This window comes from Mytilus trossulus, chromosome 3 (genome assembly GCF_036588685.1).
Source record: "Mytilus trossulus isolate FHL-02 chromosome 3, PNRI_Mtr1.1.1.hap1, whole genome shotgun sequence".
Lineage (NCBI taxonomy): Eukaryota > Metazoa > Mollusca > Bivalvia > Mytilida > Mytilidae > Mytilus > Mytilus trossulus.
Window position 1 is genome coordinate 5,018,027 of NC_086375.1, and position 63,160 is coordinate 5,081,186.

The 63,160-nt window shown below is 34.5% G+C and overlaps 3 protein-coding genes across 7 annotated transcripts; 2 read left to right on the forward strand and 1 right to left on the reverse strand.

Moving 5' to 3' along the window:
• The first annotated feature begins 7,772 nt into the window (after positions 1-7,772).
• On the forward strand, positions 7,773-19,670 carry LOC134710031 (thyrotroph embryonic factor-like). Of its 2 annotated transcripts, none has more exons than XM_063570183.1 (2): positions 7,773-7,871; positions 16,100-19,670. In XM_063570183.1, exon 2 carries the CDS (start codon positions 16,148-16,150, stop codon positions 17,246-17,248), a length of 1,101 nt encoding a protein of 366 aa, XP_063426253.1. In that variant the 5' UTR covers positions 7,773-7,871; positions 16,100-16,147; the 3' UTR covers positions 17,249-19,670. The 2 variants fall into 2 exon arrangements, with proteins under 2 accessions (XP_063426253.1, XP_063426252.1); XM_063570182.1 differs by lacking the exon at positions 7,773-7,871 and adding an exon at positions 15,577-15,948.
• A 17,410-nt stretch (positions 19,671-37,080) lies between these two features.
• LOC134709899 (serine/arginine repetitive matrix protein 1-like) lies at positions 37,081-38,322 on the reverse strand. Its single transcript, XM_063570026.1, has one exon. It carries the CDS (start codon positions 38,320-38,322, stop codon positions 37,081-37,083), a length of 1,242 nt encoding a protein of 413 aa, XP_063426096.1.
• Positions 38,323-49,427: 11,105 nt separating this feature from the next.
• On the forward strand, positions 49,428-58,139 carry LOC134710036 (GTPase IMAP family member 4-like). Of its 4 annotated transcripts, XM_063570187.1 has the most exons (3): positions 49,449-49,495; positions 51,229-51,288; positions 52,375-53,444. In XM_063570187.1, the coding sequence occupies exon 3, from the start codon at positions 52,388-52,390 to the stop codon at positions 53,180-53,182; it is 795 nt and encodes a 264-aa protein (XP_063426257.1). In that variant the 5' UTR covers positions 49,449-49,495; positions 51,229-51,288; positions 52,375-52,387; the 3' UTR covers positions 53,183-53,444. The 4 variants fall into 4 exon arrangements, with proteins under 4 accessions (XP_063426260.1, XP_063426259.1, XP_063426257.1 ...); XM_063570190.1 differs by lacking the exons at positions 51,229-51,288; positions 52,375-53,444 and adding an exon at positions 57,373-58,139 and having other exon boundaries at positions 49,428-49,495; XM_063570189.1 differs by lacking the exons at positions 51,229-51,288; positions 52,375-53,444 and adding an exon at positions 54,462-55,354 and having other exon boundaries at positions 49,446-49,495.
• The last annotated feature ends 5,021 nt before the right edge of the window (positions 58,140-63,160 follow it).

A 63,160-nucleotide genomic window follows, 5' to 3' on the forward strand; every position in this document is an offset into this window, starting at 1 on the left:
TGTGTTTCTGATCACAAGAAAATGAAAATGCAACTTAGGCCTTTGTAAAGAGACTTTTACTTTAATATATTGTTCTATCTAAACTTAACATTTTATATTATTATTACAAATGGACCACTTAACATCATTTAAAAGAAAAAAATATAATTCTGTGAATTTAAAATACGATTGATTCCCATGGGTATTATTTATGCAGCATGTTCTCTCCACAGATGCATATGAACTAACGACGCTTAGTTAATAACAAGATCAATACAATTAAACCAAATCCGCACTAGACAATAACACAATGCTAGGTCGTCGAGGACACGACACCGGTCATCAGAAGTGCAACGCGAAATTTGAGGCATGTTTTAATAGTTTAGAATTTTTAAAAGTAATTTTGAATGACGGCCACAAAAGATAAAACTGGGTAATTCAAATATCATTTTATTTCATCTACGAATGATGATTTAAATGTGGTCAGTAACGGGTCAGACCGCGGTCAGTGCCGGCTGACCGTAAATAAACCCTTCAACTTTATTTTTTATCGGGTCAATGCTGAATAACTTTGCAGGGAATTTATTTGCAGTTTCTAAATCCAGTCTCGCGCTGACTGACTATAACAAGTGTGAGGACACGTGACCTTTGAATGCCCCCGTGTCTGTGCCATATCGATGTGCACTTTGATTGGCAAATGCAACTTTTCTCGTCTGCTATTAAAACAATTTTCTTTGTTTCAGTTGACATGCATCGTCCTAAACTCCTTTTAACAGATGCTTCATTATTTTTTCACTGATTTCATTAACTATCCCCCATGTATGTTGGAATTATGTCGGAGAGAACAGTTAGTGTGATTGATGTATAATATGTAAGTAGGTATTTTAAACATTTAACCTCCGTATGACCTTGAAAGCTTAAAATAATATACAGTATGCCACAAAGCAGATAATGTAATTATTTATTTGATCATTGATCATAAGATTCGATAAAAAAAAAAAAAAATCGTTGGTATAGTTAATGGATACTTTTGATATTTAAAAAAAAAAATCCCGATAAATTTTCCTTCCGTATCTTTGTCAAACTTAAGTGCAAATAGTTTTTCCTGTTTCCATTTATCTATTTGGAATTTACGTTTAAAGGAAAAATTATATATAACAATTTAACAGATTGTTATCCGAATAATTTAGGTTTTTATTAGGCTTTTGAAAATGTCCGAGGAAATTTTTATGACAATAGATTTCGTCTCATCTCTTTAGAATTATATTATGAAAAAAGATTTGTAACTTTTCAGCTATTATATTGGAATTAAAAGAAATCGTGATTTTGTTTCATCTTTATTATATGTAGGTGCGTAAAGTAATTAACCCACAGGGAACACATCTGACAAAAAAGTTCTTCCGTATCAAATTAATATGATTAAAAACAGTGTAAAATACACTACACGTTTTATATATTTATAGTAAAGATATATAAACAAAACGAAAAAATATATATATTGCTTGCTATACCCAAATGAGTTTTAATATACTGGATTTTAAAATGAAAACAATTGTAGGCTCAAAATGTCCGAAACCGCTTACGTGAGAGTACCCAGGTTACACATACATGTATTTTGACAGTTATTTATTTCCCGTATATTTATTTAAGATGTAGACAAAAGTTTCCATAGTGTGCTTATTTTGTAGAGCTAACTCAAAACGACCCAAGCTTCTGTAATGAGGAGTCCCCGCCACATTATTTATGTATGTGCCTGTCCCAAGTCAGGAGCCTGTAATTCAGTGGTTGTTGTTTGTTTATGTGTTACATATTTGTTTTTACTTCATTTTTTAAAAGAAATAAGGCCGTTAGTTTTCTCGTTTGAATTGTTTTACATTGTCTTATCGAGGCCTTTTATAGCTGACTATGCGGTATGGGCTTTTCTCATTGTTGAAGGCCGTACGGTTACATATATAGTTGTTAATGTTTGTGTCATTTTGTGGATAGTTGTCTCATTGGCAAAAATACCACATCTTCTTTTTATAGTGTATATATCTTTACTCCACGTTTTCGACAATTTCATATTAATTTTGTAAGAAAAAGATGCCTCTGAGTGAGTGACATTTGTAAATTGCTCTTTATTAAAGTGAATTTGAATTTTTGTGCGTACTTTTTCTCGAGAGACAATTATCTTTAATTATATGACTGTTTTGTGCTTATTTATATATATACTAAGCTCTGTAAGTTAACTGACGTGCATAATTGCAGATTTAAAGAAAACAAATTGTGTAGTTTCTAAGAGAACTTTCCGCTGCTCTCCCTGTTTATTTCTTGGTTTTCTTTCACCAATTCAAAGCGCAGTTAGCCCAGAGTTTCAAGATCGAAAGACACCGTGGTATAAAAATGCAGCCAATTCAATATGCAATATGCAAAATATAATAGATATGAAATTGAGAGTTACGTATGTAGAACAATGCATGATTAATAATTACAACTAAAAAAACACTGCAAATCAATAATGCTATGCATACAATTTTTGAATACAAGTAATGAATAGTTGTTTTACTGAAAAAAAATATTGGTGTGCATCAAAGTTGAAATGGTCTGTACTTTTGGATTTTTCAGTAATAAACATGATTTATAACTTAATAAAAGGTACAATATGAAAATTTGATAACTTTTCAGTTTGTGTATAATAAATAGCTTTACTAAGAAGATGCGCCTACATCTCTACAAGAAAGTTACTCCCATCCCATACAATTTACACGTGACTGTAAAATCGAATGTTATGGTCTAAATAAACATGGGTTTCTAAATAGAAATATTATTTTAGATAAACATGCATCAACAATTTTGGGACCCTTTATAGATTGTTGTTCGGTGTGAGCCAAGGCTCCGTGTTGAAGGCCGTACATTGATCTATAATGGTTTACTTTTTTTAAAATTTTTATTTGGATGGAGAGTTGTCTCATTGGCACACACACCACATCTTCCTATATCTATAATCCAAAAGAGCACATTTGAGCATATTGAAGTGAATGTACAGCATTCTGTATATGCCTTTCCTAAGTCAGATCCCAGTGGTTGACGTTTGTTTCTGTATATATCATATTGTTTTTCGTTTATTGTTTTGTACATTAATAAGTGTTCCTGTTTTTCTTGTTTTAGTTGTTTCACATTTGTCAATTCTGGTTATTTTGTAACTAAATATGCGGTATCGACGTTGCTCATTGTTGAAGACCGTATGCTTACCTATAGTTGTTAACTCTACGCATGTTTTCTAATGGAGCGTTGTTTCGTTGCAAATTATACAATATCTTCCTTTAATATGGCCTTGGAATAAGATTATTTGTAGTTCATTTTGTCGATACAATTTTAAAACGTTTGTCCATACCCCTTGAGGAACCCCAGAAAAGCCAATGCGTCACTCTGGTCAGCAGTTGCCCCGGTAATGCTTCCGCACAAAGATCAAATAATTACAATTCCTTCTCATGAACACAAACTGTTATTGATTTTTTATAGAATGCGTTACATAAACAACATTCTTTTGGCTTTCTTCATTAAGTTTCTAAGAAACCAGACTCTTAAGCCTAGGGATTAACGAAGTGAAAGAAAATAAGCTCGATACAATATGTATAGAAATATATGTAAATCAGAGTGGAAATGTAAACAAGTATACATGCACTCGATCTTGAAACATCTACTTGAAATCACTTGTTTTTAATAGCCATTTTAAACAAGTATCCAGTTGTATTAAAACAAAGATTGCTACGCGCGTTGGTAAATTCGGCATTAACAGTTTTAATAGGCTTTCTGCTTAATGTTGCTCTTTAACATTTTTTTTTATTTTGGGCTTCTAAATTTTGGTCTCTGGTCTCTACTTGAGCAAGTGTATATATAGTCACAATACAGCATTGAATAAAAGTGGTCAGTGACTATGCTGCCACAAAATTACATAATAGCTGAACATACGTAGCCACAGTAAAGCCATGAGCAATAAATTGAACTCTGACTATGTACAATAATTGGGCACTGACAATATACATGTAGTCAACTGAAGGCCAGCTGAAGGACGCCTCCGGGTCCGGGAATTTCTCGCTACATTGAAGACCTGTTAGTGACCTTCTTCTGTTGTCTGCTTTATGGTCGGGTTGTTGTCTCTTTGACACATCTCCCATTTCCATTCTCAATTTTATAGTCAAAGTAAAACATGAAATAACAAGTGACACTGACAATATATTGTCACAGTAAAAGACTAAGTAATAAGTGAGACACGAACATTATAGTTGCAAATTAACACCTGACAATAATTATATATAGGGCACTGATTATATAGTTGTAGTAAAACGACGAACTTTAATGTCTATACAGACTATTTAGTCGCAAAAACATTGCATAGTTATTATAGTAGTCACAATTTGGGACACACGCTGACTTAAATGACCTAGGCTGAGGATCACTATAAAGCATACAACAGTACGGGATTCCATTGCATTGAAGACCTGTTGGTGACCTCCTGCTGTTGTCTGCTCTATGGTCGGGTTGTTGTCTCTTTGGCACATTCCCCATTTTCATTCTCAAAATAGAACAACACGGACCAAGCAAAATAAGAAATCGATCTCATTTTCGATAATTTCCCAATTTTGGAAAAGAGAACATGATTTTGGTTACTATAAATAAACAATTTCCATGCTCTATACGACACGGAAATTCCATATCAGTTTAATTGAATGTTAAATGGAAACATTGTTTTGTAATTGAAATCAGTTTCTGCATGGCACAGCCTTGCAACTGAAATTCTTACTTAAAACAATTGAAAAACTCTCCAATAAAAATAATGTTATAAAAAACAAACACTATAACAAATTAGCTAGTACTTAAAATGAACTGTATAATTCAAGTTACTTCCAGGTGAAATACTATTAAATGAAACTATTCTGTCACTTCAAATTGTTTTATGTAAAAAAAAAATATAATAACACAAAAAGGTCACTTCAAATTGTTCCCGGTTAAGTACATTTTATAGACACAAAATTGTAATCTCAATGGTTTCTACTCAAGTTCAATAGTTTATACAAAACAACGTAACACGGGAAACGACGAATACGCAAACGTGATTTAATCGGGTCCTTGAGAAAAGGATAATAACCGAAATATCATTTCCGTACATATCGAAAAACGGCAACTTCCCACTTCCGGTTTTTACATTTTTACAACATTTAAAATTAGAAAATTTTTATTACATGGAAATGGAACATATGGGATACTTGACCTGTATATAAATATATTTTTTTTATTTATTGTAAGTTTGATAAATGTAAACACTTCATAGTAAGTATAGATAATTCAGTTTTATTATGAAAGTATGTTCTATATGTTTGTGTTGGTTTTTATCCAGTCAGATTTGTTTACTTTCTATCCTGATCCTGCATATGTTTGAAAGATTTTTGATGGTCAAATTGAGAATGATTAAAATTGATCGTCAAACGTTCTTGCATATATCTGTTTTATTCATAAATAAAAAATAAATAAAAAAAATAATGAAATGGTAGAAAAACTCGTTCAGAATAATAAAAAATGCATTTTTGTTTTTTTCTATTTCATTTAAAGTTCCAATAAGCCGTGTTTAAATCCATTCATAAAATTCTAGAATACTTGTAATTTAATATAACCATCAAACAAAAAAACCTTTCTAAAACTATAGTTTTATTGACAATTTTTACGACTAACTTGAATCTAATGTGATTTATGAAAACAATATTTGTAGTTTAAATTCCCGGGGAAATGTCATATAGCACTTTATTTTCCATCAACTATACTCCTATCTCTATAGTCCATTTACAATCCTTATATGGACATTTAAAGTGCATTTAAAACTAATGGCTTTGGAAACATGTCTTTTAACGTTTTATATTTCTGACTGTTAATAAAACAAACAATGTACTGATGGGAATAAAATTGAGACAGTTATTTATTCAGAGCGAAAATAATAACTTCTATTTTTCTCTTTTTTTTCATCCTATATTTACATTTTTGCTTTTTCATTTGTTATCTGTTCAAATATCTGATTCAAAATTATTTGTAAAATCTCGACGATGAAAATGAATAAAAAAATGTATCATAACCGTGTTTTTTTTTTGTTACTCTTTTTCTAAGGACAGTTTTAACTTAAATCGGGGAATACTACGGAAGCGTATTAGCGCCACACATTTTTTTCCCCCTATGTTTGTGTATAAGGCAAACCTTTGCGTTGTAACGCAAACCTTTGCGTTTAACGCAAACATTTGCGTTCTAACGCAAACATTTTGCGTTATAAAAGGTTTGCGTTATAACGCGAAGGTTTGCGTTATAACGCAAAATGTTTGCGTTATAACGCAAAGGTTTGCGTTAAACGCAAAGGTTTGCGTTGTTTGCGTTATAACGCAAACATAGGAAAAAAAAAAAAAAAAATGTGTGGCGCTAATACGCTTCCGTAGAATACACCATGTATCTGCCTAAATAAGTTACATGAAGAATGTTGTGTTCCAACCAAGTCAGGAATAAGTATTGTCAATTTCCTGTTTAAACCAAGTCAGGAATATTATTTTGTCAATTTACCTGTTTTAACTCATTATGGTCTTAGTATTTATCAATTTACCCGTTTTATCTGAGTCAGGAATAAGTATTGCCAATTTACCGGTTTTAACAAAGTCAGGAATAAGTATTGGAAATCTACCTGTTTTAACCAAGTCAGGAATAAGTGTTGTCAATCTACTTGTTTTCACCAAGTCGGACATAAGTGTTGTCAATTTACTTGTTTGACCAAGTCAGGAATAAGTATTGACAATTTACTTGTTTTAACCAAGTCGGGAATAAGAATTGTCAATTGACCTGTGTTAACAAAATCATTTTTTTCTAACCAAGTCAGACATGGTCGATATGTTTTCTTCACTAAGTCAAAATTTGTCAATATGATTGTTGCTACCAAGTCAAAAATGATGAAGTTGCTTGCTATAACCAAGTCAAAAATTGACAAGCAATTCAAGAATTGTCAATATGTTTGTATTATACAAAGTCAGGTATTGGTCAATTTGTTTGTCTTTACTAAGCCAGGAGTTTTCAAGGTCAAGTAAATTAGTTTTTAACAATAAATCAGAATATGTCTGATAATATTTTCCTAATTGTATAACTTGAATATCCATTTCGTTTGGACATGTGCACGCCGTAGAAACTTAACCGGAACACGTGGACGTACCATGTCTGTATTAAAATATTAATGAATAAGAGTTTCTGTAACAAGTCGTAATATCATGTTTGTTATCCAACACATGGGATCATGTTTACTTTGTCGCAAAGTGATCGATGCTTTGATGTTACAGGTGTTGACTGCCAGGTAGCAGCTTGTAACACAGAAAAAAACGTAATCCAATAATATATTGACCCAATAGTTACATTGTAATAGCACAGTTTTCTCAATGGTCGCTTTACGCAATTCTTTTTTTTTTCAGCGTTAATTTGAATACATATTTTTGGGACTGTTTTGACATTTTCAATTCTATGGTCTGCAAGATTTTACCTGATAAGCAGCAGAAAATCAACTTTTAAGTTTTTGTAAGTAACAGTTAACTTTTATTTAACTTAGTATAAAGGTAAACGTATATTTGGCCATGCTTGTTTTGATTTACGTATTGAATAAATTCGTTCATGCTTGTTTTATTTTATGTATTGGATACATTCGTCCATGCTTGTTTTGTTTTACGTATTTGATACTTTCGTTCATGCTTGTTTGTTTTACGTATTGGCTACATTCGTTATGGTATAACTTATTGAATATGAATTTGAATACATATTTTTGGGACTGTTTTGACATTTTCAATTCTATGGTCTGCAAGATTTTACCTGATAAGCAGCAGAAAATCAACTTTTAAGTTTTTGTAAGTAACAGTTAACTTTTATTTAACTTAGTATAAAGGTAAACGTATATTTGGCCATGCTTGTTTTGATTTACGTATTGAATAAATTCGTTCATGCTTGTTTTATTTTATGTATTGGATACATTCGTCCATGCTTGTTTTGTTTTACGTATTTGATACTTTCGTTCATGCTTGTTTGTTTTACGTATTGGCTACATTCGTTATGGTATTATGTAATAAAGTTGGAAGATATTGTCAAAATTAATTAGAAATTGCCTCAATTTAACGATTTCTTTAAAATTACGGCCATTTAAGATCATTTAAATGGACTGAACCTAGAACACACGCAGAAAGAATTTTTGAAAAGAAAAGACACGTGCTGTCATTTTGATATAAATCTTGCCTCGTTCTGAATATCCATAGAGCCTCTTCTGGAGGTGAACTCGTTTATGTCTACTATCTTTGCCCAATATTAAAAATGGAATGAATAGGGTCTTAAAGTAGACGCCCAAGTTTTAAGTCTTGGATTTGCCACTCCGCGTCAAGCATACAATAATCATCTTTTTTTTTAAATTTGGTGTTGTTATGACATTTTATTTCAAAACAAAGAAGAAGTTCAGTAGTAAATAACAACTGAATTGTTAAGTCGTTAAAAACACGTTTTTTCGCACCAAATTGATAAAGTGTGATTTTCGTAATTTTCTCTTTTTCACACATTTTTGTACCTGTTATATATATACACCGAAGTGTTATCCTATATTTACATGTCATATTGATATACAAAATAAAGCTCTAATAATGATAGCTGCTTAAAAGTATCACAAAACGTGAGATAGAAAAATTATCGCGAAAAAATATTAATAAAAAATAGGTTAAGCTCGCCATAACAGATAATTAAGCGTTGCTTCAAGGACAATAGCGGTATAGTTGTTATATAATTGGCAACTGTTGCCAAAAAGATATCTTTAATAGCTATTGTAAATGATGTTTCTATTTTCGTATCTGTAATTATATAATATGGTAGCGTGATACAGTAGTTTTTTGCCTTAAATCTCCTGTAATATGGTACAATTTATCAGTTTTGTGTCCTATCTTGGACAGAAGTTTTTTTTATATAATCAGACCAGATATGTTTTTCAAAATCCTCATCCCCTCTCAGGTAATCAAATGGCAAGATCTGCTCTACAAAAGAAACAATGTTTGCACCAAAATCAGATTAACAACTTTTCCAAGTACTAACGTTTCCACAGACTAACAAACACAAAAGTAATTGGAGAACATAAAGATACCATCTTACACGTAAGAATGATTAGAAAATACAACAGTGGCATGAGCGGTTCTCGATTACTTTGAGTGTCGTGTATAACTTTGGACAATCAAAAATACTGTTGTACCCAACCATAGATGAATGAAGTAAATGTATGCTTTAAAAATGGGTGATTTTTCGAAATTATAAAGTTACGGCTCTTGAAATAACCTTTAAGTTCAGTTCATAATTCCTAATATTTACCGTTGAAAACATTGTGAAGATGAGAAGAGAGACACAAACAGTCTTTTATCCTTACTGTTTCGTTAAACTTGATTTAAATAGGATTATAACAATGATTTCAGGGCCATTTGCCTATTCATATTGTATTCATAAAACCATATTTTGACAACGTGTGCGAGAACACCAGTTAATTCAATCTTTTATAAAGCGATCTTCAGAATTTTAAGTATCTGTTAAACGATTTTTCCGTCTTAAGTGTTCTCTAAGAAAGTGTGTCTATCCTATAATATATTTTCAATCTGTCTTATTACAAAACCTACGATAATGTATTGATGTCATTATAATTCTTCCTTTCTAGTTTCCGCTGACGTAATTACACAATTTATTTTGTTGTTTGTCAAGACGAAAATAATATACTAATTTCATTGGTAGGTCTTGTGCATACAAACATTCTCTCTTTCATGTTGAGAAGTATTTTCTATTTGTAATGACTAATATTTATTTCATTGCTGTATAAACTATTTCACAAGTTGTTTTTCATTATCTAATCAGAAACATAACGATAAAAAAGCCTGCTTTTTACATTTTCTTCTCGTGTGTTGTAAAAATATCAGTAACAAGCCAAAGAAGATGAATTCTCCCACGCAAGGTTCAGATGAAGTTCAAGAAAATCGGTCAACCAATCAAACCTACATAATATGTATGTATACATATATTTTTTAAAACGAAATCTACCTGTAAATTATACGTTTAACACTGAAATTTATTAGACCTTTTTCAAGGTTGTGTCACTAGCGTTTCGTCCCAATGGTTTTGTAATTAAGCGATGTATATTTCTGTGTAGAACCCGTCAATCAATAAAACCTAATCAGATCATCCCATAGATGCGTCTGTACTTGCTGATGTAGCCTTGACTTCTTACACAATACCAAGCACAATACAGTACTCATCAATGGAGGACATAGACAAACAAGTTCATTCCCGAAGGTTACAACACGCGGAAATAGTACTGCTCATTTGCATTTTTGAAACGGAAAAGGGTTTCGAAAGAATTGCGTATGAAATGTCAAAGTACAGTGAAATATTTTGAGATGGTTTTTTACTCCCCCCCTCCCTCTCCCAATAAAATAAAATATATGATAGTTTATGAAACTGAAAAATATACCTGAATCTCTGATTGTGATTTTGACCTGTGCTAGAAATAAATCTGGATAATAAAAACCTCAGCTTTTTCTGGGAGTCTTTTTTCAAACTAAAACTGGATTTTGTATTACATGTATAGTTCACCAATCCACATTGATATACTTCTAAGGAACATATGAAATGCACCTTTTTCACAATGTTTAGCTGACATGGCTCCAACGGTCATATGAACTTTATATGTCCATCTTTAGCCGTAACAATTTTCAAACGGCTTCTGCTCTAAATAAACTTGGCAATGCTAATGTATTAACCTTCTGCACATGATCTTCATTTTGTAAAAATCGGACGAATAGAAAAAAACATGACCGCCAAGAGTACATAAAGGAAACAAGTTTGAAATAAACAATAGAATAAATTTCACAATTCTTAATTCATTTTAACGATATGGATCATATCCTTTCTCTCTATGACCCCTTTTTCATCATTCAGAACTTGTATCTCGTATATCCCCATAAACTTGAATTAACAAAGACTATTCAGACAGTCTGTGCAAAAAAATATCTTCCAAAACTTAACGCGGAGGAACACCACATTATTCATTGAAGTACATGTTGTTGGTTTGGGGATGCTATCTGCATTTTGTTGTTGTATTTTGGTGCACAGTGATATATTTATTTCCCGTAATTTTTCTACAGTGATATACTAATTTCCCATGGCTGTTATACGGTGTTATATTTATTTACCGTGGTTGTTATACGGTGATATATTTATCTCCCGTGGTTGTTAAACGATGATATATTTATTTACCGTGGTTGTTTTTACGGTGTTATATTTATATCCTATGGTTATAATACGGTGATATATTCATTTCCCGTGGTTGTTATACGTTGTTATTTCCCGTGGCTTTTATACAGTGTTATATTTATTTTCCGTGTTTGTTATACGGTGATATATTTATTTCCCGTGGTTGTTATACGGTGGTATAGTTATTTCCCGTGGTTGTAATACGGTGATATATTTATTTCCCGTGATTGTTATACGGTGATATATTTATTTCCCGTGGTTGTTATACGGTGTTATATTTATTTCCCGTGGTTGTTATGCGGTGATATATGTATTTCCCGTGGTTGTTTACACGGTGCTATATTTATTTCCCGTGGTTGTTATACGGTGTTATATTTATTTTCCGTGGTTGTTATACGGTGATATATTTATTTCCCGTGGTTGTTATACAGTGCTATATTTATTTCCCGTGGTGATTATACGGTGCTATATTTATTTCCCGTGGTTGTTATACGGTGATATATTTATTTCCCGTGGTTGTTATACAGTGCTATATTTATTTCCCGTGGTGATTATACGGTGTTATATTTATTTTCCGTGGTTGTTATACGGTGATATATTTATTTCCCGTGGTTGTTATACAGTGCTATATTTATTTCCCGTGGTGATTATACGGTGCTATATTTATTTCCCGTGGTTGTTATATGGTGATATAATTATTTCCCGTGGTTTTTATACAGTGATATACTTATTTCTCTTGGTTGTTATATGGTAATATATAATTTCCCGTGCTTGTTATACGATTTTTTTATATCCCGAGGTTGTTATATGATGGTAACTATTCTTATATTCAATGGTTGTTTTAGGGCGTATATGTGTTAATTATAATAACCACGGTTGCTCCGCGTTATGAAACGTATCTTTTTAATATTTATTTTTTTCTAAGGGTTACATCACAGCTTATGTGGCAGGTCATATGTGGTGTTAATTTTATTGACCGTTGTTGACATGTGATGTTTTATAAATCCCCAAGGTGTTACTTCCCAATTCCGTGTTATTTGACGTTTATTTCATATCATGTGCATCTTGATATTTAACTTCATATCCTGCTTTTATTATATCATCCATTTGCGGATCCAGGGGGGGGGGGGGGGTCGGGTTGGATTTTAGTGTTTCTGTATATTCAGATGCATATAAATATATGTAGCCTAGGTATTCTTGGTTGTATACATTTTTTGACGCTGATTTCAAAACTGAATTATAAAATTACCTCCATTCTAAAGTTTATTCTTCTCATTTTTTTCTCTCTTAACTATTGTAGCTATCACTGAAGAACACTTAGAATTCAGTTGAAAATTCTCATTTTGTTTCTCAGATTCACCGGCATGTTTGATATTATTTCATCTAATAAAAATAATGTATTTTAGATAAAAACTTTGATTAAAATAGGATAATCCTCTGTCAAAATTATCCATATAAGCTAATAGATTTTTGCTCCAATTTTTCTAAGAATTATATCAAAGGATAGTCTAGAAATAAAAGTCATAAGTTTTTCTAGGAAAACAAATGATAAACGAAAATTACTCTGGATGAAGTGAAAAGTAATTACGTAAATGTAAAATAATCTTACCAAAATATTGTTTTTGAAGTATAAAGGTTGTTTTGAAATGGTTCGCGTTAAACTTCGATAAAACCACAAGACAAAAACACAAGCAATTTAAAATAATAATACATCTGTCACTGGTGGAGCAAAAACAAGTAATCCCGCAAACAACCGAGTCCAACTATGTCTTTCGATTGAGTTCGTCACGTTCGTCAGTCGTTTTTGTTGAAGTTTGGGTTTTCAGTCATGGTGGTGCCGTTGATCTTTTGTTTGAGTCATGGTGTTGCCGTTGTTCTTTTGTTTGAGTCATTGCAGTGCCCTTGTTCTTTGTATTAATTCAAATTGTTGTCGTTCTTTTGTTTTAAGTGCTACAGCTGTTCTTGTCTTTTGATTCATGATGTTGTTGCTGTTGATATTTTTTTTTTATTCATGGTGTTGTCATTGCTCTTTTGTTTTGAGTCAGAGTTACCGTTGTTCTTATATTTTTAGTTCTTGTTCTGCCAAAGTTCTGTTGTATTGAGTCACGATATTGCCGTTAGTCTTTTGTTTTTAGTTATGATGTTGTCATTGTTTTTGTGTTTTAAGTCATAGTGTTGTCGTTGTTTTTGTGTTTTAAGTCATAGTGTTGTCGTTGTTTTTGTGTTTTAAGTCATAGTGTTGTCGTTGTTTTTGTGTTTTAAGTCATGGTGTTGACTTTGTTCTTTTGTTTTGGGTCATAGTGGTGTCTTTGTTCTTGTCTTTTAATCATTGTTTTGCCGTTGTTCTTTTATTTTGGGTCATAGTGGTGTCGTTGTTCTTGTGGGTTTAGTCTAGTATTATCGTTGTTCTTGTATTTTGAGTCATGGTGTTGCCGTTGTTCTTATGTTTTGAGTCCTTGTGTTGTCGAATTTCTGTTGTATTGAGTCACGATATTGCCGTTAGTGTTTTGTTTTTAGTCATGGTGTTATCGTTTTTTTTGTGATTTGAGTCATGATGTTGTCATTGTTTTTGTGTTTTTAGTCATGGTGTTGCCGTTGCTATTTTTTGTATTGTCAAGGTGTTGTCGTTGATCTTTTTGTTTTGTCACAGTGTTACCGCTGTTATTGTGTTTTTAGTTATAAAGTTGCTGTTGTTCTTGTGTTTTAAGTCATGCAGTATTGGTTGTTCCTTTGTTTTTAGTTATGAAGTTGCCATTGTTCATTTGTGTTGAGATGCAGGATGTTGACGTTGTTCTGGTGTCAAGTTGTAATAAATTTTATTGCAGTTTTTCCTTTTTTTTTTAAACATGGTGTTGCCGTTGTTCTTTTGTTTTTAAATCATTTAGTTATCGTTGTTCTTGCGTTTTGAGGCATGGTGTTGTCGTTGTTCTTTTGTTTTGACTCATAATGGAACCGTTGTTCTTGTGTTTTAAGTCATGGTGCTGCCGTTGTTCTTTAACTTGCGGGTTTGGATTGCATCTTCTTCCGGTTTTTAAATGTAATCGTTCATAGTTTATATTAATCAGATATGCTGGTCTATTTTGTATACTTTATAATAAATATACAATTAAACTAAATCAAAGATACCTACTGGGTACATACTATTGGAAATTTATATTATTATATTTATCAAAAGAAACTCAGCAGGAAGAAAAATTACACTAAATTTGATTTCACAACGTATAAATCTCAGAAATTACTATTACATATAATTTATTACTCTCCGGAAATGATAAAACCAAAACCTTATGTTTATTTACATTAAAAGTGCTGGTAAATTAAACGAGTAATTAGCGACTGTGTTTCTTTTCAAAGTGTGATCTTATGTCTTGTGCATGAAAAGGGTTTATGTTATTTGAGAAAAAAGATAAATTCTATAAAATCATTATATTTTAACATACATGATATGTGAGTGATTACAACCGAATAACAACAGTTTAAGCCATGTTAGTAGTGATACTAAAAATAGCTGAATTAATCTTACAGTCTAAAAGAGAAAAGGGGGAATGGTTGAGGTAGAAAAGGGGAAGTTAACGCTGGCATGGTATTCGTGAGTGAAAGAAAAGCTTTCTTCGAAAGAACAAGTTTTTGAAAAAGTTTACATCTAAAGAATAGTTTTACCGTGTTTTTTATGCGTCTTTCGTGTAGCATTAAATTAAAACGAATAAATTGAACGACAAAAATGTAGATACTTTTCCGCGTTGCCTGGGTAAGTTTCATTTATTTCTTTTTGTTTACAATGATCTACAATAAATGACTGTACTTGAAAAGACAAGGTTCGCCATAAAAATTGTTTTGTCAAATGTTGCATTTAAATGAATTCAGGTGTTTTAATAATAAGTAAATATACATAGAGATACTATGATAAAATGTTCAGTACCGTTTACGTTATTTAATTGGATAATCTAATTACAACATACGCCATATAACAAGTACATATGTGTGTAACATCTGGTTTAAGAGATAATATATCACTGTGTATTACCTGTCAGGCTAAAAATAACCATGTGACCTGACCTTTCTAAGTGACCAAATAACTAACACATGGCCAAAATAATTTACTGTTCAAATGCAGTTCGTTTTGTGTATTGAGAAAACCATTTAAATTTCTAATCTCAAATATTGATTTTTACAACAGAAATATAATAGAATTTAGATAATTGATTTATACACGTAATGATATTTGTATGAATTAGATATTACCACAAGAGTAAATGTTTGCGTAGGTTCACGATTACAGCATTTCTCACTTGAAAACGAGGCTTAAGATTTTGACATGTAACTGTTTTTCACCTTACGCAACATGAGTTAGAAACTGACCAATAGGGGCGTATTTTATATGTGTTTAAGGCTTGAATGAAGGCATGGACATGCCCATAATCCAGTTGGAAAGCGCGATTGGTTAGTTAATATTGGATTACGTGAATTATCGAATAGTTTAGAATAAGTTACCAGCGTCAAGTGAGGTCAGGGTCTAAAGCCAATTGGAATATGTTAGGCAATTGATAAATATACGTAATAATTTTTCCAAGGACATGTACGACAATACACAATTCCATATTGATAAATTTTCGTAACAGTTGGTTTTAATTTTCGAAGGATAGTTTTACTAATGTGAAAAAGGTAAGAGAGTTTATATTATTAAGATATTTTTATATCAGTATCGACCTGTTAAATCTTGTGTATTCGGTATAAATAATTCAGTTATGTCGTGTTGTGTATTTAAAATAAATGTCCACGTTATATAAAACTTCCCGTTCTTTTGTTCTTGCAGGTTTATTAATCCGGAAGGGTTTGATAAATAGTTATTAATGTGAAGGCTATGGCGGAGGATGGTTCGCCTAACAATAACGGAGAAATGCACTACACAACCTCAAGAGCTAATCACAATGAACATTATCGATCAATAAATAATACTAATAACGAGAATGGTTATTCATCAGAGGAAAGAAGTAACTCGCCTTTGGATTTTTCGTTTAAGAGAAAAAATGGGGACAATGAAATCTCAGGATCAGACTCTGTTCCATCGCCAGCATCAACTAACGATACTGGATTAAGTCAGGATCATGATGATAGAAAAATATCAGAAAGTGAGGAAAAAATTCTAATGAATGGACTGGTTAATAAAATCAAGTCCGAACCTGACAGTAACTGGTCATTGAATCACAATGTAGCAAGTATGTTGACAGCTTTTCAAGCTGGACTTATCCCTAACCCTATGCTTGGACCACTTCCGTCTGTTGCCGCACTCATGGCGCCTAAATATCCGCAAAACAAATCTTCATCAACCCGTCCATTCAAATCTTACCCTAAAGACCCATTAGGTATGGGTGGGTATATACCTGGACTTGTGCCGTCAGATTCTCATGGTTTTCAGAATCTCAACTTAAACAGCGAAGAATTCTTTCATTTGTATCGACATCATATGATGCTAGCGGGCGAGAAAATGCACGAATCATCTCAATCACCACTATTGCAATCAAAAGCATCGTCCAATGTTACTACGACAAGTTCACCCAGCTCAAGCTCTACTATAAGTCCTAACGGGGTTAAAAGTGAACACAGTCAGAACGGGTTTAGAAATGGACCCAGTCCTAACGGGTTCAGAAATATACCTAGTCCTAATGGCATCAGACCTGCTCAGCTAATGGGTATATCATCTTCAACCGAACACAGAAATTATACATCATCCCGCAAACGTGCAAGAATTTTACCGGAAGAACAAAAAGATGGAGCGTATTGGGAACGGAGGCGAAAAAATAATGAAGCTGCTAAACGATCGAGGGATATGAGAAGAGCTAAAGAAGATGAGATTGCCATCCGAGCGGCTCTGCTCGAGCAGGAGAATTTAAAACTACGGGTAGAAGTGGCATCACTGAAAACGGAAACGGCCAAGTTACGTTGTATGTTGTATAACAGTTAATTTTGTTGTTTTGTGATTTCTCAGGAACTTTTTCAATGGTTAGATAATTTATGATGACTCATGCGGGTATATTTTTTATTTTCACATATTTTGTACTGTTATCAGAAAAGCAGCGATATTACAAAGGCAGCCTTATCGTGAACCATGACTCGTTACTTGAGAGTTAAATGGTAATTTGAACACATTTTCCATGCCACTGAACTGGCATTTTCTGACAACATTGTTTAAACAAGTTTATATTCATGTCACCAGTCCAGATATTCTATTTTTGGGTGGTCCATATTTACAGTAAATACCAAAAAATCAATAATTAAAGTATTAAATTATTTTGAATTCCTCCATTTGTTAAGACATTTATGTAAGATAATAGAGAATTATTATCATGATTATTGTTCTCAATTTGGCATGTGCGAGGTTGATTTTTAATGCTAAATGTTTTAATTGGTAAATCATCCAAATGTTTAAAAATAGTGTGAAAATTGAATGTGTATTTAAGTAAATTTTGAATGCTACGAGATGCCATGTAATTTTTGTATGTACATATTATCTTTGCATGCTTTTCATATTTGTTTATTGATAACAAAACTCAGGGAGATTATTATATCATTTTTTTAATGTATAAATGTGTTTGTTAAATTTTCATAGTTTTGATCTATATATAACATTGTTGAGCCTATAATCCAGCGTTCTCAGGTAGAGGAAAGAAATTCTTGATCGAATTTGCCCGATAATCCATAATATGCAAATGAGTCGATTGTCAATCGTAACATGCTACATATCCAATTTTGTAGAAAAACAATTTTATATTTCATTAAGAGCGATGTAATCGAATTTAGAAATGAAATCACAATCCTATAGCTGGTTATATTGATTTATATGCATTTTTGTTTCATTACTATACTATTGCTCAAAAGGATTGGAAAATGATTTCATCGTTTTCTACTCTGACGCCATCTTTCAAGAATTGGTTCTTAAGTATTTTATACATGCTCACTTCAATGTAAAATCCTTCTATTATTCATATCTTATTATCTTGATGTTATTCACCAAAGTACCTCTATATTAAGAGTCTACCTCATGTGTTTGTTGGACGTATTATTATTGTTTTATTGATTTGAAATCAAATGCATGCTTTGTGTATATATATTAATATTATAGAATAATTTTACAATCAACTTGGACAATCTTGTGCTGTTAAATTTATCTCTAAGAAACTCTTGTGCTGTTAAATTTACCTCTTAGAAACTCTTGTGCTGTTAAATTTACCTCTAAGAAACTCTTGTGCTGTTAAATTTACCTCTAAGAAACTAGTGCTCTACTTCACAACAGATTTACTAAAAATTCAATCCATTTTGGGATGTTACTTTGCTTTTTGTTTTCTTCAGATTTACATTCAAATATATATGTTTAAATTTCTTTTAACTTTTGATTTCCATCAACTGTAAATTAACTGAAAATATTAGTTATATGTACCATGCATACGTGTACTAATGTGTACACATGATTTGAGTCTAAACTGGTTTTTTTTTGTACAATGTTTTAAATTTTTACTTGTTATCATTTTATCCTCTTTTTAACCCCTTAATTTACATACGAATATATTGTGACCCCTAAATTTACATACCAATATATTGTGATATCTTTTATTTACTGCAGCAGCTGACTTGGATGGAGTTCTGTTCATTCATCATCCAGTCCACAATCTCAGTTATAAACAAAACGTTTGAAATAGGCCAGTATTCATTCAGATTTATTTTTACTAATATTATAATTCCATAAATTCAGATATATTGTAAAAAAATATTTTTTGTCTTTCTTTGTTTTCGTTCGGAAATGAATTTAATAGTCAGATATCATGAGTAACATGAACTTTGAAATTTAAAAATCGATTCAAAATATTTAAAACATCAGATTTTGACAAACATTCGAATATTTATAAGAATGTAAAATTACTTTTTAACAATAGTACTACCTCAATAGTGGTATCAGGTAATTCAAATCATTTTTTTTTTTTCAAAACTGAGGAGGTTAATGATTCTTTTGTTATGACAGGGAGGATGCGAAAAGAGTACCCCCACTTTTCTTGATACAAGAAATTATGATATTTCTTTCAATGTAAATTTGAATCATATGTTACAACTCAGATGAGAGAAAACTCTAAACAAAAACGTTCTATCACTCCTACTTTTACGAAGATAAGAAAATGGTTTAGTGTCTGATTTCAATGTATAAATGTATGAAGATAGTGCTATATATATTATATTTTACAATGCGTGCGTGTTGGTCAACTGTCTATACTTTCTACCTCGATATCATTTTAATCATTTTAATGTGTCTTCATTTATTGGTGCATTACCATATATCCAACTGTTGGACGAATATTTTGGTAAATTTTAATAAAAATGTTTTACAAAAATGAAAACCATGACTCATTGATCAGTATCTGGTTTATACAGTTTGTCCGGAGTTCATGACCTTGTGCAGTCAATATGGCCGCCTGAGGTCATTCAGTTGTGTGCTTTATGAGATTTTCCAGTGCTGTTTCAGTAAACATCGTATCAGATAAAGAATCGAGGCATTACTTACAAAGGTGATTAGCGGACTGCAACCATCAATAAAATTGATTAGTCACGTGATTTGGAGAACATGTGTCCACCATTGATTATTTAGAAAACCACTTTATCCCCGCCACGTCTAACAAGGCAGGTCAAAATGACCTAGCGTCAATATAATTACACTTTTTACACATTTTAGTCTCGAAATAGCTCAATAATTGATAAAACAGGATTTTTTTAGTTAATAATATTTTCACGACGTTAATTACATGGTTTATGTTAGGAAATGGAGAGATGAATGTTTAGATTTAAAATATATGTTCATTATTTTATTAAGTTTAAGAAGGTGATTTTTGTATGGACAACTTTTAAAACTAACTAATTTTGAATTTTGTGACATTAAGCTGGGGAATAATTTAGAAATTGAAGGACCGAACATTTTAAAACTCTACTGTCCCTTCCCAAAACCACAGAATATCGAATGGTTGTCCCCTTAGCAATAAAAAATAGAATCATTACATTTGGTATGTACGTACCTAATATTGTATAAGTACATATCGTATAACAATTTAAATTCATGTAAATCAGTCAGATTGTTGAGCATGCACCATAAATTGATTATCTAATACTGAAAAGAACAATGACGAAGTGGAAAAACGATTATTTTTAGAATAAGAATAGTTTTAAAAAGATCATTGAATCATAATTACTAAATAAGGAACGGTTGTGTATACGTGTGAATGAACTTAGGGTCAGTTTAAACGTGCTAACTTTAATTAGCAAAAAAATCACAAGTCTATTTACACTTGAGTAAAAGAACCATTAATGTTAGAGAAAATAAAAATGATAACAAAAACTTGTTGAGACATTTCAAATATTGTTTTGCTAATAAATCAATGGACAATAACAAGGATAGTATTTAATAATGAAAAATTGATTTCAAGTACAAACCTCAAATAAAATATCTATAGCGATTATAGTTACATAGGAAGAAAAAATTGAAATTCAACAAACAATTTTATTCACAATAAGTTTCGTATAAAAAAAAAGATGAAGGTATACAGGATCGGTCATTCGGGAGGGGTGTTGGTGCCAACAAGGATTTGTATAGTTAGACTATACAAATCCTTGGTGTCAACGTATATTTGTTCCACCTAACATACCTTGCAGAAGTTCCAGTGGAAACTTTGTTATAAACAATGTCATAATACCTGTACCAGTTGGAACAAATATTCTATACTATTTATTCTGTTAGGAACATTTACTGTAATATTTATTCCCCTGGAAATAATATTCCAGAATATTTTTTCCTTCGTGACATTGGATAGGGTACAATAAAGAGTTTCCCCGAAAGGATACATTTCGTGTTATTTATTTAGAAGAGGAGCAACCGTTGTTGCCCTTTGCTTAAAACAAATCATTGAAAAACAAAACGTGTATTAGGAGGGAAAAGGAAAAGCACAGAACCTCTCCCTACACACACTAAAGCATGATTCGAGTTCGAGTTTACTGGAATCGAATGTTAATTTAGCTGATTCTTACAATGTACTCTAGAGAACAACAGAGCGAAATCTAAATGTTTTGGAATTGTATGTGACCGTCTATTTTCACTGAAAAGATAACATTTTAGTTTAGGAGCCAATGGGCTTATTAACAATCCGGGGTGCGGGATTTCCCGCGGCTGTGTAGTAGACCCATTTGTGGCCTTCGGCTGTTTTCTGGTTTTGGTCGGGTTGTTGTCTGTTTGACAACTTCGCCAGCTTATTATCTTAATTTTGCTATGATATTTATAAATTGCAAGGAAAAACAGGTCTAAATGAAATTTAGATACTTTAATAGAGTCGAGGTAACATGGAGATTTGTATTCGTAAGTTGCATGATTTTTATCCGCCGTTACGGATTCAGAGTTATAATAAAATTGAGAAAGGAAATGGTGAATATGTCAAAGCGACAACCACCCGACCATAGAGCAAACAACAACCGAAGGCAACCAATGGGTCTCCAATGTAGCGAGAATTCCCGCACCCGTAGGTGTCCTTCAGCTGGCCCCTAAAATTATGCATAATAGTACAGTGATAATGGACGTCATACTAAACTCCGAATTATTCACAGGAAACTAAAATTGAAAATCATACAAGACTAACAAAGGCCAGAGGCTCCTGACTTGGGACAGGCGCAAAATTGTTTATGAGATCTCAACCCTCCCCCTATACCTCTAGCCAATGTAGAAAAGTAAAAGAATAACAATACGCACATTAAAATTCAATTCAAGAGAAGTCCGAGTCCGATGTCAAAAGATGTAACAAAAGAAAATAAATAAGATGACAATAATACATAAATAACAACAGACTACTAGCAGTTAACTGACATGCCAGCTCCAGACCTCAATTAAACTGATTGAAAGATTATGTCTTCATCATATGAATATCAGGTACAATCCCTCCCGTTAGGGGTTTAGTATCATACTATCATAAAATATATGAGAAAAAAACATAACCCGTGTCATGCCAACAACTGTTTTTTTTTTTGTTTTTTTTTTTTTTTAGAAATAAATGTGTAGGTCCGATGCAAAGACCCTATCAGTGAATCAATGTTAAAGCCAAAATATGCAATCTTTAATGACCTGACAACAGTATCGTAACTATATCCCCTTTTATTAAGTCTATTTAAAGGTTTTGTTAGTTTCTGATGAGAATACTGACATTTTTGTGCTTTATAAAGAATATTTCCATAAAAAATTGGATGTGAAATACCTGAACGTATAAGATGTCTGCATGTTGAATTATATTTACGAATTATTTCCTTATACCGGTGATAAAATTTAGTAAATGTTTTAACCAGTTTGTGATATCGAAAACCCTGGTGTAATAATTTTTCAGTAATACATAAATTTCTCTCGCTAAAATCTAATACGTTGTTACATACACGAGCGAATCGTACAAGTTGAGATATATAAACACCATAAGATGGTGACAAGGGAACGTTATAAGCATAATTGTTATTGACAATCTTTATTGCAAAATTAATAGTATTTAGCACTGAGCGCAACTAGTCTAATTTGTGGAAGATTTTATGCAAAAAAGAGGATATTTTTCCGACTAAGGGGAGATTCGGCCTCTATGTTATGACTCTTAATTCTGTTACTGTATTATAAAATTCATACTGAACACACTTGTCAAGTATGTTCAATATATTAATGCACACGCTATGCTGGTTGAGAAACGGAATTCCAACGATACAAAGAAAAACGAGTTTGGACGGAATTTGAGCAGAATAAAATATCATTCGTTTGCATCTATTATCACATTTACAACAATAGTAATATGTTATTGTAATCACACTACCATCTGTTCCGTGATCTTTGTGATGTTTTAAGTAAGGACAGGTTTTCATACCCCATTAAAGCTTGAAGTTAACCGAGTTCAATGTTATATACACCCACCGAGGTAACAAGTGTTATGATTTGTATTGAATCATTTTATTGCACCACATAACTATAAAGTATGATAAATCATCCGTGATCTAAATACGGAAAATACACACAATATCGATAAGGGCATTAAATCATGTTATCCATGGAGGTTTAAATCGGTCAGATCAATGAAATAGTTCGTTATTACGTTGATATGTACTGGTATGGTAAAGAAATCCATGTCGTATCTGTAGTCGTTTTTAAATGAAAAAAACCGGTTGTAATTTTGGTGCGTTCGACGAGCTGTTTTATAGATTCCTTGGTGGAGAAAGCCCAAATCTTGAAAATTGAAATCAAAGGATGTATAAGAATTTGAAAACGTGACGAGCTATATGACAAATAAGGCGCAGACATATAAACGTGGTGGGGTAAACCGTAACCATGTTACTGTTTGTGATGAATCCTCCTCCCCTGATCTGCAACAGTTGTGCAACATTACAACATTACAACATTACAACATTACAACATTACAACATTACAACATTACAACATTACAACATTACAGTATTAACAACATTACCACAAACGAAAAACAAATATGATATAAAGTAAAAACGACAACCTCTGAATATAAGGCTCGTGGCTTGGGACAGGCACATACCAAATGTGGTATATTTACTTCGTTTGTTAGTTTCTTGTTTGAACTTGTTATACATTTTGATGTCGGGGTCTTTTATAGCTTGCTACTCGGTATGAGTTTCACGCATTGTTGAAGGTCGTAAGGCTACCTATATTTGCTTATACATGCATCTATCAACTTTTAGTTGTTTTTCTAATTTTGTAACGTTACACAAGTGTTACAGATCATGGAATGATTGAATTCTCACAAACTTGTTTTTGATTAACCCCACCACATTATTTATATTTCAGGCAGGAAACATGTGTTGTCAATGGTTGACATACATGTATCTGTTGTTTGATTTTTATCAGCTTAGTTTTCTCTTGTAATGTTTTGACCCTTGTTAAACTTTAATTAGAAATCGTTTATATACAGATTACCGCACGATACATGGGCCATTTGTAGCCACACACCGGTCCTCTGTTATTCAATATTATCCAATACGACCTGTCACATATTTTGTTCTATCCGCAATGAGTCACACGATAGGTGCAAATCTGAGTGGAGCAGGAACGGCTTAACTTTCCAGAATAAACGAGATTATTCTTGGTTTTGTAAGTGGCAATAAGTCTTTTGTTTTTGACAAGTGTTTTGTAGACTGTTGCCTGTTTGGTATTTTTCTTTTGGTCGTATTTTTGTCTGTTTTTGTTTTAATTTGATTTATGGTCTTTGATTGTACACTGGTTTTCTTCACCCTCTTTTAAATTTGCAAAAAAATCGTTACGCCAGAATTACCAATACCCCACTGAAAGGTTGATTTGTTTCAAAAGTACAACGAATATATACTGCAAAATTACAAAATTTTACTGTGTTTCTTTTTTTAAGTTCTATAGCTCCTTGACTGTGTTTCTTTTTTTAAGTTCCATAGCTCCTTGAAAGAATTTAAGATATCAAAGTCTAAATTCAATCCATGCGTGTTATGTTATTGCTGTGTACTGGTCATGTTTATAATTTTATCGGTAATACCACTGATAAGAATTTCTCTGAACTTTTATCATAATTCAAAACTGATGGAAACAATGAGTTTCGATGCAACAGGTTTTTTTCTTCTTCAAATATTGAACTGATATCTTCAAACGACATAAACATGTAACCAGTGCTGTTTTGACAACGATTTGGTACGAGTTATCTCTCCTTTTTTGCGTGAAAATTTCACTCGGTTTCATTGTTTAAAGATATTCGTAGGTTATTTACTCCCCTAAATTTTGTTAGTTACTTTTTTAGGAAAGAAAATAGAACAATTATATCAAATTTTAACAACAATTAAAAGTTATCAAATTACTTAACAGAAGAAAATGAAAATCTTAAATTTCCGTGTTACATGACCCGTGTTCGGTACTAAATTTAATTCTAATTGTGTTTGACATTGAAAATAGGGTTCGAGGTTCACTTTTGTAATTTTTTTACATCACAAATATTGTCCCGCAGAGTGGAAAATTAAAATGGTTACAAAACACTTAATTTCCTTGTCATTTTATTTCAATGTCAATCGCCACACATCAATGAATATATTAAAGTCGTTATATTCCCCTCAGAACGAGAAGATTATAGCCCACTGTATACGATTATAATATTACCAACTAATAGAAACATTTTAAAGTTATTTTTATCAAATATGGGAAGTGTCATCTTCTCATAAAATTTCATATGCTAGTTTACATTAATTAACTGCTGTGTCCATTAAAACATTTTTGAATTTCATTCATGTAATTCGCCGAAAGCTTAATACTTGAATATTCATTTAAAATTTAGTCTAAATATTTCCAGTATAAATTTATTTCTTTTCTAAAAGCCCTCTATGATTTGAAAAAAGAAATCCGAACTCCAGTCTCTGGACCAGGCAGATTAGAATGGAAAAGTATGATTCTTAGTTATGTCCAATATTTTTGTTATCAATTACATTTTTAAAAATAAATTTTGACATAAAAAGGGTTTTAGGTGCACAATTTATAGAAAACAAATTGCCTTAAAAGTCAACCTAACAATGTAAGAGTTGATCTGATTCATTGCTTACTTCCTGATTGGAGTTGGAACTTTTACATATATAATTCGTCTAAATAACAGCCCAACAAAGGTAGATCTGTAAATTTGTGTAAGCAAATTATTGTTCTTCCTTGGCGCAATTCGAAATACATGCTACTGAGATATCGTGACACCGAAGCGCCTTGCACTATGCCCAGAGCGGGCCGGGTGATAGTTTTACGCAATACATTTTCCCCCCGTCACCCGGCATATGAAATATGGTTTATATATATAAGTCTGAATATTACAACCAATTCAACTCTAAGAAGTAATAAAGTTTTACACAATTCTAAATAATTACGATTTTAAATATTTACACAAGAAAACCATTTTAAATGTTTTTATCAATTCTCATTAAATATTTATAAAGTATATTGTGGTCATTGAACATATCTTACATATAACATGTAATTTTCCGTTTCCTTAATGTAAATTATTTGTTATCAATTAGTAACGAATAATAGAGTAGAGGTTTCCTTGTTTTTTCATGTTTTTAATGAAGCTAGTTTCTATGATCTTTAAAATCCTTTCCAACAAACATGCATAACTGTTTAATATTGAAAGCAGACAATCTAGCTAGCTTAGACCAGAACACGTTAGCTATAACCAATTATGAAGGAAAACATCTGTACAGAGGCAAATTTGCTTATTTTTATGTTTATTGATTGCAAACCCAAATATTGATTGATTGATTGATCGATTGGTGGTGTTTGGCGCCACTTTAAGCGCTATTGGAACAGTTAGATCAGTTTTTTTTTATTGGTGATTGAAGCCGGAGTGCCCGGAATGCATCGATTTTCGAAAAAGAAAATCAGCAATCCTAGTCTATTATAAGATTGAAGTACAATGCACCTTGCGCATGCGTTATTGAAACTCACAACCTCCGTCAGCTTTGACAGGCTAATTTTGCAGTAGATGAATTGTATATGGTCCGCTCGACCAACAAAACCCTGAATTTCCGAGGAAAGAACAATTTATAAAAAAAAATCGCATACAGTTTAATTTTAACTCTCTCGAATTCTTCTTGCAATTTAGCTGGTTCCGATCACTTTTATAAACTTTTGACAAAGCACTCATTGATGAAATTATCATGTGGCATTTCCCGCCAAAATAGGAATATATCTTACACTTGAATTTTCTCGTTTTTTAGGACATTTCATTTAATCATTCAAGAATATATACTACAACTTTAATCCAATTAATGTTATTTACCAACTGTCGATAGCTATATTCATCGCCTATAGTAGACGAAGGGGTTCTATATAACCATGTATCATATAAGTCAGAAGTTATCGTTTTTTAATGCGACACCTTTTTGTTTTTCGTGCGTTGTTTCAATTTCTGTATCATTTTGTCTCTTGCTGAGAGTTGTCTCGTTGTCAATAATACCACATCTTCTTTTTTATATATATTTAAAACAATCAAAATGAAGATTCTTCTATGAAGAACTATTAAATATTCTGTCATTTTTTATTCTAAACGATTAATACAGCAGATACATATGTTTTAACTTCGTGTTTTTATAAAAAAGAAGAATGAGATGTTAATTAGATCGACAGCTGCTTTCTATAAATGTTTTAATAAATTTGTCACTTCTCATTAAATTTCATATTTTAATTACACTTCCAAGCATTCCTTTCTGTGAAGAAAGTATGAAAGAAAAACCACAACTACTTGATAACATCATTTTAAATGAATATTAAACCATTGATTGATGCGTTATCAAAACATCACAATTATATTTTTGTATAGTGACACACGCTGGACGCCCTACACGTGCCCCGAGTCTGACCACATATTTACACATCACCTGTCCGTTCCTATTAAAAAAACGCAGGTGCGATAAGCAGAAAAGAGGCAGTGTGGTCTTTTGGGGACAAAATGACCTGAGGTTACTCCAATCTAGAATTTTAAAGCATATTTAACTACTTTTTATTGACTATGATATATTACAATCTTTTTGAATCTAAAAATATAGATGCGCGGTCTCATTTGATGTACAGCAAAGCACATGGTGTTCAGTATGACAAAGGACTGGTCATTTTTTTTTATTAAGAAGGGAGACGAAGGAAATATTTTATTTTTTTTTATTGCAAAGTACCCACCTTCAAAAAAAGGAATCCCCTTCGAAAGACATAAACAAAATTACACCCCCTTTTAACCCTATCTTTCAATACCTTTATACAGCAGTTTGTGTGAGACATGGAAGTTATCCATATAAAAAGTTATGCCTGCTAGGGTCACACTTACATATTCTTCAACATGATTAACAATTAATACGATAGACGTGAGTTTCATCTGCAAAAGACTCATCAGTGACGCTGGAATAAAAAAAGCTTAAAAGGCGAAGAAAAGTAAGAAGTTAAAGAGCTCTCCCGACAACAATTCCAAAAGGCTTTGCTAAATACAACTGCAACATCTTTTCCTGGGACTCTGAACATTATTTTCTAGTGGCAATAAAACAAAGTTGCATATTAGTAGGAATCTAATAAAAAAAATAACGATAATTTTTCTTCACGGAAGATTAAAGATTGCGACCTCACCAACGGTGAAAGATATAATACTACCTCCCAAATTAGTTAGAATGATACATCACGAAAGATTAAAGAATGCATTCTAACTCAGCAACGTTAAAAGATTGCTGCCACACAAAGATTAAAGATTGCTACCTCACGATCGTTGTAAATTGCTACCTCACGATCGTTATAAATTGCTATCTCACGATCGTTGAAATTTTGCTACCCACGAACATTGAAAATTGCTGCCACAGGAACACTAAACGATTGCTGCCTCACGAACATTGAAAGATTGCTGCATCACGACTATTTAAAGATTGCTGCCTCACGAAACATTAAAAATGGATACATCTCGAACCTTGAAAATTGTAACTTTACGATCTTTTACAGATTGCTACCTCAGGAACGTTTAAAAATTTCTGCCTCACGAACACTGAAAGATTGCTGCCTCACGAACATTGAAAGATTGCTGCCTCACGACCATTGAAAGATTGCTGCCTCACGACCATTGAAAGATTGTTGCCTCACGAACGATGAAAGATTGCTGCCTCACGAACGTTGAAAGATTGCTGCCTCACGAACGTTGAAAGATTGCTACCTTAAGAACATTGAAAAACTGCTACCTCACGAACATTGAAAAATTTCTGCCTCACGAACGTTGAAAGATTGCTGCCTCACCAAAATTGAAAGATTGCTGCCACACGAACATTGAAAGATTGCTGACTCAGGAACATTAAAAATTGCTGCATCACGACCATTGAAAGATTGATGCCTCACGAACATTGAAAGATTGCTGCCTAACGAACGTTCAAAGATTGCTGCCTCACAAACATTGAAAGATTACTGCCTCTCGACCATTGAAAGATCGCTGCCTCACGAAAATTGAAAGATTGCTGCCTCACGAACATTGAAAGATTGCTGCCTCACGAACATTGGAAGATTGCTACCTCACGAACATTGAAAGATTGCTGCCTCACGAACATTGAAAGATTGCTGCCTCACGAACAATGAAAGATTGCTGCCTCACGAACAATAAAAGATTGCTGCCTCACGAACATTGAACGATTGCTGCCTCACGAAAAATGAAAGATTGCTACCTCAGGAACATTGAATGATTACTGCCGCACGAACAATGAAAGATTGCTGCCTCACGAACAATGTAAGATTGCTGCCTCAAGAACATTGAAAGATTGCTGCCTCAAGAAGATTGAACGATTGCTGCTTCACGAACAATGAAAGATTGCTGCCTCACGAACAATGAAAGATTGCTGCCTCACGAACGTTGAACGATTGCTGCCTCACGAACAATGAAAGATTTCTACCTCAGGAACATTGAACGATTACTGCCTCACGAAAAATGAAAGATTGCTACCTCAGGAACATTGAACAATTGCTGCCTCACGAAAGATGAAAGATTGCTACATCTCGAACTTTGAAAATTGCAACCTGACAAGCGTTTAAAGATTGCTACCTCACGAAAGATATTAATTGCTCATACAAACTTTGAAAGATTGCTGCCTCACGAAAGATGAAATATTATTACCTCACAAACAATGAAAGATTGTAACCTCACAAGCGATGAAAAATTGCTGCCTCACGAAAGATGAAATATTATTACCTCACAAACGATGAAAGATTGTTACCTCACAAGCGATGAAAGATTGCTGCCTCACGAAAGATGAAATATTATTACCTCACAAACGATGAAAGATTGTTACCTCACAAGCGATGAAAGATTGCTGCCTCACGAAACATGAAATATTATTACCTCACAAACGATGAAAGATTGTTGCCTCACATACAATGACATATTTAATACTATATAACAAAGGACGAAAAATTGCTACCTCACAAACGATTGATGGGTCCATGATATCATACTTTCGCAAGAAAGTAAAATGTAAATAAAATGCACTTTCTGTAGAACGTTTTTGTCAAAGTGAACCTTTTTAGTACAAAATGTACATAATTTGAGAGCATGTCAAGGTAATGTGTATTACGACAAATATATATTGACCGGAGGCCTATGGTCAGTTACATGGTCATTTAGTTGATAAGTTTTATTGTGGTCACTTAGTTATGACAATGTTTCAACTGGCCATTATCTCTATTTATCATCACCTCATGTTTTATGTAAAAGTCATAAAGATATGGTCCGCTCATGTAATTTACCTTAAAATGACACGAAAATAGTTACACGCTAAAATAGCGAACGAATAATTAGATAACTTGTCAGCAAGTATTTGTTCCTCTTCATAAATGTTCCCCTTACTGTTTAAAATCTTATTTTTTATACATATATATTGATTGTTTGATTGCATACCGTATAGCGGGTTATTTTCGCGGGGTGTAAATTTTCGCTTATTTTCGCGGATAAAACAAAATCGACAAGATAAATTCCGCCAATTTAAAAGTGTACATGCAAAGGTATGTTAAAAATGTTGAATCCGCCAAAATAATAACCGCCAAAATTTTTCGTATACCTTATTCAATGAAAATCGCGAAATTTTACACCCGCGAAAATAACCCGCTATACGGTATGCAAAAAAAAGATATGAAGCAGTTATAATGAAGTACCGGTATATCATTTGAGCCGACGAGGGTTTGTTTTAGTCGAGGGTAGGAGGATAGGGTTATTTTAATGTGAAGTCTGAGCGCACGGGAGAGTCATATTTTGTATCACTGTGAGGTTTGAGCGCTTGGACATGTACAGTCATGTATGGTCTTATTGTGATGTTTAAGCGCTTGGGGGTCATATTAGATCTTACTGTGAGGGTTGAGCGCTTGGAGGATCATGTTTGGTCTCATTGTGATGTTTAAGCGCTTGGTGGGTCATATTTGATCTGACTGTGATGTTTGAGCGACTGGGAGAGTCGTGTTTGATCGTGTTTGATCTTACTGTGAGGTTTGTGCGCTTTGGATGGTCGTGTGTAATCTTACTGTGATGTTTAAGCGCTTGGAGGGGTCATGTTTGATCTTACTGTGAGGTTTGAGCGCTTGGGAGGGTCGTGTTTGATATTACTGTGAGGTTTGAGCGCTTGGACGGTCATGTTGGTCTTATTGTGATGTTGGAGCGATTGGGAGGGTCATGTCTGATCTTACTGGGAGGTTTGAGCGACTGGGAGGGTCATGTTTGATCTTATTGTGAGGTTTGAGCGCTTGTGAGGATCGTGTTTTATCTTACTGTGAGGTTTGAGCGCTTGGAGGGTCATGCTTAATCTCATTGTGATGTTGGAGCGATTGGGAGGGTCATAGATATAGGAAGATGTGGTGTGAGTGCCAACTCTCCATCCATGTTTGATCTTACTGTGAGGTTTGAGCGCTTGGGAGGGTCATGCTTGATCTTATGGTGATATTGGAGCGATTGGGAGGGTCATGTCTGATCTTACTGTGAGGTTTGAGCGCTTGGGAGGGTCATGCTTGATCTTACTGTGAGGTTTGAGCGCTTGGGAGGGTCATGCTTGATCTTATTGTGATATTGGAGCGATTGGGAGGGTCATGTCTGATCTTACTGTGAGGTTTGAGCGCTTGGGAGGGTCATGTCTGATCTTATTGTGATATTGGAGCAATTGGGAGGGTCATGTTTGATCTCATTGTGATATTGAAGAGATTGGGAGGGTCATGATTGATCTTATTGTGATAGTGGAGCGATTGGGAGGGTCATGTTTGATCTTATTGTGATATTGGAGCGATTGGGAGGGTCATGATTGATCTTATTGTGATATTGAAGAGATTGGGAGGGTCATGATTGATCTTATTGTGATATTGGAGCGATTGGGAGGGTCATGTTTGATCTTATTGTGATATTGAAGAGATTGGGAGGGTCATGTCTGATCTGACTGTGATGTTTGAGCGCTTGGGAGGGTCATGTTTGATCTTATTGTGATATTGGAGCGATTGGGAGGGTCATGATTGATCTTATTGTGATATTGAAGAGATTGGGAGGGTCATGATTGATCTTATTGTGATATTGGAGCGATTGGGAGGGTCATGTTTGATCTTATTGTGATATTGAAGAGATTGGGAGGGTCATGTTTGATCTTATTGTGATATTGGAGCGATTGGGAGGGTCATGTTTGATCTTATTGTGATATTGAAGAGATTGGGAGGGTCATGATTGATCTTATTGTGATATTGGAGCGATTGGGAGGGTCATGTTTGATCTTATTGTGATATTGGAGCGATTGGGAGGGTCATGTTTGATCTTATTGTGATATTGAAGAGATTGGGAGGGTCATGATTGATCTTATTGTGATAGTGGAGCGATTGTGAGGGTCATGTTTGATCTGACTGTGAGGTTTGAGCGATTGGGAGGGTCATGCTTGATCTTATTGTGAGGTATATATGAGCGCTTGGAAAGTCATATTTGGTCTCACTGTGAGGTTTGAGCGTTTGGAGAGTCATGTTTAGTCTTACTGTGAAGTATGAGCGCCTGCAGGGTCATTTTCTATAACAGTGAGGTTGTGCGCTTGAACCCACCTGTTTGATCTTACTGTAACGTTTGTGCATATGGAGAAACAGTCATAATTTTTCTGAAGGGTATGAGCTCTCTAGGAATTAGTTTGATATTACTGTGAGGTATGTGCATTTAGTGTGATTGGTTTGGCTTATTATGAGTTACTAGTATGGTTTTATTGGAGGGGTGATTGTGATATCACTGTATACGGTATGCTCGCCTGGCGGGATCAGTTGGATATTTCTGTGACGCATGCATCTTGAAGAGACCATTTAGATCTTATTTTGAGGTATTTCTGCTTGAGCTTTTTTTTCTTTTTTTTTTATCTTGCTATGATGTATGTGTGCTTTGATGGGATATTTCTATCTTACTTGAAGGTACGTGCGTTTGGAGTGGTCAGTTCGATATTCGATGAGTTATGCGTGCTGATCCGTGTTATTGTGAATTATATTTACTTGGATAGTTCAGTTTTTGCTTACTGTTAAGTATATGTGTACATGGATAGATGATTTTGATCTTACTGTAATATGAGGAGATTTAGAGAACATTGCGCATGTGCATAATAATATTAATTTTGTCATTTTGAATTGCAAGTATGACATGTACTATATATGACACATATACCATACTTTTGAATTTGATGATAAGTTACATGTTTCCCTAAAATGACTGATTGCTAGTTGCTTGCTATTAACGTCTATACGAAACATTCTAGTTATTAAAATAGAAAAGCTATTGAGAGCCGATATGATGTTTCTGCTGAATATGAAGTATAGTATTTTTTGTAAATCGGTCACAAATGATACAAAGAAAAACTCGAAAAGTGCGTATTCCCCCAACCGTTAAAGATACTTGAAAAAACATTACAACAAAAACCGCAGAGTTGAGGTTTTCACATTAGCTTTCTTTTTTTATAAGAAAATCGATATCAAATGTTTATTTTAAAGGTCAACTAAGGACGAATATTGAATTATGCTTTGAGTAGGAGATTTAATGGTGTAGTTTTGCTAAAAGTAAAATGATTCGTTCTTCTCATAATGTTTAATGGTGAATGTTACATCTAAATACCAGACAAACAAACGTCCTTTATTACTCTATAAGTCAATACATAATTAATACATTTCATTACAAATTGCATCGGACTGTGTTATTACTCATTATAATTAGAATTATTCAACACTAAAAGGGATAGGTACACAAAGATCTCCTGCAATAAGTGAAAACAATATATAACAATGCAGAAACTTAGTTACACAGAAACATAATATTCAGTTCACGGAACAAAACTACCAGAACGAAATTGTGTGTTATGAAAATATAAGGCATTGATTATTCATCTTGTATGGCGGGAATTGTTTTCCCCCTTTTTCTGACTTCGATCAAAAAGATATTGAAGGCCGTACATTGACCTATAATGGTTTACTTTTTTTTAAATTGTTATTTGAATGGAGAGTTGTCTCATTGGCACTCACACCACATCTTCCTATATCTATTTTAAATAACGTACAGGAACCCATTATTTTAAAACCCAATCTTAAAATCTTTACAAAAATATCAGAAAATGTGGTATGAGTGACAATAAGAAAACTCTCCATCTAAGTCACAATTTGTAAAAGTATACCAGTATAGGTAAAAGCACAGTGTTCAACACGGAGCCTTGGCTTACACCGAACATCAGGCTACAAAGGGCCCAACAAATTAGTAGTGTAAAACTAGTTGACAAGTCAGATCAAGATGCAATTGAATAATTGTTTTCAAAAGTTCAAGAAGCCACCATAAAATGCTTGCACAAAGACCACCAGCTGTAACTTACAAAGAACACCATAAAAATCACATAAAATATTCAAAATAAAAAATGAGCATAAAAATACCTGCTCACACAATTTAGCCTTTATTTCACGGTTATATCAAAGTCATAGATGACAGATTATGAAGTTTAATCATGTATGGATAGTCTGGACAAAATATAATGATATTTAAAAGACACTAATTTGCATAATTCTCTTTATTACTGTGTCACTTTAGTAAAAGGCGCGTGTCTTTTATTATGTTGTATTTAGTAGACCACGAGCCGTGAAATAAAATCAGATAAGAAATGAATCCTTGTAAAATTTGTCGATTATTTTGAAAACATTTGATATTTTTCTTGTTACAAATATAAACGGTCAATTGAGTAAATAATCGATGTTTATTTTAAAAGGTGGCATTAATAATTAATTTTCGTTTATTTCAAGATATTTATAAAAAAAACCACCCGAGAATACTCTTATTGACTGAAACTATATATCCACTCCTTATGAAATAGTTACCTTGGTTTTATTTCACACGAAGTTCATCATTATTAAAACTCAATGAATCTTCACCATCAGACACAATATTGTATGTTCATTCTTGTGTTCTGGTGTTATAATAACTGTGAGTGATATTTCTGAACCTTTAAAAAACATTATAAGGCACCGACCATACATTATCTGTTCTTTGGATAAGGGGGAGGTGCATGTGTTTTCTTATTTCACACGAAAGTAATTTTAAAACTTAATAAATCGTCACCAGCAGATTCATGATTGTGTGTTCATTCTTGTGTTCTGGGGTTATAATAACTGTGAGTGATATTTCTGAACCTTTAAAAAACATTATAAAGCACCGACCATACATTATCTGTTCTTTGGAAAAGGGGGGGGGGGGTATGTGTTTCTTATTTAATGAATTTTGAATTCAAGTTTGCGGCTACAAATACATTACGGTAAAATTGAGAAAGGAAATGGTAAATTTGTCAAAGCGACAACCACCCCACCATAGAGCAGAAAACAGCCGAAGGCAACCAATGGGTCTTCAGTGTAGCGAGAATTCCCGCACCCGTAGGTGTCCTTCAGCTGGCCCCTAAAAATATGCATAATATAGTACAGTGATAATGGACGTCATACTAAACTCCGAATTATACACAGGTATCTGAAAGCGAGTGAAACATTATATGTTTTTGTTTTATTTTATCTGTTTTTTATAAAGTTCTTGTTCGTGTATGTTATAAAAAATGTTGTTCATTAAAGTTGAAACAAGAATGTGTCTCCCAGTACACGGATGCCCCTATCGCACTATCATTTTCTATATTCAGTGGACCGTATAATTGGGATAAAAACTCTAATTTGCCATTAAAATTAGAAAAAATCATATTAGAGGAACATGTGTACTTAGTTTCAAGTTGTTTGAACTTCAACTTCATCAAAAACTTCCTTGACCAAAAACTTTTACACGAAGCGGAACAGACGGACGGACTGGCGAACGGACGCACAGGTCAGAAAACATGATGACCCATAACTGTCGTTGGTTGGGCATAAACATGTTTGTGTAGATGAAAGATTAACCCATATCCCCCCAAAAAAAATGAATGGTTGGCGTCTGAATGCATGTTACAAATGTACGAAAGCTTCAAGTTTTATATGAAAAATATATTTTTGGTTTTGAAATTCAATAAAAAGTATTCTTATGTATCTTCGTTCCAAAAAAACAAATGTTCCTTTTTTATTCCGGCTGTCCTTCAATTTAAATCTACTGAAGCAAGAAAAAAGCAAGAAAAAAGTTGTAATACTTATATTTTGACACATGTAGTGATATTGACAGCTTGCCCTTCCGAAATAGCTGAGTCCACTCCAGCTATTGATGTGTTCGAAGTGGTTCAATCATTTGTTTTCTGTAATTTTATTTGATGAACTGCTGTTTGTCTGGTCATCTTTTTTTGGCTTTGATGTTGCTTGTCTGTTTCATTTTGGCCCTGGTAACTGCTGGTGTTACTCAACTTTTTCATTTTCGCGTTGGTGTTGCTCGTCTTTTTCTTTTGGCCTCGGTGTTGCACGTCTGTTTCTTTTGGCCTCGGTGTTGCTCGTCTGTTTCTTTTGGCCCCGGTGTTGCACGTCTGTTTCTTTTGGCCTCGGTGTTGCACGTCTGTTTCTTTTGGCCTTGGTGTTACACGTCTGTTTCTTTTGGCCTCGGTGTTACACGTCTGTTTCTTTTGGCCTTGGTGTTACACGTCTGTTTCTTTTGGCCTCGGTGTTGCACGTCTGTTTCTTTTGGCCTCGGTGTTACACGTCTGTTTCTTTTGGCCTCGGTGTTGCACGTCTGTTTCTTTTGGCCTTGGTGTTACACGTCTGTTTCTTTTGGCCTCGGTGTTACACGTCTGTTTCTTTTGGCCTTGGTGTTACACGTCTGTTTCTTTTGGCCTCGGAATTGCACGTCTGTTTCTTTTGGCCTCGGTGTTACACGTCTGTTTCTTTTGGCCTCGGTGTTGCACGTCTGTTTCTTTTGGCCTTGGTGTTACACGTCTGTTTCTTTTGGCCTCGGTGTTACACGTCTGTTTCTTTTGGCCTCGGTGTTGCACGTCTGTTTCTTTTGGCCTCGGTGTTGCACGTCTGTTTCTTTTGGCCTTGGTGATGCACGTCTGTTTCTTTTGACCTCGGTGTTGCACGTCTGTTTCTTTTGGCCTTGGTGTTGCACGTCTGTTTCTTTTGGCCTCGGTGTTGCACGTCTGTTTCTTTTGGCCTTGGTGATGCACGTCTGTTTCTTTTGGCCTCGGTGTTGCACGTCTGTTTCTTTTGGCCTCGGTGTTGCTCGTCTTTTTCTTTTGGCCTCGGTGTTGCACGTCTTTTTCTTCTGGCATTGGTGTTGCACGTCTGTTTCTTTTGGCTTTGGTGTTGCACGTTTGTTTCTTTTTGCCTCGGTGTTGCACGTCTGTTTCTTTTGGCCTTGGTGTTACACGTCTGTTTCTTTTGGCCTCGGTGTTACACGTCTGTTTCTTTTGGCCTCGGTGTTGCACGTCTGTTTCTTTTGGCCTCGGTGATGCACGTCTGTTTCTTTTGGCCTCGGTGTTGCACGTCTGTTTCTTTTGGCCTCGGTGTTGCACGTCTGTTTCTTTTGGCCTCGGTGTTGCACGTCTGTTTCTTGTGGCCTCGGTGTTGCACGTCTGTTTCTTTTGGCCTTGGTGATGCACGTCTGTTTCTTTTGGCCTCGGTGTTGCACGTCTGTTTCTTTTGGCCTCGGCGTTGCTCGTCTTTTTCTTCTGGCATTGGTGTTGCACGTCTGTTTCTTTTGGCTTTGGTGTTGCACGTTTGTTTCTTTTTGCCTCGGTGTTGCTCGTCTGTTTCTTTTGGCCTCGGTGTTGCACGTCTGTTTCTTTTGGCCTCGGTGATGCTCGTCTGTTTCTTTTGGCCTCGGTGTTGCACGTCTGTTTCTTTTGGCCTCGGTGTTGCACGTCTGTTTCTTTTTGCCTCGGTGTTGCTCGTCTGTTTCTTTTGGCCTCGGTGTTGCACGTCTGTTTCTTTTGGCCTCGGTGTTGCACGTCTGTTTCTTTTGGCCTCGGTGTTGCTCGTCTTTTTCTTCTGGCATTGGTGTTGCACGTCTGTTTCTTTTGGCTTTGGTGTTGCACGTCTTTTTCTTCTGGCATTGGTGTTGTACGTCTGTTTCTTTTGGCCTTGGTGTTGCTCGTCTTTTTCTTCTGGCATTGGTGTTGCACGTCTGTTTCTTTTGGCCTTGGTGTTACACGTCTGTTTCTTTTGGCCTTGGTGTTGCACGTCTGTTTCTTTTGACCTTGGTGTTGCACGTCTGTTTCTTTTGGCCTCGGTGTTGCACGTCTGTTTCTTTTAGTCTAGGTGTTGCACGTCTGTTTCTTTAGGCCTCGGTGTTGCACGTCTGTTTCTTTTGGCCTTGGTGATGCACGTCTGTTTCTTTTGGACTCGGTGTTACACGTCTTTTTCTTTTGGCCTCGGTGTTGCACGTCTCTTTCTTTTGACCTTGGTGTTGCACGTCTGTTTCTTTTGGCCTCGGTGTTGCACGTCTGTTTCTTTTGGCCTCGGTGATGCACGTCTGTTTCTTTTGGCCTCGGTGATGCACGTCTATTTCTTTTGGCCTCGGTGATGCACGTATGTTCCTTTTGGCCTCGGTGTTACACGTCTGTTTCTTTTGGCCTCGGTGATGCACGTCTATTTCTTTTGGCCTCGGTGATGCACGTCTGTTTCTTTTGGCCTCGGTGTTACACGTCTGTTTCTTTTGGCCTCGGTGTTACACGTCTGTTTCTTTTGGCCTCGGTGATGCACGTCTGTTTCTTTTGGCCTCGGTAATGCACGTCTATTTCTTTTGGCCTCGGTGATGCACGTCTGTTTCTTTTGGCCTCGGTGTTACACGTCTGTTTCTTTTGGCCTTGGTGTTACACGTCTGTTTCTTTTGGCCTCGGTGATGCACGTCTGTTTCTTTTGGCCTCGGTGTTACACGTCTGTTTCTTTTGGCCTCGGTGTTACACGTCTGTTTCTTTTGGCCTTGGTGTTACACGTCTGTTTCTTTTGGCCTCGGTGTTGCACGTCTGTTTCTTTTGGCCTTGGTGTTGCACGTCTGTTTCTTTTGGCCTCGGTGATGCACGTCTATTTCTTTTGGCCTCGGTGTTACACGTCTGTTTCTTTAGGCCTCGGTGTTGCACGTCTGTTTCTTTTGGCCTTGGTGTTGCACGTCTGTTTCTTTTGGCCTCGGTGTTACACGTCTGTTTCTTTTGGCCTCTGTGTTGCACGTCTGTTTCTTTTGGCCTCGGTGTTACACGTCTGTTTCTTTTGGCCTCGGTGTTACACGTCTGTTTCTTTTGGCCTCTGTGTTGCACGTCTGTTTCTTTTGGCCTCGGTGTTACACGTCTGTTTCTTTTGGCCTCGGTGTTACACGTCTGTTTCTTTTGGCCTCGGTGATGCACGTCTGTTTCTTTTGGCCTTGGTGTTACACGTCTATTTCTTTTGACCTCGGTGTTGCACGTCTGTTTCTTTTGGCCTCGGTGATGCACGTCTGTTTCTTTTTGCCTTGGTGTTGCACGTCTGTTTCTTTTGGCCTCGGTGTTGCACGTCTGTTTCTTTTGGCCTTGGTGTTACACGTCTGTTTCTTTTGGCCTCGGTGATGCACGTCTGTTTCTTTTGGCCTTGGTGTTGCTCGTCTTTTTCTTTTGGCCTCGTTGTTGCACGTCTGTTTCTTTTGGCCTTGGTGTTGCACGTCTGTTTCTTTTAGTCTAGGTGTTGCACGTCTGTTTCTTTAGGCCTCGGTGTTACACGTCTGTTTCTTTTGGCCTCGGTGTTACACGTCTGTTTCTTTTGGCCTTGGTGTTGCTCGTCTTTTTCTTTTGGCCTCGGTGTTGCACGTCTGTTTCTTTTGGCCTTGGTGTTACACGTCTGTTTCTTTTGGCCTCGGTGATGCACGTCTGTTTCTTTTGGCCTCGGTGTTGCACGTCTGTTTCTTTTGGCCTCGGTGTTGCACGTCTGTTTCTTTTGGCCTCGGTGATGCACGTCTGTTTCTTTTGGCCTCGGTGTTACACGTCTGTTTCTTTTGGCCTCGGTGTTACACGTCTGTTTCTTTTGGCCTCTGTGTTGCACGTCTGTTTCTTTTGGCCTCGGTGTTACACGTCTGTTTCTTTTGGCCTCGGTGTTACACGTCTGTTTCTTTTGGCCTCGGTGATGCACGTCTGTTTCTTTTGGCCTTGGTGTTACACGTCTATTTCTTTTGGCCTCGGTGTTGCACGTCTGTTTCTTTTGGCCTCGGTGATGCACGTCTGTTTCTTTTTGCCTTGGTGTTGCACGTCTGTTTCTTTTGGCCTCGGTGTTGCACGTCTGTTTCTTTTGGCCTTGGTGTTACACGTCTGTTTCTTTTGGCCTCGGTGATGCACGTCTGTTTCTTTTGGCCTTGGTGTTGCTCGTCTTTTTCTTTTGGCCTCGGTGTTGCACGTCTGTTTCTTTTGGCCTTGGTGTTGCACGTCTGTTTCTTTTAGTCTAGGTGTTGCACGTCTGTTTCTTTAGGCCTCGGTGTTACACGTCTGTTTCTTTTGGCCTCGGTGTTACACGTCTGTTTCTTTTGGCCTTGGTGTTGCTCGTCTTTTTCTTTTGGCCTCGGTGTTGCACGTCTGTTTCTTTTGGCCTTGGTGTTACACGTCTGTTTCTTTTGGCCTCGGTGATGCACGTCTGTTTCTTTTGGCCTCGGTGTTGCACGTCTGTTTCTTTTGGCCTCGGTGATGCACGTCTGTTTCTTTTGGCCTCGGTGTTGCACGTCTGTTTCTTTTGGCCTCGGTGTTACACGTCTGTTTCTTTTGGCCTCGGTGTTGCACGTCTGTTTCTTTTGGCCTCGGTGTTACACGTCTGTTTCTTTTGGCCTCGGTGATGCACGTCTGTTTCTTTTGGCCTCGGTGATGCACGTCTGTTTCTTTTGGCCTAGGTGATGCACGTCTGTTTCTTTTGGCCTCGGTGATGCACGTCTGTTTCTTTTGGCCTCGGTGTTGCACGTCTGTTTCTTTTGGCCTCGGTGTTGCTCGTCTGTTTCTTTTGGCTTTGGTGTTGCACGTTTGTTTCTTTTGGCCTTGGTGATGCACGTCTGTTTCTTTTGGCCTCGGTGTTGCACGTCTGTTTCTTTTGGCCTCGATGTTGCACGTCTGTTTCTTTTGGCCTCGAGGTTACACGTCTGTTTCTTTTGGCCTCGGTGTTGCACGTCTGTTTCTTTTGGCCTCGGTGTTACACGTCTGTTTCTTTTGGCCTCGGTGATGCACGTCTGTTTCTTTTGGCCTCGGTGTTACACGTCTGTTTCTTTTGGCCTCGGTGATGCACGTCTGTTTCTTTTGGCCTCGGTGATGCACGTCTGTTTCTTTTGGCCTCGGTGATGCACGTCTGTTTCTTTTGGCCTCGGTGATGCACGTCTGTTTCTTTTGGCCTCGGTGATGCACGTCTGTTTCTTTTGGCCTCGGTGATGCACGTCTGTTTCTTTTGGCCTCGGTGATGCACGTCTGTTTCTTTTGGCCTCGGTGATGCACGTCTGTTTCTTTTGGCCTCGGTGATGCACGTCTGTTTCTTTTGGCCTAGGTGATGCACGTCTGTTTCTTTTGGCCTCGGTGTTGAACGTTTATTTCTTTTGGTCTAGGTGATGAACGTTTATTTCTTTTGGTCTAGGTGATGAACGTTTATTTCTTTTGGTCTAGGTGATGAACGTTTATTTCTTTTGGTCTAGGTGATGAACGTTTATTTCTTTTGGTCTAGGTGATGAACGTCTATTTCTTTTGGCCTTGGTGTTGCACGTCTTTTTCTTTTGGTCTAGGTGATGAACGTTTATTTCTTTTGGTCTAGGTGATGAACGTTTATTTCTTTTGGTCTAGGTGATGAACGTTTATTTCTTTTGGTCTAGGTGATGAACGTCTATTTCTTTTGGCCTTGGTGTTGCACGTCTTTTTCTTTTGGCCTTGGTGTTGCACGTCTGTTTCTTTTGGCCCCGGTGTTACACGTCTGTTTCTTTTGGTCTAGGTGATGAACGTTTATTTCTTTTGGTCTAGGTGATGAACGTCTATTTCTTTTGGCCTTGGTGTTGCACGTCTTTTTCTTTTGGCCTTGGTGTTGCACGTCTGTTTCTTTTGGCCCCGGTGTTACACGTCTGTTTCTTTTGGTCTAGGTGATGAACGTTTATTTCTTTTGGTCTAGGTGATGAGCGTCTATTTCTTTTGGCCTTGGTGTTGCACGTCTTTTTCTTTTGGCCTTGGTGTTGCACGACTGTTTCTTTTGGCCCCTGTGATGCATGTCTGTTTCTTTTGGTCTTGGTAATGAACGCCTGTTTCTTTTGGCCCCTGTGATGCATGTCTGTTTCTTTTGGTCTTGGTAATGAACGCCTGTTCCTTTTGGCCCCTGTGATGCATGTCTGTTTCTTTTGGTCTAGGTCATGAACGCCTGTTTCTTTTGGCCCCTGTGATGCATGTCTGTTTCTTTTGGTCTTGGTAATGAACGCCTGTTTCTTTTGGCCCCTGTGTTGCACGTCTGTTTCTTTTGGTCTTGGTAATGAACGCCTGTTTCTTTTGGCCCCTGTGTTGCACGTCTGTTTCTTTTGGTCTTGGTAATGAACGCCTGTTTCTTTTGGCCCCTGTGTTGCACGTCTGTTTCTTTTGGTCTAGGTCATGAACGTCTATTTATTTTTGCCTTGGTGTTGCATATCTTTGTCTTTGGCCTAAGTGTTGCTCGTCTGGGTTTTTTTTGTCTTGGTTTTGCTCGTCTTTTTCATTTGGCCTTGGTGTTGCTCGTCTGTGTTGTTTTTGGCCTTTGTGTTGCACGTCTGTTTCTTTGAACCTTGGTTATTAACGCATTCTCTTTTTGCCTTGGTGTCGTCGTCTGTTTCTTTTGATCTTGGCGTTGTAACGTCTTTGTTTTACTTATGGTGTTGATTATCCCCTTAGAAGTTTATTGCATTTCACTCTATGCGTACTCGGCGATACCTCTTTACTGTTCAAGGGGAGACAAGTCAAGTCATATCCTTTAAGTCGTCATAAATTAAAAAAAAAAAGAAACGTACTTGAAATATTTTTTTTTAATTTGCCATAGTATTTTCGTTTTTTAATTACTTATGGTTTTTCTTTACCTTTATCGAGATCAAATGAAGTCAGGACAGTTTCCTAAAAGGGAATTAGTCCTCTAATGATCTAGAAAGTTTTTTTACGAATGTTTTTTTAAAAAATTTAAATACTTGGTATCTGCCATTTCCCTAAACAAGACAATAAGAAAAATGATATTAAGTTATAATTTTTATTATAAAAGATGAAGGTTGTAGAATTGATTATGAAAATAGTATAGCGATTAAAGGAAAACATGATATTCAAAGGAGACGAATCTATTTTCTGCAAAGGTCGTCTGGTTCATCAAACTTTGCAACGGAAAAGAAATTATCTGAAATCTATGAATGAACAAACAATTAAAAGGTTACAAAAGTGGTGTTTGATTAGAAAGAACATTTAAATGGTAAACATTTCAGGGCAAACAACTATTGGTATAGTTCAAGTATAATGCTCTTGAACTGTTAAATAGGATATTCAAACAATACATAACAATGAAACATTGAGGTAACTTGAGAAAACTTATACACGGTACCAGTTTTTTTATAATAATTCAACATAAGACCAAATTGTTATGTCATATTTGGGTGATTGACTATGCTGTAGTATGAATCACTATAGGTATTAGTTTGAGCACTGTGGAAGAGCTGAGTTAAAGACTTGTAGACGGGTGTCATTGTCAAAAGTTCATTGCATGGTTGTCAGAATAAGCCAATTTGCTTAATTGCCTAACATTTTAATTAATTTAATCTAAACATATTTATCTATTAATAGTGGATTGGGAATCAATTTTTGCAATTTAAAGGGTATCTTTAACGTGCAAGATATATGGCTCTCTCTTAACACGGGTTATCTATTATCGTCCCCTTCCGACGGACTATCATCGTTTCCTTAAGACCATACTCGCAAATGGTGTCAAAGGATAGCCAAAAATGAGTTCCTAAAATTTTCATCCCAAACGGGATCGAACCAGGAACCTTTGTGTTAATAGTCACACTTAACACCGATTGCCTTGCAAAAACTTTAGTGTTTTAAAAGAAATTTTTGAAAGGAGTGTTGACCTATGGTCAGTAAATTATTGTTTCGAATTAATCACTTGATTGCATATACGGTCAAGTAAGAAAGTAATACATGAAAACATATGATGCAACTTTCTTACTAAAAGGAAAATGTTGAATAACAAATGATATATAAAAAAGAAGATGTGGTATGATTGCAAATAAGACAACAGTCCACAAGAAACCAAAAATGACACAGACAATAAAAACTATAGGTGGCCGTACGGCCTTCAAAAATGAGCAAAGCCCATACCGCATAGTCAGCAATAAAAGGCCTCGATAAGACAACGTAAAACAATTCAAACGAGAAAACTAACGAATGAACAAAAAACAAAATTGTAACACATAAACTAACGACAACCTCTGAATTACAGGCTCCTGATTTGGGGCAGGAACATACATAAATAATGTGGCGGGGTTAAACATGTTAGCGGTATCCCAACCCTTCCCCTAATCTGGGACAGTGGTATAACAGTACAACATAAGAACGAATTATAAAAATCAGTTGAAAAAGCCTTAAATCATCAGATGGACAAAAATAAGTAGACGTGGCCGGGTACATCCCGACACAAAAAGACACAATGAACAGATCTGAGAGTACTCGCAGTTATCTGACAGTCAGTTCAAAGCCACTAACAACTAATAAAAAATAATGCATCTAAGACTATATACATGGGTGGATGCAAATAATTTTAATCAAATGAGGAACAACTACTAGTAACACATCTGAAGAAAAATATGGATCTTAAGGTTTTCATCTCTGGTCTGCGGGCAATATTATATATACGAGAGGGTGGTTACAGTCCCGAAAAAATGCATTCTTTCCTTGATCATTGCTTCACGATTCCCAATAAGTTAACTCCAGAATTACTTCGAAAATAAAGGCCAAATCCCGAATATATAAAAAAAACCCCTCTTTATTTCGGTTTAGATCCAATCATTTGATATTCAAAGTCTAGTACTATTGATAACAGAAATTGCTAGGGAAGCAAAGATATAACAGCAATCCAACAACCTAACATAAAACTTTAAAAAAAAAATAAAAAAATTTGGCATCCAACACAAGGAATATCATAAAATGGGGTTCAATAAATAGATAAGGGGATAATTATCTATATCAATTGATCAGCTTCTTGGTAAAATGTATGTTGAAAATTGTCTAGTGTAGTAAATCGTGTAAAAGTATTAAACCTTTTCCAACGACATTATTGTTGTAACCACCTGTTGGGTATTTGATTTTAAAAGTCAACCGCTGAATTATCGGTACAGTCTATGGGAGGTAACTCTGGTATTTCTATTTTTTTTTATCCCAAGTTCATCCTTTATTCTCTCATTGTCAAACAAATCAACAAAACAGTGGTAAAATTTTGATACAAATAATAATTTTATGTCATAAAGAGCTTAAATTACAAAATATGCATATCATAAAATTCCCCTGATAGTGTTTATTAGTGTTTATTCGGAAAAACAAAAATCTGTTAAATCTTATCACAGAAATTAAAAAAAATGTCATTTCTTTTCCACAACTTAATCAAGAGCCCGTAATTCAGTGGTTGTCGTTTGTTGCAATGTTACGTATTTATTTTCGTTATTTTACTTTTTGTACACAAATTAGACCGTTAGTTTTTTGCTTTGAATTGATTTACCGTGATTTGTAATGTCGTTGACTTTTATAGCTTACAATGCGGTGTGGGCTTTGAAACAAGAAAATAAAAATAAAAATTATACAAGACTTACAAAGGCCAGAGGCTCCAGACTTGGAACAGGCGCAAGAATGCGGCGGGGTTTAACACGTTTATGAGATCTAAACCCTCCCCTATAACTCAAGCCAATGTAGAAAAGTAAACGCATCACAATATGCACATTAAAATTCAGTTCAAGAGACGTCCGAGTCTGTTGTCAGAATATGTAACCAAAGAAAATAAATAAAATGACAATACTTCATAAATAACAACAGACTACTAGCAGTTAACTGACATGCCCGCTCCAGACTTCAACTAAACTGATTGAAAGATTATGTCTTTATCATATGAACAATAGGCACAATCCTTTCCGTTAGGGGTTTAGTATCATACTATCATAACAAATATGAGAAGAACATAACCCGTGTCATGCCAATATCTGGTTTGTAAATAAATGTGTGAAAAGACCCTATAAGTGAATCAATATTAACACCAACATATGCAATCTTTAATGACCTGACAACAGTATCGTAACAATATCCATTCTTAATAAGTCTATTAAAAGGTTTTGTTAGCTTCTGAGGTGAATACTCACATGTTTGTGCTTTATAAAGAATATTTCCAAAAAAATTGGATGTGAAATACCTGAACGTATAAGAAGTCTGCATGTTAAGCTATATTTACGAATGATCTTCTTATAGTGATGATAAAATTTAGTAAATGTTTGGCCTAGTTTGTGATATCGAAAACCCTGGTGTAATAATTTTTCAGTATTAAATACATAAATTTCTCTCGTTAAAATCTCCAATATTGTTACATATACGAGCGAATCGTACAAGTTGAGATATATAAACACCGTAAAGATGGTGACAAGGGAACGCCACCATCTAAAAATGGATCATTAACGATAGTAAATGAAAAATCATCTCTTTTATCCTAAATTTTAGTATTAAGCTTTCCGTTAATGATATAGATATCAAGATCGAGGAAAAGGCAGTGGTCAATGTTAGTATTAGTTTTATTCAAAGTAAGTTCAACATGATAAAGTTCTTTAGTATACATACTGAAGTCGTCATTATTGAGAGACAACATATCATTCAAATAACTAAAAGTATTATTAAATGTGAATCAGATGTTGTTTCGATGGGTCTTTGCTGTTTTTTGTCATAAATTGTAACTCATAGCAATACAAAAACAGGTCCGCAATAAATGGTGCACAGTTAGTCCCCATTAGAATCCCGATAACCTGAAAATATACGGAATCTCCAAAGCGAACGAAAATGTTATCTAGTAAAAATTCAAGGGCAGATATAGTAACAAAGCATGTCCAATTGACAAAGTTTTTTAGTTGATTGCTACTAGAAAATGACCTAAACGAGTTTGAACATGTATATTCACACTCTGACTTTATAAATGCCAATTTAATTAGGTATGTGGCTTTTTTTCTTAATGGAAATGTGAGGCAATGTGGTATATTGGGTAGAAAAATCAAAAGGTTGAATAGATTCAAAATCACCAATATAATCATGCAGTTTATCAAGTACTTACAACGAGTTTTTGACACTCCAAAAGTAATTAATTCCACTATTTTCGAGGGGCCATTTTCGAAGGCCTTATTTGAACAATTTATTATCAGTTTTTTTATTTTACCAAGTGTACTGGTAAGAACAATAGACAATTTAGCAGAGGAACAATGGCTTGAAGACGAAATAAATCTATATTTGTAGGGTGTTTTGTGGAGCTTCGGAAGCCAATACATCGTATTTGGTTCTGCTTGTAAAGCGGTAGATGTTTTTTTACAGATGCCGTTTGCTGAAAATGGAGTCAGTTGGAATGTTGGTGAATTGGTGATTTCTTTTTGCAGATCCTTAATGTAAAATTTACGGGGCGCCGAATGGGACTTGCGTTTTGTAATCAAAATCAATTTTGTGTACACAAAATTCAATTATGACATAGCAAAATCATTTTTGTCATTTGTTTTAATTTCCATATTAGGTACCAAAATTCAATTTTGTATGCAAATAGGTATGCAAATATAAACTTATTTGCATACAAAATTGACTTTTGTTACCTAATATGGAAATTAAAACACAAAAGTCAATTTTGTGGGACAAAATTGAATTTGTACACAATTAACAAGTTGATCAAATTAGCATCATGTGATTTTGTAATGAATTTTGTGTTTATTTTTGTGTAGACAAAATTGACTTTTGTGACACAAAATTGACTTTTGTGACACAAAATTGACTTTTGTGGCACAAAGTTGACTTTTGTGTTAAATTTTCCCTTCTGTTTAACAAAACTCATTTTTTTTCTACACAAAATCTCAGTTTTGTATGCAAATTAGTTCACTGAATTCAAACTAAACTAATTAGCATACAAAATTGACTTTTGTCGCCCAATTTTCAATTAGGTAACAAAAGTAAAGTCTGTGTTACAAAAATGAATTTTGTTATGACAACAGTAACTTTTGTCCACTGAAAGATAATTAAATTTGTAGTATGCTACAAATTTTGTTAAACTGAAATCATTTTTGTTGAACAAAACTCACTTTTGTCCGTACAAAATTGAATTTCGAGTACAAAACTACAAGAGTCCCATTCGGCGCCACGTAAAATTTACGTCAAACAATAATAATAGCAGAACCGGCGGGAATAATTACCGTTTTTGGACGAGTTTTAGTATGGGCCACTCTTCTGTTGAGAATTCGCGAAGGGCCGCCAGAAGGAATTGCTTCCACGATAAAAGAAATATTTAGAGTTGTCCCTCTTTAAGTATTAAAAGTAAAATCACAAAAATACTTACCACCGAGAAGGACCCTAATCAAATGGCAAAATGAAAAGCTCAAACACACCAAACGAAGGAATAAAAAGTTACAACTGTCATATTCCTGACTTGGTCGGGTACATGCATTTTCTTGTAGAAAATGGTGGAATAAACCTGGTTATATAGCTAGCTAAACATTTCACTTGTATGACAGTCGCATCAAATTCCTTTATATTGACAACAAACAGTCATAATAGATAAAATGACACAAATAGGGTTACAGTAGGCAACTTTGTGTTATAATCTTAATCACTATAAAAAATCAAACAGATATGTTGTAAAGAAGCACACGGGGCATAAAGACAAAACACATAAGCAAAAATATGAAAAACAATAAAATTCAAATATTTACAATAGGACAATAACACAATGACGGGATGCATAATCAAATGATAAGATTATTTCTATTTCGAATTGCATACAAATGTGATGAGATATTTTGATTAAGTCACAATGTTAACAGATTTCCGTATTATTCGCTGAAAACCTCTACATTTTTCATTCAATGTTATGACTTCTTTTTTTATAAATCTTAAACTCGGGTTGTTGGCTTTAAATACCTTACGTTTCAATTTTTACAAATCTCCGCCTATATTTGAGGGTGGAGCTATATGTATTTAAGTAGTATACACTTTAATATTCTTGAAGTCTTCGTCAACTCGTTGCATTCGAAGCTAGGTAAGACTATTTTCATTATTAAATTAAAAAAACCCATCTCTTTCCCTTAAAAACTTTCTAGATTTTATAAGAAGGAAAATTGTCACTCGAATATACATAAGTATTGAATGTCGTTTATTATTTTGTACATATTATTTATCATGGTTTTATGTAAAACTCGCCCCTAACATTTTGCATTGATATCAGGGTCGGGACTTACGAGGTCAGGAATTGAAGTTGAAAAGAATAAATCCCTAAAATTATTTTTTTGTATATATAACTTGTTTTTTGAGGTATGTATTTACTAAACATTTGTTTTTATTGATATGAGTGACGAACCGAAATCTTCATACATTTTCGAATTATAATACAAATACGACATTCCTCTTTATTGCTATGATCTTGAGTTTTAAGGCCCGCCCGGCCTTGACTTCTATTAGAAACCAATTTTTTTTAAATACTTTAATAAGATCACCTTGCATTGAAATTAATTACAAAGTGTGTCGTCAGCCAGAAATAAATAATTCTATAGTCGCCAGTTGTCTTCCTACGATAGTTCTCTTGTGGTACTTCGGTTTCTCTGCAATGAAAATTTGGCCTTCATGATATGCCATTAGACTGCTGCAGTTACGTTAAACATAAATCAATCAATCAATCAATTTTCAAATAGCTTTCAAAGACCGGAAATAATCCAATCACATGGGCCACAGGATCAAATTACAATTATTAGAATAACATGAATAAAGAGTACTGGTATTGCTTGGTTTTTGTTTCGTATAACGTCCAGTGGGAAATATAACATGCATATTCAGGACAAAAACACTGATAGATATGTAAATAGTTATCGTAATTTCTTCAATTATTTTTAGATATTGAGATTATGTTGCAGTTGACATGCCCAAACTATTAGAATCATATTCAAAACAGTGTGGTCCTGGCCATTGATTGACGATCTAAATTATCCCATTGACTTGGACAGATTAGGTGAACGTTTGTCTGTAACGACCATTGCTCACTTCTTACTTATTATAGAATTTAAACTGTGGGGTCACCAAAGGTTCTTAACGCCTCTAATGATAAAAGAATTCGAAAAATTATTCAGGAATAACGTTTATGTTTTGATTTATATTATTGATATAAATCAACACATTGTATTATTCAGGATTCGTTTTTCGAATTGCTTTATTTAGGGGTTGAGAACCTTTGGTGACCCCACAGATTCAGTGTCTTTAACAAGTACATAGTGAGCAGTGGTTGTTACCGACAAACGTTCACCTAATCTGTCCCAGTCAATGGGATAATTTAGGTCGTCAATCAATGGCCAGGACCACACTATTTTGAATATGATTCTATATGAAAAATCAGAAAAGCGGTGGCGGGTCAAAAAGGCTTTATCTTAAATTTAGGTGGCTCTCTTAATTAAGACTTTCATTCTAGTACCGTTTTTGCATTTAAGTGCGCATTTATGTCTTGTTAAACTTTTGTTGAATTTTATTGTATATTCTTCAAAATCGACCTTCACCCATGAACAAAAATGTAGACAAGCTTTATGCGAGATTTTATTGAACCAAATTGGTGCTGGAGAGTTGTTGCATTGGCATCGGCATTCTAATTGGTTGTCTGGTTGTGTAAGAGGACCTTCATAATGAGGTTTAACGCAAAGTGAACAAATTCGGTTGAATCTACACGCGAACATTTTAAGTCGCATCAACGTGAAATCGATGGTATAAACGTCATTTCTGCGTATTTTCTAGATTTGACTGGTGTTGGGAGAAGACACTATAACTACTCCAGTGTGAAACGACTTTCGGTTGGTAAGTTTATAACTTTAGTGAGTATAAATATTTGTATCTAAGATAGTTTAAGACAAGATCTACAAATTAGTCAACATAGCTGAAATACAGTGGAATGGAGATGTTGTCATAACAGGACGCAAATTTTATCAATATTTTTCGATTTTGGTAAAAAAAGAAAAAAACCCAACATTCACAACTTAAACAATCAGACAAGATCTATAGTTACTAATTAACATTGTCAAGTCGTATCTCCACTTCTATACAGAGTTATTTTTCTTAAATTGCATTTTTTCAAACATTATTTGTTTCGTTCAAATCAAAACGATTGTAGATAGGGAGAAACTAGATGTTAGACACAATCATTGTGGCCGGATGCGGCCGTTTCACCTATTCTTATTTTCGCGTTTTTCCGTTCACTTTGCAAACGCGAAATCGGGGAAGCGAGAAAGCGAAAACGCGAAATAGATTATTGAGAAATCGGTAAAGCCAGAAATCGAACATGCAAACTCGAGAAAACGAAATCGAGAAATCGCAAAAAGCGAAAAAGCGAAATCGGTTCATTGAGAAATCGAGAAATCAGGACATCGAAAACGCGAAAACGGGAAAATGGGAAATCTGGAAAGAGAAAACGTGAAATCAGAAACCGGGATATCGCGAAATCGCGAAATCAAGAAACCAAGAAAGCAAAGGCGCACAACGCGAAAACAGGAAATTAAACAGATTTATCGATTTTCCTGAACCGGTCACCATATGTTATAGTTGCCGGATGCGGTCATTTCGCATTTTCGTTTTCGCTTTTTTTATTTTCCAATTTCCCGATTTCTCAATTTCTCGATATCACTTTCTCGATTTCTTGATTTCTGATTTCCCTATTTTTCGATTTCGCGATTTCGCAGTTGCAAAGTGAGAGGCGAAAACGCGAAATGGTGAAATGGTCGAAATTTGACCTAGCTATAATATCTTACTTTTTACATATTGTAACGTGGATGGAGAGTTGTCTAACTTGCTCTCAGACCAAATCTTCTTTTAGTACTATATATATTACCTTCTAAAACGAATGTGTGCGCAAGATGAATTATGATGAAGCTTATTTGCTCATTTCAGGGACACGTATAAAATGGACAACCCTGACGAACTCCGAATCATATTATTAGGAAAAACAGGTGCTGGAAAAAGTAAGACAGGAAATTCGATACTCGGAAGGGATGCATTCAAGTACGGTGATTATGGTTCTTCCGTTACATCAATCTGTCAAAAGGAGACTTCCGGTAGATTTGGGAAGAAAATTGACGTGGTTGATACTCCCGGGGTTTTTGATACTGATCAAGACAATGAGACGATTCAACGAGAAGTAAAACGGAGCATTATCTTATCTTCTCCTGGTCCGCATGCTATCCTACTTTGTATTCGAGTGGCTCGATTTACAAGGGAAGATGTCAAAACACTTGAACACTTCGTGAGATATTTCGGGAAGGAGATGCTTAAATACGTAGTTGTTATCTTCACACACTTAGATCAACTTTTAGACGACTACATTGATCAAAATGAAAATCAAACTAAAACAAATTTTATAAGTTCTCTACCAAAAGATGCTCAACAATTTCTGAGAATGTGCGGCAACCGGTATTTGTTTTTTAATAACAGAAGAAGAGGGAGCGAAAACGATAATCAAATAAAAGATCTTCTAATGACTGTTTCGTCAGTTCGGCAGCAAAACGGAAATACTTGCTACACTAATTCAGATTACAAGAAGGTTGAACTGATGCTTCAAGAACGTATGAAGGAAGAAAATGAAGACAGAGATACTGTTATAAATAACGACGAGTTTTACTTAAAAGTTATGGAAGTAATTGGTGTTGTTAGTAAAATTGCCTTAAAATTTGTTGAGATCATGTTAGAATTAGACGGCTGATGTTATTGTTATATTTGTTTTACCAATTTGTCGTTAAAATTTTTCACTACACAACATTGGCAGAGTGTTTCTTTCTCTCAAAGGCAATCTGTGGTAGATTCTCATGGATGTTATACATATAATAGCCTGTATGATTTAATATCAATAGCTAAGGTTTAATATATGAATGTAAGATAACATACTGTATGTTGTAACAATTATATATGTTATGTGTATATGCCTCCTATGAGACCTTATTTGGAAAATAAAATGACTTATCTTATCTTTTCTTATAATTTTTTTTTCTCAGTGTCAAAATATAACCTCACTTTCAAACAGCATACACAACGTTTGTCCCACTTTAGTAAGGACGCTACTAATTACAAATGCACAAGAAAATGGTAAATAGTAACAAAAAACTAAATTCGTATTGTTAAGATGCAAACAGACTGTGGGTATACCCTTATATTTTACAGTTTTATTTTTATGTTCCATGTATGGGCATTATGATTTTTGGTCTGTGGGTCTGTCCGTTCGTTTGTCCGTCTGTCTGTCCCGCTTCAGGTTAAAACTTTTAGTCAAGTAAGATTTTGATGAAGTTGAAGACCTATCAACTTGAAATTTAGTCAACATATTCCCTGTGCTATGATTTATAATCCATATTCAAAATGTCAAATTACGGTCTTGGCTCAAACCGAACAGCAGCTATAAAAGAGGGACGAAAGATACCAAAGGGACAGTCAAACTCATAAATCTAAAAAAAAAACTGACAACGCCATGGCTAAAAAAGAAAAAGACAAACAGAAAAACAATAGTACACATGACACAACATAGAAAACTAAAGAATCAACAACACGAACCCCACCAAAAACTAGGGGGGATCTCAGATTATCCGGAAGGGTAAGCAGATATAAAGGGTTCCGAAAATGACTAGTGGAAAACTATTTAAACGGGAAAACCAACGATCAAATCTATGTAAAAAACGAGACACCAATGAACCACAACAACAAACGATAACTACTGAACATCAGATTCCTGACCTAAGACAGGTTAAAATAAATACAGCGGGTTAAAACGTTTTAAAACATTCACCTTTGTTGTCGTTTAAGCTATTAATTATTTTATGATACATTACATATGAAAGTTGTTAATGTTTGTGTCATGTTGGTCTTTTGTGGATAGTTGTCTCATTGGCAATCATACCACACCTTCTTTTTTTATATTTAATTGAAAAAGAAATAATTTTTCAGATAACATTTCCGTAACTTTTTAATTATTTGATGATCCCGTTTAATTTCAGCCATCAATGGCTTCTTATGAGATTGAAGACTGGGTGAAACCTGTTAACACTTTCGTGCTTTTAGGCAGACCTGGATCCGGTAAAAGTCGAACAGGAAATACAATAACAGGATGTAATAAAGCGTTTGAGTTTGGTTTTCATTCCAAAACAACGTCTAAAAAGTGTGAATCTAAGTTAACGGAAATATGTGAAGCTGAAGTTTGTGTAATCGACACTCCTGGGGTTTCCGTGTTTGAAAAACAGGATTTTGAGGACATTCAATCAGCTTTGCCCGAAGAAGGACCAAGTAAAATCATATTTCTCCTTTGTGTATCTATAGGGAGACTGACCCATGATGAAATCTCGCTTATAAATCAGTACTTTGCAGTTTTTGGTGATGAGTTTGCGGATAATACTATCATTATATTTACTCACTTGGATGAATGGGAGTCCGACATGAACGACCGCAATGTCGAGAACCCAAAGTTTGACAGTTATCTCCACGAATTACCAGAACAAACCAAGACAATTTTCCGACGTTTCCATAACAGATATCTACCATTAAACAACAAACAGAAAAAGAGAGAAGAAACGCAATGGAACTTGAAACTAATGACAATTGCCAATTCTATGCAAGGGTTTAACATATCATACAACTTTCCTACCGTTAGCTACTCGAGCTATTTAAGAGAAATGGCTTTAAACTACTCAATCTATCTCAGAGAAATGGCTTTTAGATGTCTACGAAACATTCAAGGAAAAGTATTCGGCAATGATTGAACTTAAAGCTTAAATGTTAGTTGATTTGGTATTCTTAGTGAGAATACACAATAAGACAAATAAAAGAAATGCTGACTTCAGCTTCTAGTATGTGATACAAAGACTTTTGGTTTAATTCTTTGAATTGTGTAAGGGAGCTACCATTTCATTTTTATGGGGGGGGGGGGGGGGGGGTGCTATGATGAAATTTGAAAAAAATTAGGCAGGACAGGAGTTTTGAGTAAAAAAAAAAGCAGGATGAGACACTAGCAAAAAAAATTCAGGACGACAATTTAGGTAAAAAGAAATGGCAGGACCGATAAGAGTTAAAAATAAAAAAGGCAGGACAGAGATTACAACTAAAAAAAATGCAGGACAAAATTTTTCATCCTAGCCATAAAAATCAAATGGTAGCTCCCTAACTTAATATACCCATCAGCGTAAATTGAATGATGACACAGTGGTTATTAATAAAAGATTAAAAGAATGTAGAAATATTTGGTTCATTATTCAAATAAGTTAATGGGAATTTTTGCTATCCCAATAATGAATATGGCCAAGTTTGGTGTTACAAATCAAGAAGTTGCATTCTAATGTATAATTATGGCGGATATTCCCTTCCATAGTATTCCGATCAGTGTCATTTTAAGTTACAACAACAAATATGTCCCAATTCACGTTCAAAATACATTTGACGTTGTAATGGTACTGCAACTCACGCACACATGTTCCAGGTAGTGTTCCGGAAGTTAACATCCACTTTTTCTATCGATTTTAACTATTTTTTAATCATGTGAACGTTTCATGGTGTTCCGGGGGTTGAACACACCCCCTTTTCAAAATTAACGGATATGTGCCTTCGCAAGTGCATCCCTTGATTTATTGGAGACATTGTTTTGTCAGATGTCTCATTTTCTTCCCTCTAAACTTGATCATTTTTATTTTTGATCTGACATAATGATTAGGGAGATCAACTTACATGTAACATGGTATATGTTGTTGTAGATATTCACTGTTAACGGCCATCTTGGATTGTACAATATCAGTACACAGTCGGTCTACTTATTCTTCTAAATCTTGAGACAGATTTGCATTTTATGTGTAAATAGATATAGGAAGATGTGGTGTGAGTGCCAATGAGACAACTCTCCATCCAAATAACAATTTAAAAATTAAACCATTATAGGTTAAAGTACGGCCTTCAACACGGAGCCTTGGCTCACACCGAACAACAAGCTATAAAGGGCCCCAAAATTACTAGTGTAAAACCAAGACTGCATTTTTGAATGAAGACAAATACGTAGTTCATTGCATTTTGCAAAAGGTTTAAAACAAAACCGAATATTAATGTTTTTGTTTTTAGAAATAATTTTTCAACTTGGCAATTTTAAAGAAGATAACTCTTATAGAAGACTTTTTGTACTGGTATACTGGTGTAATTTTCATTTCTTTCTTGTAGCAATAAAACAAGTTCAATGACACCATTTTTTTCTTTTAATTTTCTAAAAGCATATATTAAAACATATGCTCTCTTATTTTTATTTCGAAATTTAATGTGATAAATTTCTTTTTGCTCGCAAAAATATTTGTTTTCATGAACAATTTATACAAATTTTTACAATTTTGCACGATGTGTAGCTTGAAAAATAGCATGGTGTACCAATTATATTTATCATATTTTTGTAAAAAGGCATTGAAGAATCATTATTTGGCAAAGTATAAACACATTACATATGAGGATATATATATCGATGATCCACCTTTATACATATCTGAGTGCGACAATCAGTAAATCTGTAAGTTTAATATTTATGCCCCACCTACGATAGTAGAGGGGCATTATGTTTTCTGGTCTGTGCGTCCGTTCGTCTGTTCGTCCGTCCGTCCGTTCGTCCGTCTGTCCCGCTTCAGGTTAAAGTTTTTGGTCAAGGTAGTTTTTGATGAAGTTGAAGTCCAATCGACTTCAAACTTGGTAAACATGTTCCTTATGATATGATCTTTCTTATTTTAATGCCAAATTAGAGATGTTACCCCAATTTCACGGTCCACTGAACATAGAAAATGATAGTGCGAGTGGGGCATTTGTTTACTGAGGACACATTCTTGTTTATTCACTGGTTTGCTTTAGCAATCGAATTATTGAAATGGCTGTGCACGTTTTATTTGTTTTCAGTACAACATGGCTGCTGAAACCAACGTTTCAGACCAGACCATTAATTTAGTTCTGCTTGGGAGAAAAGGATCTGGAAAAAGCAGAACTGGCAATACTATTCTCGGATCTAATGAGGCATTTAAATTTGGATATCAAATCGAAACTAACTCATGCGCAGTAGAAAGGGCATCTCGGTTTGACAGACACCTGCGTGTGATCGATACCCCAGGAACAGATACTTTCTCACCAGAGGAAAGTGTAAAATTACGAAAACATATTTCGGAAAAGTCTAAGGGAAATATCATATATCTTTTATGCATTAAGATTGGACGTTTCACCGAAGAGGAAAACACATTAATTAATCAATACATCAGGTATGTAGGTCAAGATTTTGAAAAGGCGACCATTGTAATTTTTACTCATTTAGACGAGTGGATATCAGATTGTCAGGATCAAGGAATATTGGAGCCAAAATTTGAAGACTTCATCACAACTCTCGATAAAAACTCTATTCAACTGCTTAACAAATTCGATATGAGATATAAACCTTTGAACAATAGACAAAGTGGGAATGATGAACTTGTTAAACAAATAATATGCATGGCGGAACAAATAACTCGTCAGCCATCTTTTTCAAGAGCAGTTACTCAACGTCAATGTGAACCGGAAGTCGAAAGTCAATCAATTTTATGTTGTAATTTTATGTAAAGATTCTATAAAGATAAAAGTGTATAATTGAAAAAAAAGTAAAATTATCAAAGTTTTGAACTTTGAGGAAAATTCAAAACGGAAAGTTCATAATCAAATGGCTAAATCAAAATCTCAAACACAGCAACCGAATGAATAACTGACATATTCCTGACTTGGTACAGATATTTTCATATGTAGAAAATGGTAAATAGAACCTGGTTTTATAGCTAGCTAAACTTCTCACTTGAATGACAGTCGCATAAATTCCATAATATTGACAACGATGTGTGAACAAACCAAACAGTCATAATAGTTCAAAAATGTAAAAAGTAGGGGTACAGCAGTCAACATTGTATTAATCTTAATCACTATAAAAATAAACAATATGTAAAAAAAAGAAACTCATAAAGGTTAAAAGCCAAAGAACATAAGCCAACATGAAAGACAAAAATACAAAAAAAGACCATATCATAATAATACAATTACAAAATGAATAATAAAAATAAAGGGCTGAAAATGAAAGAAAACAATACGAACAGCAGTATTAGCATTTGAATCTGAAGTACTATTCAAAAGATAGTATTGTAAACGAAATATTTGATTGCGATTCTTCATATGTGCCTGCAAAAATCAACATAAGGTTCGCTTTTCTCGTTTTGTTTTAAAAAAGACTGAATTCCTTTTTTGTTTAATTTCAATGGCTGGTTTAACAAACATAGATCAAACCCTTTTCTCCTGTTAGAATGTTTGCTACATTTTGCACAGGCAGTTTAAGAGAGGAGTAGATTGCATAGTTGATAATTATTTAGATAACTTCATTTTGATTTGTGGTAAATCAACTGGTATTTAACTAGTTTTTTGATGAATACTTTCAGATGTCTTTGTCAAGAGCTCGGTGTATAAATTGCTTAAGCAAAATCATCAGGACTGTCTACTCTAATTATTGATACAAGGCTAATTTTCTGAAGAAAAATTTAGGAACCACACATTCACTCAAGCTATAAACCTTTACTGCATACAAAAGTGTTGTTGAGAGAGCTTGAACCAGGTTTAATCCACCATTTTCTACATTTGAAAATGCCTGTACCAAGACAGGAATATGACAGCTGTTGTCCATTTGTTTGATGTGTCTTGTCATTTGATTTTGCCATATGATTAGGGTCTTTCCGATTGAATTTTCCTCGGAGTTCAGTATTTCTGTATTTTACTTTTTTTTTGGACAATGTGCAGTTTGGTTTTAGAGTTTGTGATACCGTCTCCTGCATACCAAGAGTGACAGGTTAAGTCAAAGTGATATTGGATAAGATCTATAGAAAGAGTTTTGTTGGTTTCAGTTGAAAAACAGCTTGATTAACGATACATACATTTTAACCAATAGTTTACCCTTTTGATCTATGTATAATCCAAAATAGTTAAGTTTTGCTTGTAATTTACATCACATTGTACTTGGAAATGTTATTTTCTTCATTCACGTTTCGGACAATGGATAATGTATTTTGTTGTGGCCAGGTGCAAAAGATATCTTTGTCAACGAACAAAGACTTTAATAAATTTCTTTATTATCTCAAGATAATTTCTAGGTCCTTATGAGAAAAAAAATTAAACAATATATGCAAAACCCCCCCTGCTATATATGGAATGTTGCGTTTTGGGGACCCTCTTCTTGGCTCTTGTTGGAATATCTTTCGTGGTAAATGGGTTCGGGTTAGATGAAATAAAAATTGGACACAATCCACAATATTGAGGAATTTGGCATTGTGATAGTCGATACCTATAACTCATGCCTTGTGTTTTTGGGGAGATGAGATAAATAAACAATATCTCCTCAATATAGGCAACTGTAATCTTGTCAGCAATGTCAACAGAAGGAACGTACGAAACCGAATACATTTGAAATTTTCCTTTTCTCATAATTTATAACGCTCAGTTTCTATTGTGCACTTCCACAGTTCCGAAAAATGAAATTGCATATCCCATTTATAAGTTTTAGATTGGGTGTTCTCCAATGCTTGGCACTATCAACAGATATTTCTCAGTATCACTGGCTTGTTTTAATGTAACGCAAATACAGAATTAAATCCTGATATCGATGAGTTTATCTACAGGTAAAATGTAGATAAACTCGTCGATATCAGGATTGTATTTTGTATTTGCGCCAGATGTGCGTTTCGCGTAAAAAAATCTCATCAGTGAGGCTTAAATAAACAAAAAAATAAAAGGACCTGACACATTACAGATACTAATAGACAACTTTCTTATTGTTATGAACTTATCAGACCCATTTATTGTGTGTTTTGTAGAGTATTCTCGCTCACTTGTTTCTAAATAATTCATCTCATTCGACCATAAATTGCTTTATTTTTATAGTAATATACACAGTTATTAGGATATGTCTCTACCATCTGTGGTGATGAACTTTTAGAATGACTTAAGCGCTTAAGGCCAAAAGAAAATATTTGCGTTTACATTGCGATGTTGAAAAATGAAAACAGCACGTTACAAATTTCATGCGATCGAGGCGTTTTCTGGATTACCCTTCATCAGAACCGTTCATAGCCGATTTTTTTTAAAGCCAAGGATGTTTGAAGCCAAAACTGTTGAAGAGCTTTAAACAAAATCTTATATATGATAAGATGGAATTTTGGATCCTCAATGCTCTTCAACTTTGTATTTGTTTGGTTTATAACTATTTTGATATGAGCGTCACTGATGAGTCTTATGTAGACGAAACGCGCGTCTGGCTTACTAAATTATGATCCTGGTACCTTTGATAACTTTTTATTTAAAATAAAAAGCCAAATCGATCTAAGGTCAACTTTGTCTGAGGAAGTTGAAACGAGGAAATTAATCTTTGTTTCATTATCTTGCAGTTTTTAGTCTCTTTACGAAGGTTTCCTTCGGTTTTAGTTTTTAGACTGGATTTGTTTTCTCTCAATCTATTTTTGATTTTCGAACCGCGGTATACTTGTGTTGACTTTATGTAGGAACCAAGTTTTTGACTTGCATTTCCATAGCTTACTAAATCATAAGTTGATGATAACAAACATTGCGTTTTTTTTCCTTTCGGAGCACCTAAGATCACCCCCTGTTTTTGATGGGGTTCGTGTTGCTTAGTCGTTATTTTTTTATGTTGTGTCTTCAGTACTTTTATTTTTCTGTATTATTTGACTGTCCCTCTGGTACGTGTATCTTTCGTCACTCTTTCTTTATGTAGTTCTCTTAGGGTTCATTTATTCTTCAAAAACAGGCTTAATTGGATAATGCTCATATGTTTTAGAATCGTGAATTGAAACGGGGAATGTGTTCGAAGAGACAATAACTCGACAAAAGAGCAAAAACAGTTCATTCATAGTTAGATTCGTCAGTTTGTCCTGTTTAATTGTTTGATTCAGTTTTCGACTAATTCTTATCATTCAAACTTATTAAACTTGAAAACGAGTTCATGAACCCCTCTTTTTGAAAATGCGATTGTGTTCGATTACATAAGAAGATTTTGTTTGCCAATTTTCATGAAAACGACAATAGTGCAATTTTTTTTAAATTTAATAAATACACAGCAAAAATAATGTGTTTTCTACACATGAACATTTGGTGAGTATGAGTTAATTGAAAAACCAAAATGCACAAAAAAGGACAAACAGAATTTACAAATGATTTAACAAAAAACAGCTTGTGTTTATCTTTTAGCAAAAAATCTATGAACTCTTTAGAAGAAGTAAAATAGATTTTGATATTAAATTGCAACATCTGGTATTTGGATATAAAATCACAGATAGTAATTATTATTTTCTGAATTATATACTAACAGTATTAAGTTTTTCTATATATAAGTCATACTACGTATCCGAGCAGAGGACAAAAACTGTTGATGTCTTTAGCATTTTTGAAAATGAATTTAATAAAAGAATAGATGCATATAAATCAAGATGTCCAATATTATTGTCAATTAGAAAGAATTTTTAGCATTGATAAATCTTTGCATAAGACAACTATACAACTTTATATTATTTTTTATAACTTAATAAGTTGGATCAGCTGTTTATTTCCCTGGATAATTTGTGGAGTGTAACAGGGTAAATCAAGAGAAGCTTGGACTCTTGGTGAAACTTGTAACAAGCAAGATTAGATGAATAAATATTATTATGTTGTTAAAAAAAACAAAAAAAACACAAAAGTTATGTATTTCTGTCGAAAGAAAAAATACGCCCACAAATCCGAATTTTGAGCAAATATATAAAATTTCGACCTCGTTTTACTCAAAAAGTAGCTAGTGAAAGTATATTTTTTAATACATATTTGATTTAATCATGCAAAAAAAGCCTATATGCAAATTGTCAGAATAATTTCAATATGGGATCAAAACTGTATCGTATTCCCTTAAGTTAAGACTCCCAATTTTGGGGCCACACTTTTGTCATTTTGATGGTAGACTTTTGTTGGTGTTTAGCCTATTGAAATTCAGAAGCTAGTTCGTTGGAAAAAGCAAGAGTTCCAAAACACTATATGATGTGATCTCGTTTAAAATGGTGAGACTTAGGTCATGGACGCTATGCCCTTATTTGATCAACAATTCTGTATTGCAGTTTTGTGGTTTGCTCTGGTAGTTATCATATCATATACCCCGATATTTCAATTGGACTCAATAAATTTTTTATCTGATAGAGTTCACACCTGACGCCCCTTTGTTATGATATATTTTAGACATTACGCAATGGAATATTGTCTTTTTTAATGATGATGGTGGTTTGTCTTTTCCTTTTTAGTTACTCTCATGAAATTCAATTGGATATGTTTTTTAACACTGTAGCTATCTGTTGTTAATGAAGATGTGTACATATGTTGTACGAAAACAGTTTGTTAATTTACATTGGTTCAACACTGGGCAGCGAACAATCTTCCCATGTCATGACGGTTGACAAAGCCTCTTTGAATATGGGAGCACCTGTGTATCCCACGAAAAATCTACTACTATTTATCTATATTGATAATCTACAAGATTACCATACTATATAAAGGCAATAGTAGTATGCCGCTGTTCAAAAGTCATAAATCGATTGAGAGAAAACAAATCTGTAGTATAAACTTACATCGAGGGAAACACATCAACTTTAAGAGGAAA

Bases quoted from the DNA above. Each gene is read 5' to 3' on its own strand.
- LOC134710036 (XM_063570187.1), top strand. From the start codon at position 52,388: ATGGACAACCCTGACGAACTCCGAATCATATTATTAGGAAAAACAGGT.
- LOC134709899 (XM_063570026.1), bottom strand. From the start codon at position 38,322: ATGCCAGAAGAAAAAGACGTGCAACACCAAAGCCAAAAGAAACAGACG.
- LOC134710031 (XM_063570183.1), top strand. From the start codon at position 16,148: ATGGCGGAGGATGGTTCGCCTAACAATAACGGAGAAATGCACTACACA.